At 39.5% G+C, this 72,089-nt stretch overlaps 1 protein-coding gene and 2 pseudogenes across 1 annotated transcript; 2 read left to right on the top strand and 1 right to left on the bottom strand.

Annotated features, from left to right (window-relative positions):
- Positions 30,863-31,830, top strand: Olfr863-ps1 (olfactory receptor 863, pseudogene 1; annotated as a pseudogene).
- Gm7808 (predicted pseudogene 7808) lies at positions 44,978-45,486 on the top strand (annotated as a pseudogene).
- Positions 50,791-56,072, bottom strand: Olfr77 (olfactory receptor 77). Its single transcript, NM_146339.3, has 3 exons — positions 55,866-56,072; positions 54,477-54,624; positions 50,791-53,106 (listed from the first exon to the last, which is right to left on the bottom strand). Exon 3 carries the CDS (start codon positions 53,088-53,090, stop codon positions 52,152-52,154), a length of 939 nt encoding a protein of 312 aa, NP_666451.1. The 5' UTR covers positions 53,091-53,106; positions 54,477-54,624; positions 55,866-56,072; the 3' UTR covers positions 50,791-52,151.
- Between the last annotated feature and the right edge of the window lie 16,017 nt (positions 56,073-72,089).

Here is a 72,089-nt window from a genome sequence, read left to right as displayed (position 1 = left end):
ACAGGCAACTTCCCAGGCTAAAGTTGAGCAGTCATTTTTAAGACCATGACTGTTGGTAGGTTCTCTTATGTCCTTGAGGATGAGTTCAAGTTCATGTTCACATGGATACAATAGTTGGACAGAGAAAGGTAAAGGAAAAACTACTTTTAAAAATTATAAAGAAGCATATAAAAGGTATGTGAGATGGGGTATCCTGAGAGGATTGGAAGAGGGTATGAAGAATAGATATGATCAAGATAAAGTGTATGCATGTGTTAATAATCTCAAATATTAAGAAAAATTAAAAATTTAAAGCCTTCAGTATTTTCACATATAATCAGATTGAATTCCAGTGACTATTCAACAGCACATATGATGTTTGCTTTATAGTAATGATAAAGAAAATTTATTGATCCTTATTAGAACTTCCAATCATTGGTAACTATAAGATAGCCATGAATTGAGGAAGACTGCTATAATCGCTATAATGCCAGCACTGGTGGGGCTGAAGGAAGGATATGGGATCTTATGCCTGTACTAAGCTCTCTATACACATGCCCTTTGACATATAATAAGTATCTATATGGTAAACTCATTATATTATGAAAATATTATACATAATAATTCCTTCAATATACTTCCCTTATGGAACATTCTGACTTTGCAACATAGTTCATCATAGAGTAATAATTGTTCACTCTGTAGTTGTATGTCTGAAAGGTAGTGCCTACTCATGGCTATTATATATAATTTCAAAATTTTTGGAAACATACTTTTTAATATGAAATAATTAATATTACCCCAACTGTTAGAGTGTTTCCTTAGTGTACATGAAGCTCTGTATGAAATCTGTAACAGTGAAAGCAATAGTACAAGTCTAATTCTGTGATTTTTAAAGTATGAAAAAAGACCAGAAATTCAACATCACCTTTGGATACATAAGTGGTTAGACATACATTAGACTCTATCAAAATCTAAGTTTAAATTTTTATTGAACACATTTGACTTTGTTCCATTTTCCCTTTGCTTATCCATTTTGGAGTCTTAGTCTCCTTTATAAATAAACTTAAAAACATATGCAGAAGGAAACTCACTATTTAGAGTTTGAGAGAACACCAACAGGGAATCTGAACTGGAGATCTTGACCAAAACTAGGATGAAGGATATATATATATATATATATATATATAGAGAGAGAGAGAGAGAGAGAAGCGAGAAATCCATGACTTTGCAATTGAGGTAGACAAGCACAATATGGTAGAAACAGGTGGAAGGCTTGAGAGAGTGAGTGTCAAAGTTCACGATGTCCAGGAAATTGTACGTTGTCTATTGACGTGTATCTGAAAAAATTTTTTTTCTATCTGACTGATGCTTTGTCAACTAGAAATGTAGAAAAAGACTTCTTTTCAGTATAAGTATATTTTCACAATAAAGAACAAATTAGTCCTCCCCTGTACTTAGCATGCATTCAGAAAAACCCATTTTGGGGGGCCTTGGGTGATTATGAATTTTGTGTAAATTATTGGACAGGGGTACTTGAATTAACTCTTAGAAACTCTTATGGTTTGGGTAGTTTAGATTATCAGGGCCTGAAAGAAGGCAAGAACAATAGACTGCCCTTAATGTGCCTCAGCACAGCCCAGATTCATATTGTAATTTAAATACTAAAGAGGCATATGTCTTTCTCATGTTATCAGAAAAATAGGAAGTAAGAGTTCATAATCATGATGTAACGATTCAGCCACCATTGTCTTCTAAGGCTATTAATATGTATCTTCCTGTCTACTCCATTATTGAGAAAAATATAATTTGTGACATTTAATGCCAAGAATCATGGCTGACATTGATAGAGTCTCTTGGTTATGAAACAGGATACCTGTGATATTAAATTTGACTGTCCAACCTCATCAGTCAGTCCCAAACCAGAAAGGAATGTTTGCAGAGACAATCTGTCTCCTATAATTTGGCTTTCCTGGAACAAATAATTCCAGGAAAGAGAGATCATATATCCTCACATAGCCTCCACAACTGTCTCAAACTCCTGTTTCCCAAGCTCCTTTTCTATGCCTATAGATTGTCTAAACCAATGCTTTCCCCTGGGAGTGGTACATAATTTTGATTTGAGAGAGCCTGCATCTCATTGCATGTGCTAATAAAGACTGTCATCTGCTAATGTTAGACTGCAGTTTTTTTCTTCTTTTTGTCTCTTCATGATGCCTTAGGAAATTAAACAGGTAACATAGATTATTAGGTAAATATAGCACTACTGAAACTTAAGACTTAAATTCAATCCTTGGGACACAATGGTGAAAGGAGAGAATATACTCTGGCAAGGTGTTTTCTGATATGAACATGTTTGGATGTCATTTAATCAAAAAAGCAAGCAAACAAACAAACAAATGAACAAGAAGACAAATGAATCCACCAATAAAGTAAATAAATAAACAAATAAAGAGGCAAACAAATAAACAAGACACATGAATCCATGAATATAGTAAATAAATAAACAGGCAAACAAACAAACAAACAAACAAACAAATAAATAAATAAATAAATAAATGATCAGGGACCATTTTTATTCTCAAGACTTAATATACTAAAGGCAGAACTTTGATACATCTTTGCTCACTGTAATGCTGATCACTTCAGAGTAAGACACCCAAAAACCAATGGACTAGTTTTACTCAGTAATTGTTGCTCCACCCAGCAGTTCTTACCATGGCAACCAACCTTAAATGCTTCCAACACAGTGACTGGGTTTTGCTTCCCTTTCCCTAGCTTGTCATTCCTATAGAAACTTGTGATTGTACTCTGTTACCTCTTGGCTTGTTCTTGGTGTCTTTTCTCAGCTCTCTCTTCATTCCCTCTCTATGTCTCCCTTTCTGTTGCTTCCTAAATCATTCTCCTGACACTTTATCTCCCTCTTTTCTCATGACCGGGTTCAGTCTGACCTGTAGTGGCTATTCCTGGTTGTAACTTGACTATATCTGGAATGGTACCAGAAGTGGGGTGATTGTAGAGGAGCAGAAGTATAAGGATGAATCTTTTAAAATACTGGAATTGGCTTGTTGATCCACCATTAACTTCAACTATTGAAACCTCTTCAGATTCTCTCCTTCCTGGGAGCTCAGAGAATTTTGAAGACCCATGGTTAAAACTATATTTCAACGTTAAAGAAGCTAATGCCTTTGATTTTTTTGATGAATTATGTGATTATGTGTACAAAGCTTTCTACAAAATGGGGAAAAATCAGAAAATGATTTTACTGGCTGGTTGCTCTTAGCATCTCGGGACAGTCAGCTATTAGATGGATCACAGGGCCCCCAATGGAGGAGCTAGAGAAAGTATCCAAGGAGCTAAAGAGATCTGCAACCCTGTATGTGCAACAACATTATGAACTAACCAGTACTCCGGAGCTCTTGACTCTAGCTGCATATGTATCAAAAGATGGCCAAGTAGGCCATCACTGGAAAGAGAAGTCCATTGGACACGCAAACTTTATATGCCCCAGTACAGGGGAACGCCAGGGCCAAGAAGTGGGAATGGGTGGGTAGGGGAGTGAGGGGGAGGGTATGGGGGACTTTTGGGATAGCATTGGAAATGTAATTGAGGAAAATACGTAATAAAAAAATCATATGCCCCAGTACAGGGGAATGCCAGGGCCAGGAAATAGGAGTGGGTAGGTTGGGGAGCAGGGGGGTGGGGAGGGTATAGGGGACTTTTGGGATAGCATTTGAAATGTAAATGAAGAAAATATCTAATAAAAAATGAAAAAACAAAAAAAAAAAGAAAAGGAGTGGTGTGGTAAAATTAAAAGGCTTCAGACACAAGTAAATGATCTAAAAGTTAATAAGTGTGTTCTTGAAGAGAATCTTCTCTCCAGCAGCCATAGAGCTCAAGTTGCAGAAAATCAAACTGAAACCTTCATTGTAAGGTTGGCTGAAGTACATCAAAAATTAAAGTCTCAGCCTCAGAGAGTGTCGACAGTTAAAATAAGGGCACTAATTGGCAAAGAATGGGATCCTATAACTTGGGATGGGGATGTGTGGGAAGACCCTGTTGAAGCTGAGAATTTTGAATCTTCAGATTCTCTAGGGTTTGCTCCACCTGAGAAAGTAGTACCGTCAGCCCCACCCCTTGAAATAATGCCTTCCCCACATGAAGAAATTAATTCTGCAAAGTCTGATAAACAAGCAGTGACTTTCACTGAAGAAAATGCCAGACAAGACAATACTGTCTCTCAAGTTCCACCGATAGTTTCTTCTAGACCTATAACCAGACTCAAGGCAAAGTAGGCCCCTAGAGGGGAGTTAGAAATGTAGTCCATGAGGAAAATCGCTGCACTATTAAGGAGCTTAATGAGTTTGCTAATTCATTTAAGCAGAAACCTGGTGAATATGTGTGGGAATGGATTTTAAGGGTGTGGAATAATGGTGGAAGGAACATAACTAGAGCAGGATGAGTTTTTTGACATGGAGCCTCTGAGTCGAGATTCTAGGTTTAATATGGAAGCTCGCACATTTAAAAAAAGGTTTCAAAAGTTTGAATGGTTGGCTGAAGTGTTTATCAAAAGATGGCCTACTGGAAAGGAATTGGAGATGCCTGATATTCCCTGGATTAGTGTTGACGATGGGATTTTAAAGCTGAGGGAAATTGCAATGCTAGAGTGGATATATTGTGTAAAACCTAATCTTCCATAATGGAAAGGTCCAGAAGATATGCCCTTTACCAGCCCTATAAGATGCAAACTAGTGAAAGGGACACCAGCATATTTGAAGTATTTTGTTCTTGCCCTTTTCCTTGTGACAGACCTTAGGGTTGGAGATGCTGCTGCTCAATTAGATGAATTAAATTCAATGGGTTTAATTGGGACCCAAGGTAACAAGGGCCAGGTGGCAGCATTGAATTGCCAGAGATAAGGTGATCCTAGTTATTATAATGGGCAGTGTAGACAAAACAATGTTTATAGTAACATACTCCGTAATTGTCAGCACAGGAGAGGTGAAATTTATAATGGCATGAATCGATTGGACCTTTGATACTGGCTAATCAATCATGGTGTTTCCAGGCACGAAATAGATAGGAAGCCTACTGCATATCTGTTTGATCTGTATAAGTAGAAAAATTCTCAAACAAATGAAAGAAAGACTACATTAGATCATGGTAAAAGGCAATCTTGGCCAGTGAATCAATTTCCAGATTTGAGCCAGTTTGCAGACCCAGAACCCCTTGAATTAAGGGGTGGCCAGGTTCCCCTGAGGAAGGATATTAATAAGACACCTGAAAGTTTTGCTGTTACCCTTTCTCCAGTTCCTCGCCAGAGGAACCTATGGCCTTTTACAAGACTTTCCAGGGTCTATTGGATACTGGTTCTGTGTTGACACTGATCCCAGGAGATCCCAAGAAACATTGTGGCCTTCCAGTTTGTGGGGAGCCGCACTCACATTTGCCATTACAAGATGGCGCTGACAGCTGTGTTCTAAATAGTAAATAATCTGCACATGTGCAGGGGCAGTTTTCCCGCCATGTGCTCTGCCTTTCTCATGATGACAACTGGGCCGATGGGCTGCAGCCAATCAGGAAGTGACACATCCTAGGCGGAGGATAACTCTCCTTAAAAGGGACGGGGTTCTGGCACTCCCTCTCTTTGCCTCTTCGTCTCTTTCTCTTCGTCTTTTCCTCTGCTCTCTTCCTCTGCTCTCTTCCTCTCTGCCTCTCTCTGCCGCGCTCTTCCTCTCTTGCTCCTGAGTAAGCAATAAAGCTTTGCCACAGAAGATTTTGGCTTGTTGCGTCTTTCCTGGCTGGTTGCGAACGCGCGTAAGAGTTGGTGCTGAAACCCGGGAGTTACCATCACCAGCGCAAGGAAGATCCCTCATTCCGGAACCAGAACTGCGGGTCACGGTCACGTTACAGCTTTACAAGGTAGGTCTGGTCTTGAACTTTCTAAAGAAATTCAAGACAGTCTATCAGAAGTAAAGTGGGAAATAGCTTTACAAGGTAGGTCTGGTCTTGAACTTTCTAAAGAAATTCAAGACAGTCTATCAGAAGTAAAGTGGGAAATAGCTTTAGAAGGTAGGTCTGGTCTTGAACTTTCTAACGAAATTCAAGACAGTCTATCAGAAATAAAGTGGGAAATAGCTTTACAAGGTAGGTCTGGACTTGAACTTTTTAACGAAATTCAAGACAGTCTATCAGAAGTAAAGTGGGGAATAGCTTTACAAGGTATGTTTGGCCTTGAACTTTCTCCAGTGTTAGGAGCCTTTTTGTTCCTTTTCACATGTTATTAAGCGGTTAAGGCAGGGCTGAAAATTCTGGATGAAATTCAGGGCAATCTATCAGAAGTAAAGCGGGGAGAGAGAGTAGGAGCAAAGAGGAAATATGGTGCACAAAATAAGTATACAGGCCTTTCCAAGGGTCTTGAACCCGAGGAAAAGTTTGGGTCAGGGAAAAATACCTGGGGAGAGATTGGAAGGAAGGAGAAGGAAAAAGAAAAGAAAAAAGATCAATCAGCGGAGGTCTCTAGGAGAAGGAGCCTATACTCATCACTAGATGAGCTCAAGGAGCCAGTTCTTAGTAGTTCTGAATCAGATGAAAAATTTAGCTCCTCTGAGGAAACAGACTTGGAGGAGGAAGCAGCTCATTATGAGAGAAAAGGGTACCAGCCAGATAAAATGCTAGCTAATTGGTCAAGGAAAAAGCCAAAAGCGGTTGGTGAAGGCCAGCGTGCTGCTCGGCCTCCGGGCAGTCGGCTTCAAGGTCATAGTGCACTTCTGCCCTATGCGGAGCCCCCACCCTGCGTAATGCGTCAGCTCTGCACAGAGAGGCAATGGACAGAGAGGCAATGCGCAGACTCGTTCATTCCTAGAGAGGAACAAAGGAAAATGCAACTGGCATTTCCGGTCTTTGAAGGAGCCGAGGGTGGGCATATCCACGCTCCAGTAGAGTATACACAGATTAAAGAGCTTGCCGAGTCGGTCCGTAAATATGGAACCAATGCTAACTTTACCTTGATGCAGTTAAACAGGCTTGCTGGCATGGCACTAACTCCTGCCGACTGGCAAATGATTGCAAAAGCGGCTCTCCCCAGTATGGGTAAATATATGGAATGGAGAGCTCTATGGCAAGAGGCTGCACAAGTGCAGGCCCGAGCAAACGCTGCTGCTTTGACTCTAGAGCAGAGAGAATGGACTTTTGACCTGTTAACGAGTCAGGGAGCTTATACCGCTGATCAAACAAACTATCACTGGGGAGCTTATGCCCAAATTTCCTCCACGGCTATTAGAGCCTGGAAGGCGCTCTCCCGAGCAGGTGAAGCCACTGGACAACTAACAAAGATCGTCCAGAAACCCCAGGAGTCCTTCTCAGATTTTGTGGCCAGAATGACAGAGGCAGCAGAGCATATTTTTGCAGATTCGGAGCAAGCCGCACCTCTGGTAGAACAACTCATTTATGAGTAAGCCACGCAGAAATGCTGAGCGGCCATAGCCCCAAGAAAGAACAAAGGTTTACAAGACTGGCTCAGGGTTTGTCGGGAGCTTGGGGGACCTCTCACCAATGCAGGCTTAGCGGCCACCATCCTCCAATCCCAAAAATGCTCCATGGGCAGAAATGAATCAACGCATAGATCTTGTCCAGGAACAACTAGATGTACTATGGCAAATAGCTCAGCTGGGATGTGAACAAAAGTTTCCGGGATTGTGCGTTACTTCCATTTGAAAGACCCCCGAAGGGAGACCCTCACTCAAGCCTCGGGACAGCCGCGGACCCAAGAAGACACTGAGACCAAACTCAAAATGTTGAAGGCAAGATTTAATAAAGCAGCAGCATGAAAGCACATAGACCAGAGCTCTGGGGTCGAAACTCATACACCTAGTGGTGTAGAGGAGAATCGACGATCAGCCAAATTTTTCACAAGCTTATATAGGAAAACTCAAGGGGGGAGAGCGGGGTAAGGAAAGTACAAGTTTACATAACTAAGGGGTTCTGCCAAGGGACAAGGGGTTCTGCCAAGGGATTCTACGTAACTAAGGGGTCATGTCCTATTATTTGGCAATGTACCCGGTTCATTCTGAGGTTATTCCAGGAGGCCCTTATCTCAAAAATGTTCTTGGAACAGTCTTTAGTTGGGAGGGTTCGAACTCTAGGGTGAGGAGTTCAGGAATGCATTCTGGGGTGAAGAGTTCAGGAGTGTTCTGGGAACACTCTCTAGATGGGAGGGGTCGGGCTCTGGGGTGAGGAAGAGTTCAGTAATTTTTTATTCTTCATTCCCCACTCCTTTTAGAAAATAGCTCTAATCTTAGAGCGAGTTTTCAACCTCCTGAAGGACCCGATATTGTTGCCTTAGTACCATAACCTGTACTGCATTTATCCTTTCTCTAATAAAAGCTACTAACTTATTAAGGATGCAGGGGCCAAAAGTAAGCAAAAGCATAAGAGTAATCAAAGGTCCTGCTATGGTGGAGAGAAGAGTGGTGAGCCAAGGGGACTTATTAAACCAGCTTTCGAACCATCCTTGTTGGCTTTCTCTTTCTCTTTTACGTATATCTAGGCGTTCTCTAAGTTTGGCCATAGAATCTTTGATTACTCCTGAATGGTCAACATAAAAACAACATTCTTCTTTTAGGGCAGCACAGAGTCCTCCTTCTTTAAGGAATAATAAGTCTAATCCCCTTCTATTCTGTAGCACCACTTCGGGCAGGGAAGTTAAAGATTCTTCTAATTTGGTTATAGACTGTTCTATAGTTCTAAGATCAACATCCATAGCTGCACGTAGTTCTTCATAGTATTGGGGGGGGTCTTATTTAAGGCAGCGGTTCCTGTACCTACTCCAGCCGCTACTCCTAATCCTAATAGAACTGCCAAAGTTAAGGTAACGGGCTCTCTTCTCCAGCGGACCCGATGCTCAAATTTGTCTAAAAAGGAGCTATCATCATGATACAGGAGTCTAGGAATAAGCTGAACCAAAATGCAGAAATCTTTGGAACTATTAAAAACAGACATAGACACACAAGGAGTGAGACCGGTATTGCAAGCCCATACTGTGTCTAAGGGGGGCACTAGATACTGACCACTTTTGCTAGACTGGATGTTCTGGGTCTGATTACAGAGGTGCCCTTTATCCTGAGGTACCTGGCCCAAACAAAGCCCTCTTCCTGAAACTGCTGCTAGAGTCAACTTTCTGTTTTCTCCCCAAAGACATTGAGAATGATCTGAAGTAATATTATAAGTCCTGATCTGAGCTATTCCTTCATAATAAGGGGGGCTAGAGGTATAGCATAACCAGCATGATTGAGTCATATTAGGGTTAGTTCTATTTAAAGCTAAAAAAGCTCCCTGGACTAGACTGACCAGACCGTTCTCTGTACCTAGGGGCGGTGGGGAAGCCAAGGTAGGCTTTATGAGGGGAATATTAGTCCCTAGGGAGGGTACCACTGTGTTGGGCTGTGGAGTTGGTGGAGCTGGTACGGCTGGGACCTTTGGGGGAGCCGGTATGACTGGGGGGCCCTGTTCTATAAGGACCTTGTTGGGCCCAACGAGTGTCACCGCCGGGTCTCTCACTGTCAGCCTGATCGTGAAAATGAACCCACGATCTCTTAGTGGAATGTATACTCGCCAACCCCACCTATTTCCTTTAAGCCAACTTAGACGGTGTTGTTTCCCTTTCTCGGTGAACTTTATAAGTAGGGGGTTGCAGTATTTACCTTTGCATGGTCCTGGGGGGCTGTTTTTAAAAGCGCACCCACTCTCTGGATATTTATAGGGGTTTCTTTCTCCTTGGTTTGACTTATCATAGCCACTTCCTCATTTTACCGTGATTAGGTCCCAGTCAGAGGAGGGCTTCCAGTAAGCTTCCCCTGTCGTTTCACATGACCATTTACCACAAAAGTAATCTGATGCCCCTCCACATTCTCGTTGAAGCCTTTTGCTCTGACCCTGACCAGGGCAAACATAAAATTGTGCAGCTCTAAGATTAGCTCGGTAAAACTGCCCCGAACACCCATATGTGCTCCCTATCCCGTTTGGGACACACCGCTCTTCAGGGGGTGGGTTACTAAGATCGGTATGATCGGGGAGGTCCCAATTGGGGGATCCTGCCGCTATCTTACAGATGTCAGGTGTGAGATCAGGCCACCAAGTCCAGAGGGGATGGACTGCAGTGGTTGCCCACACAATGTTTCCCTCCTCATTAAGCACTTCCCAAGACTGTTGAATTGGAGCATGAGGGTTATGGTTCCCTAGGCTCAGGGTGGCGCCTGCGGCGCAAACGAAGCTTAAGAGGATTGTCAGTGGCTGCCACTGTCCAATTGTCTTCGTGGTTTTCTTCATCTTGACTGGCGGCCCTCTTGACGTGGGAGGCGTGGATCCAGGAGGCAATCCTGTCAACTTTTACCAGAGTAGGGGTTGTCAGTAACACCAAATAGGGTCCCTTCCACCGTGGTTCGAGGCTGCCGGTTCGATGCCGTCTGATCAAGACTTTGTCTCCAACTCGGAACCCGTGGGGTACTGTGGTGGTCCCTGGGGTATAGGCTGCCTTCAGTTGGTCCCAAATTTGGGTCCTAATCACTTCTAGGGCCTTTAAATGAATAAGCAAAGAGGAGGGTAAGACAGGGTCAGAGTCGGAAACCAATGTTCCACCAGCTTCCATTAAAGGGGGAGGTCCTCCATACAGAACTTCAAAAGGAGTGAGCCCGAAACGTCCAGGGGTGTTTCGGGCTCGGAAGAGCGCAAGAGGAAGGAGAGCCACCCAGTCTTTCCCGCCGGTCTCAATGGCTAATTTAGTCAAGGTCTCTTTTAAGGTCCTATTCATCCTCTCTACCTGTCCTGAGCTTTGAGGGCGGTAAGCACAGTGTAATTTCCAATCGATGCCCAACTGAGTGGCCAAGCCCTGACTTACCTGGGCAACAAAGGCTGGTCCATTGTCGGACCCGATTACCTTAGGGATTCCAAATCTTGGCAGGATTTCTTCAAGGATCTTCTTGGCCACAATCTGGGCAGTCTCAGTTTTAGTGGGAAACGCTTCAACCCATCCTGAAAAAGTGTCTACAAATACTAACAGATACTTGTTACCATACATTCCAGGTTTAACTTCAGTAAAATCTACCTCCCAATACACTCCAGGACGGTCTCCCCGTTGTCTCTTTCCAGGTTCTTTGTAGGCTCTAGTCGCATTAGTGAATGCACATAGTTTGCAGGAGTCTATAATCTTTTGAGCCACTGACTTCAGGTTGGGGACTTGGTATCGGGAATTTTTAATTAGTCTCATCATTTTTTCAACTCCCAGGTGGGTGAATTGGTGTAGTCCTTTCACAAATTTTATTCCTTCTTCGGGAGTCAATTCTATTTTCCCTTCAAAAAAGTATGGGAGGGGATCACTGGTCCACAATATCTCTTTTATGTTGTACCTCTCATCCTCAGGGCTTTTGGGCGGATCACCTTTTTCAGTTAAGATCATGGCCCCTTGAGCAACTTGTTTTGCCACTGAGTCTGCCATTCAGTTGCCCTTGGCCACCAAGTCTTCTCCTCTTTGGTGGCCGGGGCAGTGGATGATGGCTACCTTCTTAGGTGCATGTATGGCTTCCAACAGGGCCAGAATTTCTTCTTTGTTTTTAATGTCTTTACCAGCTGAAGTCAATAGCCCTCGCTGCCTGTAGATGGCCCCATGGATGTGTGCGGTAGCAAAAGCATAGCGGCTGTCAGTGTAGATGTTAACGATCTTACCTTTAGCCTCTCGGAGGGCTTGTATAAGCGCTATAAGTTCAGCCTTTTGTGCCTACGTTCCTTCAGGCAAAGCGCTTGCCCAAATTACCTTTTTCCCGTCCACCACCGCAGCTCCAGCCTTTCGCTTCCCCTCTATCAGGAAACTGCTGCCGTCCGTATACCAACTGGGAGCTCCAGGCCAGGGTTGGTCAGTCAGGTCTCTTCTGGTCCCAGTTTCTTCAGCGAGGATGTCTGTACATTGATGTACTGGGACGGAATCACTTGTTAGAGGGAGAAGGGTAGCTGGGTTGAGGATGGCAGGGGGCGCAAAGGTTACATGCTCATTTAGCAGCAAGCTCTGATAGTGTGTCATTCGGGCATTTGTCATCCATCTGTCAGGTGGCTGCCGCACGATACTTTCCAAGGCATGAGGGGCTACAACAGTCACCTGTTGTCCCATTGTCAATTTGTCAGCATCTTTGATCAGCAGGGCCACTGCCGCAATAGCTTTCAGACATGTGGGCCATCCACTAGCAACGGGATCTAATTTCTTTGACAAATAGGCTACAGGTCTCTTCCAGGGTCCCAGTGCTTGTGTCAACACTCCCCTGGCTACGCCCGCTCTCTCGTCCACATATAGGACGAAAGGCTTAGTCAAGTCTGGTAATGCTAGCGCGGGGGCAGTCATTAGAGACGACTTGATAGCCTCAAAAGCTCTTTGGTGCTCTTCTTTCCACTCAAAAGGAACCCCTTCCTTAGTCAAAGGATATAGAGGTGCCGCTAGGGTTGCAAAGCCTGGAATCCAGAGTCTACAAAAGCCAGCAGTCCCCAGAAACTCACGTACCTGCCATGGGGTGGCTGGCGAGGGGATCATCATAACAGTCTTCTTCCGGGCTTCTGTGAGCCATCTTTTACCCCCTCGGAGGGTATACCCCAGGTAGGTTACCTCAGTTTGATAAATTTGTGCCTTTTTAGCCGAAACTCGATACCCCAAGTCACTCAGTTCTGTGAGGAGCCTCTCAGTTCCCTGGTGACACAGCTCCTTCGAGGCCGCCGCGACCAAGAGATCATCCACATACTGTAGTAGGGTAAGCTGAGGGTTTCGAGCGCGAAAAGGCGCGAGATCCCGATGGAGGGCCTCGTCAAACAGGGTGGGGGAATTTTTGAACCCCTGTGGTAGCCTAGTCCAGGTTAGTTGACCAGTCTGTCCGCCCTCTGGGTCCCTCCATTCAAAGGCAAACAGGAGCTGACTCTTAGGGTGCAAGCGCAGGCAAAAGAAGGCATCTTTTAAGTCTAGGACTGTATACCATGTTCTCTCAGGTGGGAGAGAGCTTAATAAATTGTACGGGTTCGGGACTGTGGGGTGAATGTCCAGGACCCTTTTGTTAACTTCCCGGAGGTCTTGCACCGGGCGATAGTCATTAGTCCCTGGTTTTCGAACCGGCAGAAGTGGTGTATTCCAGGGGGACTGACAGGCCACTAAAACTCCTTGGTCTAGCAACCTCTGGATATGAGGCCGGATGCCCTCCCTAGCTTCCTTGCTCATGGGGTATTGTCTTACCGAGATGGGGGTGGCATCAGCTTTAAGTTCTACCACAACCGGAGGCACTTGTTTAGCCAACCCCATTCCTGCTTGTTCTGCCCAGACATTGGGGAACGCAGTTAGCCAGCCTGAAGAGACTGCATTTTTGGGTTGCTCTTCATGCAACCGATACTCTTCCTCTGTGTTGAGGACAAGGCAGGCAACGGGGGCTTTTCCCCAGCTTACTTGTGGGCCTTCTGAAGTAAATTGGACTTGAGCCTTTAGTTTGGTTAGCAGATCGCACCCCAAGAGGGGAGCAGGACACTCAGGTATCACCAGGAAGGAATGGGTCACTATGTTCTTGTTTATCTGTAGGGCTCGTTCGGTCGTCCAGGGGTAAAATTTACTACCGGTGGCTCCAATCACCATGGTCTTTTTAGAGCCTAGCTTGCCTAGGGGGCTAGTGAGTACTGAATGCTCTGCTCCGGTGTCTATCAGGAAGTTGACGGGAGTCCCCTCCACGGACAAAGTTACCCTAGGCTCAGGGAGGGGGTCTGAGCCCCGACTTCCCTAATCATCTTCTAGGGTCAGGACCTTGGATCGCTCCTGTTTTTTAGGGCAATCTCTAGCCCAGTGTCCTTTCTCTTTGCAATAGGCGCATTGGTCTTTTTCCAGTGGTATCTTTCTGCCACCTGGCGGTTTCACTGCCCTGTTGCCCAGGAGCCCTATTTTACCTTTTCCTGACTGTCTATCATTTACAACTGCGGCCAAAATTTTACTCAAATTTCTCTCCTGACGGCGATCCCGTCTATTTTCCCTCTCCTCCATTTCTTTCTTCTCTCTCTCCTGCCTCTCTTCTTCTGTTTCCCTCTTATGATAGACTTTCTCTGCTTCTCTTACTAAATCTTGGAGCGTATGATCTTGGAGCCCCTCCAGCCTTTGCAGCTTTTTCTTAATGTCGGGAGCAGACTGACCAATGAAGGCCATGGCTACAGCGGCTCTCTGCCCCTCTGACAAGGGGTCAAAAGGGGTGTACCTCCTATATGCCTCCATTAGACGCTCAAGGAAGACTGAGGGTGGTTCAGTCTGCCCCTGCAAGACCTCTCTTACCTTAGCCAAATTGGTGGGTCGTCTAGCGGCTCCTCTGAGACCTGCCACTAGAGTCCGGCGATAGACAAGGAGGCATCCCCTACCTTCCGCGGTGTTGTAGTCCCAGTTGGGGCGGTTCAAGGGGAAAGCCTCGTCCATGAGGTTAGGGAGGGCAGTGGGTGTGCCGTACTCTCCCAGAACATTTTTTCTCGCCTCCATCAGGATTCTTTCTCTTTCTTCTGTGGTAAAAAGAACCTGCAAAAGCTGCTGACAATCATCCCAAGTGGGTTGATGGGAGAACATAAGTGACTCAAGGAGCCCAGTAAGCCCAGAGGGGTTCTCTGAGAAGGGAGGGTGGTTAGTTTTCCAATTATATAAATCAGAAGAGGAAAAAGGCCAGTACTGTAAAGGAATGAGATCATTAGGTCCTGGCGCTGGCCCTCCCACATGTGCTCTAAGTGGCAAGGCAACTGTTGAATCCGGCCCCCCTTCCTCCCCGGGGCTTCGGCCTCGGCAGCTCCGAGTCCCCCCCGCCGGTCCCTGAGCCCCTCTCGCTATTGGTCCCTGTGGTGGGGCGGCTGCAGGTGGCTGCTGGGGCAGGGGGTAAGGGGGAGGTTGGGAGTCCATCCAGAGGAGGTCGTCAATCTCTGGATAAATCTTGGGGGGTGCTGACGGGCCGGACTTTCCGGCTGCATCAGACTGGGCAACCGCGACCGTCAGTTTCGAAGAATTTGGGGTCCAAGGCTTGACCCACGGAGGTGGGAATTGGACGAGATTCTGCCAGGTCACAATGTAGGGGATCTGGTTAGGGTGACCCCCTTCCTCCTGAAAAACAATTCGCCTGACGGCGGCGATTAGTGACAAGTCAAAAGCACCTTCTGGTGGCCAGCCCACTCCAAACGTCGGCCACTCGGAGGCGCAAAAGGTCTGCCACGGACCCTTTCTGACCTCCACCGACTGGTTGTGGGCTCTGACCTGCACCTCCTTCCAATGCTCCAGAGTTAGAGAAAGGGGAGTGGACACAGATTGTCCCGTTTCTAGAATAATAGTAGACACAACAAGAGCGAACACGAGACTAAGACAAAAAAGAGACCAAAAGCGGCGGCGACTTCGCATCGACCACAAGCAACTCAGAGAATCAGATGGCCTTTCTAAGGCCGGCCGATTGAGACCCTCTGCACGAGGTGGGACTCGAACCCACGATCTCGCAACAAGGCACGAGGTGGGACTCGAACCCACGATCTCGCAACCCCAGATGGTCTCTTGGCCTCCAAAGAGGTCCACCAGGCGTCCCTGGTCCTCCCCTGTTCCTCCTGGGACGTCTCCCAGGGCGAACGGACGGTGGACACCTGGACACGTCTATCCTTATCCACCCCGCGTTCCCTCTCGGAGCGCGGTCTCACTGAGCGTCTGCAAAACCGAAACTGCGATCGCACCAAACTTAGAAACAGATCACAGACACCAGACCAAGACAGAACAAAGAATCTTACCTTAAAGTGGGTCTAGGGTCTCTGGGTGGTCGCGCAAATCCCGGACGAGCCCCCAAATGAAAGACCCCCGAAGGGAGACCCTCACTCAAGCCTCGGGACAGCCGCGGACCCAAGAAGACACTGAGACCGAACTCAAAATGTTGAAGGCAAGATTTAATAAAGCAGTATCATGAAAGCACATAGACCAGAGCTCTGGGGTCGAAACTCATATACCTAGTGGTGTAGAGGAGAATCGACGACCAGCCAAATTTTTCACAAGCTTATATAGGAAAACTCAAGGGGGGAGAGCGGGGTAAGGAAAGTACAAGTTTACATAACTAAGGGGTTCTGCCAAGGGACAAGGGGTTCTGCCAAGGGATTCTACGTAACTAAGGGGTCATGTCCTATTATTTGGCAATGTACCCGGTTCATTCTGAGGTTATTCCAGGAGGCCCTTATCTCAAAAATGTTCCTTGAACAGTCTTTAGTTGGGAGGGTTCGAACTCTAGGGTGAGGAGTTCAGGAATGCATTCTGGGGTGAAGAGTTCAGGAGTGTTCTGGGAACACTCTCTAGATGGGAGGGGTCGGGCTCTGGGGTGAGGAAGAGTTCAGTAATTTTTTATTCTTCACATTCAGTATGAGAAATTTACTAGGGCAGCTAAGTTGTTAAAAAGTCTTTCTCAGTATATGTTACAGAATTGGATGGCTGAATTTGAACAGACCCTTCGGGAGTTGCCATCATTCAGGTTAACTCCATGCGCTTGGACCTGTCCCTGACCAAAGGATTACCCAATTGGATCTCCTCAGCATTTTCCTTCTTTAACGCTGACACCATTGCATACCCTAGCAAGATTTTATTGAAAGGACCCAGATGTAGCTATCTCTTCTGAGACTATGCTGGGGCCTAGCAAACACAGAAGTGGATGCTCACAGTCAGCTAATGGATGGATCACAGGGCTCCCAATGGAGGAGCTAGAGAAAGAACCCAAGGAGATAAAGGGATCTGCAACCCTATAGGTGGAACAACATTATAAACTAACCAGTACCCCGGAGCTCTTGACTCTAGCTGCATATGTAACAAAAGATGGCCTAAACGGCCATCACTGGAAAGAGAGGCCCATTGGACACGTAAACTTTGTATGCCCCAGTACAGGGGAACGCCAGGGCCAAAAAGGGGGAGTGGGTGTGTAGGTGAGTGGTGGTGGGTGGGTATGGGGGACTTTTGGTATAGCATTGGAAATGTAAATGAGCTAAATACCTAATAAAAAATGGGAAAAAAAAGAATGAGTGGGAGTGGGATTATTTGGAGATCTACTTTGCTGTGGATTATTGTTGCTTCTTTGGTTGTTCTGTAAGCTTAAGGCCCAAACTAGGAGAGACAAGGTGGTTATTGCCCAGGCACTTGCAGCTCTAGAACATGGTGCTTCCCCTGATATATCTATGCTTAAGCAATAGGTCGCTGGCCACTCAGCTCTTGCACCCCACGAGGCTAGTCTCATTGCACGGGATAGAGTGAGTGTGCTTCAGCAGCCGGAGAGAGTTGCACGGCTAAGCACTGCAGTAGAAGGGCTCTGCGGCATATATGAGCCTATTCTAGGGAGACATGTCATCTTTCAAGAAGGTTGAGTGTCCAAGTGTCCTTCTCCACAGGAAAAACGACACGGGACCAGACCAGGACCCCTCTGGGTGATGAGCCTGGAAGGAGGTTATGTGTACGGCTCCTTTACCTGCACACTGGGGATTTGACCTCCATCTCCACTCTCTTTAATATGGGTGGCCTATTGCTCTTATTAAAAGGAAAGGGGGAGATGTGGGGAGCCGCACTCACATTTGCCATTACAAGATGGCGCTGACAGCTGTGTTCTAAGTAGTAAATAATCTGCACATGTGCAGGGGCAGTTTTCCCGCCATGTGCTCTGCCTTTCTCGTGATGACAACTGGGCCGATGGGCTGCAGCCAATCAGGGCGTCCTAGGCAGAGGATAATTCTCCTTAAAAGGGACGGGGTTCTGGCACTCCCTCTCTTCACCTCTTCGTCTCTTTCTCTTCGTCTTTTCCTCTGCTCTCTTCCTCTGCTCTCTTCCTCTCTGCCTCTCTCTTCCGCGCTCTTCCTCTCTTGCTCCTGAGTAAGCAATAAAGCTTTGCTGCAGAAGATTCTGGCTTGTTGCGTCTTTCCTGGCCGGTCGCGAACGCGTGTAAGACCAGTTAAAGTAGGGGCTTATGGAGGACAGGTGATTAATGGAGTTTTGACTGATGTCTTACTCACAGTAGGTCCAGTAGGTCCCCCAACACATTCTGTGGGCAGTTCCAGAATGTATAATTGGGATAGATATACTCAGAAATTGGCAGAATTCTCGTATTCGTTCCATGAACTGTGGAGTGAGGGCTATTATGGTTGGAAAGGCTAAATGGAAGCCTTTAGAGTTGTCCTTGCCAAAGAAAATAGTGAAACAAAACAGTATCATATTCCTGGAGGAATTGCAGAAATTACTGCCACTACCAAGGACTTGAAAGATGCAGGGGTCATGGTTCCCACCACATCTACCTTTAACTCTCCTATCTGGCCAGTGCAGAAGACAGATGGATCATGGAAAATTACAGTAGACTATTGAAAACTAAATCAGGTAGTAACTGTAATTTCAGCTGCTGAACCAGATGTAGTTTCATAACTTGAACAAATTAACACATCTCCTAGCACCTGGAATGTAGCTATTGATCTGGCAAATGCCTTCTTCTCCGTACCTGTCCATAAGGACCACAAGAAGCAATTTGCTCTCAGTTGGCAAGGCCAACAGTATACCTTCACAGTTCTGCCTCAAGGATATATTAACTCTCCTGCCCTGTGTCATAACTTAGTTAGAAGGGATCTTGATTGTTTGGCTCTTCCACAGAATATCACATTGGTACACTATATTGATGACATTATGCTGATTGGACCAAGTCAGTAGAAAGTAGCAACCACTTTGGACTCATTGGTAACACATATGCATATCTGAGGATGGAAAATAAATACAATAAAAATTCAAGGACCATCTATCTCAGTGAAATTCTTAGGAGTCCAGGGTGTGGAGCATGCAGAGATATTCCTTCTAAGGTGAAAGATAAGTTATTGCACCTGGCCCCTTCTATAACCAAGAAAGAAGCACAATGTTTAGTGGGTTTATTTGGATTCTGGAGACAGCACATTCCTCACTTGGGTGTGTTACTTAGGCCTATTTACCAAGTGACTCAGAAAGCTGCTAGCTTTGTTTGGGGCTTGGAAGAGGAGAAGGCCTTTCAACATGTCCAGGCTGATGTGCAGGCTGCTCTACCATATGATCCAGCAGACCCAATGGTACTTGAGGTGTCTGTGGCTGATAGAGATGTTGTTTGGAGCCTCTGGCAGCCCCTGTAGGTGAATCACAGAAGAGACCTTTGGGATTTTGGAGAAAAGCTCTACCATCATCTGCATACCACTATTCTCCCTTTGAAAAACAGATCTTGGGCTGCTATTGGGCCTTAGTGGAAACTGAAAGTTTGACAATAAGACATCAAGTTTCTACACAACCTGAAGTACCCATCATGAGCTGGGTACTATCAGACCCTGCAAGTCATAAAGTAGGACATACACAGCAGCAGACTATTATCAAATGGAAGTGGTATATACATGATCAGGCTGGAGCAGGTCCTGAAGGCACAAGCAAGTTACATAAAGAAGTTGCTCAAATGCCTATGGTTTATACTCCTGTTACAATGCCATCTGCTGCCAAGCATGTGCCTATAGTCTCATGGGGTATTTTCTATGATCAGCTGACTGAGGAGGAGAAGACTGGGACCTGGTTTACTGATGCCTCTGCATGTTATGTAGGCACCACCCAGAAGTGGACAGCTGCAGCATTACAACCCCTTTCTGCGACAACCCTGAAAGACACAGGTGAAGGGAAATCTTCATAGTGGGCAGAACTTCGGGCAGTACACATGGTATTACAGTTTGTTTGTAAGAAGAAATGGCCAGATGTATGATTATTCACTGACTCATGGGCTGTAGCCAATGGCTGGATGGTCAGGGACTTGGAAAGATCACAATTGGAAAATTGGTGAGAAAGACATCTTGGGAAGAAGTATGTGGATAGATCTCTCCAAATGGGCAAAGGATGTGAAGATATTTGTGTCTCATGTAGATGCTCATCAAAAGGTGACTTCAGCTGAGGAGGAGTTCAATGATCAAGTGGGTATGATGGCCCATTCTGTGGACAGTCAGCCTCTCTCCCCAGCCATCCCTGTCATTGCTCAATGGGCACATGAACAAAGTTGCCATGGTGGTCGAGATGGTAGTTATGCTTGGGCTCAGCAACACAGACTTCCACTCACCAAGGATGACTTGGCTACAGCTGCTACTGAATGCCAGATCTGCCAACAGCACAAACCAATACTGAACCCCAGATATGGCACCATTGCTTGAGGTGACCAGCCAGCAACCTGGTGGCAGGTTGACTACACTGGACCACTTTCTCTGTGGAAAGGACAGCATTTTGTTCTTACTGGAATAGATACTTATTCTGGTTATGGATTTGCCTTTCCTGCCTGAAATGCTTCTGCCAACACCACCATCCATTGACTCACAGAATGCCTTATCTATTGTCATGGTATTCCACACAGTATTGCTTTTGACCAAGGAACTCATTTCACAGGAAGAGAAGTTTGACAGTGGGCCCACTATCATGGAATTCACTGTTCTTACCATGTTCCCCATCATGAAGCAGCTGGTCTGATAGAAAGGTGGAATGGCTTTTTGAAGGCACAGCTACAGTACCAATTAGGTGGCAACAGTATGGAGGGCTGGGGTAAGAAAAAGTTCTTCAGAAGGCAGTATATGCTTTGAATCAGCATTTGATATATGGTACAGTTTCCCCATAGACAGGATCCATGGATCCATGAATTAAGGGGTGTAAAAGGGAATAGTTCCACTCACTATCACTCCTATTACCCTCTAGGAAAACTTTGCTTCCTGTCCCCATAACTCTAGGTTCTGTTGGCCAAAAGTTTTGGTTCCAGAGCGGGGAGTGCTCCTACCAGGAGCCATAACAAACATTCCATTGAACTGGAAGCTCAGACTTCCCCCTGGTCATTTTGGGCTTCTCATCCCCTTAAACCAACAGACTAAGGAATAACAGTGTTAGGAAGGGTGATAGATCCAGATTACCATGGGGAAATTGGATTACCTATCCACAATTGAGGTAAACAAGATTATGTCTGGAATGCAGGAGATCCCTTCGGGCATCTCTTAGTACTACCATGTCCTGTGATTAAAGTCAATGGGAAACTACACCAGCCTAATCCAAGCAGGATGACAAAGGACACAGACCCATCAGGAATGAAGGTGTGGGTCAATCCTCCAGGAAAAGAGCCAAGATCTGCTGAGGTGCTTGCCAAGGATGAAGGAAATACAGAATGGGTAGTAGAGGAAGGTAGTTATAAATACCAACTAAGGCCACATAACCAGTTGCAGAAACAAGGATTATAAAGTAATATGAATGCTTCTGTCTTATTTTGCTAACGAATACATTCATCTTTCTTCCAATTTCTTTAACATCAATTTGTATTTGAGACACTAAAAGGATGTTCCCAAGGAACAATGCCCCATTGTAAATTTACAAATGTGTTTGCAATTGTACGAGGAATAGTTATATCATGATAGGCATATTCATGACCTTGTTATTGTTTCATGTGAACATGAGATATTATTTGTGTCAAGTTGACAAGGGGTGGATTGTAGTGGCTATTCTTGGTTGTCAACTTGACTGTATCTGGAATGAACTACAGTCCATAATTGGAAGGCTCACCAGCGACCATAATCTGGAGGCTGGAAGATAAAAGTTTCTGACCTGGATCTTGGTATGGAGATCTTGAGGCATAGTGGCTATGGATTCCAGAAGATTAAGACAGGGAGATCTCTGAATTCAAGGTCATCTGGGATTAAAAGTGTGGTGGCACACACCTTTAATCTGAACTACACCTTCTGCTGGAGACCTTATAAGGACATTGGAAAAAGGAAAGCTCTCTCTGTCTCTTTCTCTTTCTCTTTCTCTGTCTCTGTCTCTGTCTCTGTCTCTCTGTCTCTCTCTCTCTCTCTCCCTCCCTCCCTCCCTCCTTTGCCTGCTTGCCTTGTGGGACTGAGCAACTGCTAGATCCTTGGACTTCCATTCACAGCTGCTACTGACCATTGTTGGGAGTTGGACTGCAGACTGTAAGTCATCAATAAATTCCTTTACTATATATAGACTACCCATAAGTTTTGTGACTCTAGATGACTCTGACTAATACAAAACCCTTCTAGAAATCTGTGGCTGAAATCTCCCTTATATCCCTTCCAAGGTATTCATCCTTGGTGGTAGTTAACCCCTAAACTATATTGAAGTCAGAAATGGAAGGACTGTGAAAATAGGTCCCTCACTCATGAAATTAATAAGCCCCAGCTCAGACTTTCATACTTGGGAGGATCTGAGACATTAGATATCCTACGTTATGTTTTCAAGTTTAAATTACTGTGCTTAGATGGTCTACTTTAAGATTATGAATTCTTCAATTTTAAAATTCCTTTCAGGTCTCAGATCCAGGTTACACTTGGGACCATTGAAACAGATAGGAGGCTGAAAATCTGTTGATTAAGTCATTGGAGAGTACACAGAAAATATATTACATATTTCTAGGATCCTTTTAATTAACTAGTGTTGTTAATTTCTGAATAGTTATTGCCTAAGGTCATTATGCCCACCTTGCAGAATTATGCTTTAAGAAAAAACCTATATATCAGGCTTTATGGAAGGCCAAGTTTCAATGATAGTGGTCACCCTGTGTTTCCCACTTAAGTTGTTCTTTAGAGTAACATTCTCTGATTAAGAAATTTCCCTATCGCTACCTGTATCTCAAAGCTATCTCCATTTGTCAGGGCCTAAAGCTGGGTTTGTTATGGGAATGGAGTCTAATATCTGGTCAATACTGGCGAATAAACATCTACATCTTGGCATTTTTATCTACACATAGGCCATTTGTATCATACCTCCAGCTCTAGTTTGCCCTTCTCAGATATCAGATAGTGTAGAATGTATCTGCCTAAGATATATTGTTAGATGAAGTGTGGGAACCCCAAAATGATAGTGTTGTACTTAACAGAAGCACTTGGAGAAGGTAACTAGAAGGCTTGTTGTTGGACAAAATGAACTAAATTCAGCATGTCTCCAAAATCTCATGAGGCCAGTTTTTATTTACCAGAAGAAAAATAAAAACCCAATAGATATCAGAAGGTGGGTTTCTTTTTACAACTGAAGAGCTTGCATTATCTTAGACTCCCATCATATTGTCTGTCAAATAATGTTCATTTGTTTGTTGGTCATTTTGCTTCTCTCATTCCCATTAGAAATATCCATGGCAGTTCAATTCTCAATAATTCTTTCTTTCTACCCATGGATGGGTCCAAATCAGTGCTTTTATGTTACTTTGCTTACAAAAGTAAATTAGAAATATCTGGTATTTGTAGCATTAGCAGGGGCTCAAACTAAACAGCTTTTCCTTATTGCTTGAGAGCATGGAATCATTTCTCACAAGAAAACTGCAAATTTTTAGAAGAGAACCAATTTACTTCCCAATGTGTGTTTCAGATACTCTTGAGAAAAAATGTAAACATTATTTTTCCTGTCAAAATGCATCTTCAGTAGTATGGATGCATGTCCCCTTAACAGTATCTTAAAAGTTAAAGATCACCATAATTAAAAAAATGGGTGTATTTATTATTTTAAAAAGCAAAAGAACAAAAAGGTAGGATGAAATGTGAAAACTGTGCAAGCCAGACACTTAACAAAGGACACAAAAGAAACTGCTAAACTTTGTTTCCTAGAGGGTAATACAGACTATGGTATTGTATGTTTGTCAATACAATAATATAAGGACGTGTTAAAAACACAGAACAAGTCACTGACTTCCCAACCTTTTTCCCTCTTACGTTTTAGATTCCTGACTAGATTTGGTAGTCATATAGTGTTTGATACTAGTTCTCAAAACAAATGACTGTGTTTAATTATCACATGTTCCTACTGCCAAAAAAACATTCAAAAATGTTTCAATTTTAACCTATGTTTTCATAAATATATGTATGTATACATGATTAGAGAATGTCACATTTATCGACATTAATTAAGAAAATACATTTGTGGAAGAGAAGTTACAATGCAGCGTGATAGAATCTGAGAAGATTCAAAGCCTAGTTAATGATTAAATGTTCCTATTCTTCTCCAAGTAATTTAGTTATGAATATGATGGTAAGTGTGATTAGAGAAAGACTTAAGACACAAATAGATAACTCTGAAAAAGTAAGCTCTAGTCAGTGTTCCTACTTTATACCTGAATTATTATTAAGGGTGTTGTTAACATAAAACATGTTCCAGTGATTCATGTCTACTTTTTTTCATAAACTGGTACATTCCAATCTCAGTGAGTTTATCCTAATGGATTACTTTCAGTAATAATTAGAATGACTTTTCCAGCAATGATGGAATTAAATACTAACAATTCTCTTTACCAAACAACTACTGGTCATTAGACAAGACTGGGTCAATGGAATCAGTTGACACACTCTCAGCTGCTTAAAGAAAACTCTTTGTCTCAAGAAACCTGGAGAACTGTTTGACCCTTAGAAAATGAACCTTTTTAATACCATGCAAATTAGTTTGAAATGATTTTAGGCAATGATTGTAATCGTTACAGTCATCTCCATTTTTGAATTCTGACATCTTCAACACTTCATGAAATATTTATATAGGATATCAGGCCTCCATGAATAGGTCATGCATATAACAAATGAATTTCTGCATGTAACAAATGAATTTGTGATAGAGCAAAGGTGGGTATAAGGAAGGGGTTGGGAAGAACAAAGAGAAGTTAGCAATGATGTAATTATATTATAATCACAAAAATATAAGAAAAATAACTCACTGAACACAAAATGGACATATAAAAATTGAAATAAAATGTAGGACATGGAATGACATGCAAAATAATAAAAAAATACATCTTCAGAACATAAAATTTAAAACTCTAACATGACTATTAGGTGTATCAAACTTAACTTCTTATAGAGTTATCAACTGAAGAAATAGAAATTGTATCAGATACTTTATGTGGAAAACAATTCTCTACAAGTTATATCAATAGTTTAATAATATTGCACATATCAAATCTCACATTGGTTCATTTAATTGAAAGAATGTGTTTTAGTTTTATAATATCTCTACAACTTAAATGTCAGTAAGGTACAAATAAGTTTCCTCCTGAGATAGGAAGTGTTACACATTTTCAGTGTATTCAATATTGTCCTTTATCTTATACATTACTACTAATAAATCCTTAGAGATTTGAATAGATTGAAGAATAATTATTGGCTCTCTGGATTGAACCTCAAAAATCTCATAAATATCTACAGCATATTCCTGTTCAAAAGTTTAACAGTTTAACTCAGAATAACATTATATGTATGTTTATAAATATGTCATGATTCAATGTCTTTCACCCAGTCCTGAACACAGTAAGTACTTGGGCCATCATCACATACCTAGCAAGAGTACAGCAGTGTGTATGTTACCTCTGTTCATTCTTGCATGGGGATAATATACAGATTAGTAAGTGGTACGCTACATCTGATAGAACACAGTCAGCAGTATTTTCATTGTTATTAATAGGAAGATAAAGATATGTGCTGTGGAGTGATCATAGTAGGAAATGTATCAATGTGCAAAGTTTCATCTCAAAGTGTTATGAAGTTTATTTCATTAGTTAAGCTCATTAAGTTTGTGTACTAGTTAATATGAGAATTTCCATATATTTTTCGCTGTTTCCCTGTGTATACTCTAAGTTCTGTAAGAATATTTTCAAACAGAATATGAAATTTATGTCTCTCTAAAGTGTCTGCTGTTGAGTAAATATAATGTGAACCTGTTGATAAAATTCAATATAATAGTAATAATAATAATAATAATAATAAAGATTAAATATCAAGAACCAGTGAATGAAATATTATATAACATATGACAGTATAGCATTTAGCAAGCTGAAACAGGTAGATTTTGAGTTTTATGGCAGTCTAATTTCCTGGAATTTGAAGGCAACTTGGACTACATAGCCAGCAGTTATAAAAACTAAAAGACAAAAAAATGAATAAACAGAGAAACTTTTACCCAGGGCTTCCAAAAATCAAACTGAATTTTATTTGAGCTTGTACACACACACACACACACACACACACACACACACACACACACACACACACACACTTCATTCCTTAAAGAGTATATGCTTTATCATCATGTTTGACATTAGAAGCATATTTTAAGTACCTTTTTGTTTAAATTTTGATATTTTAATATAATTAAAACATTTTCCCTTGCTGTTTTTCCCGCTAAACACTCACATAAAGACTTCCTTATGTTTCCTGGAGTTAAAGGCATCTTTAATTCATTAGTTGTTATTGCATGCATATATGTCTACCTCATATCTATTTGTTTCCAAATATTACCTGTTCAGTGTGTCTAATATCACTTGTATGTATGGTTTTAGAGTTGAGTATTTTTATAATTTTTACCATTTGTTGTTGTAGAAAAGGGTGACAGTAGGTTGAATAAAGATAGTCAGTCTCCATGCCCTATATATCTAAGAGTGGGCTGTTCTAGAAATTCAACCACAAATTTCTCTTCTCTGTATTTCCAGGCAATATTTCTAGGTATTATGCTCTTTCTGTTATGTCACTGATTTAAAACACAGTAGCAGTGTAGGTGCCATTGTTCTATCAGCTACAAAAAGAATGGCCATAACATGAGGTTGAGGGGTAACCAGAGAGTTAAAACAGAATAACTCATACCAAATTTGTAAATTGTCCACATTTCCTTATTTTACCTACACTGTTTATTGTATCATTTATTCCTGACACCCCCTCCCCACACACATACTGAAAAACTGAGGGAACATAAAATCACAGTTTTGGGTTCCATACTGTGGAAGTAGAAAACTGTTAGAAGGATCTGAACAGAAGACTCAGTAAGTGAGATGTTTGCTATACACACTGAGAACCCGAGTTAGCATTCATACCAAATATATGGGTATGGTGGAGTGTGTCTGTAACCTTAGAACTAGGTAAATAGACATAGGCAGATCTTGTGGTTTGACTAGCCAGCCAGTTTTACCCAAATGAGATCCAGAATAAGTGAAAGATTGTCTTAAAATATAAAATGAAGAGTAAGCAAGTTGATTCCTTACTAAAACACTGTTTTTACACATACACTAACATCACCAATCTAAGAAAGTTTGAATATACTTGGAACTTTCTAACTATATTTCAAAAGTTTAGCTTAAAATATATAAATTCAAGGAACCTGTGTAACTTCCTTGTATAGACATTATATTTTAATTAATTTTTAAAACTTTTTTAATCCAAAATTTAATTTTTTATTAGTTAACAGTTTTCTTGTAGTCAAATTGATTGAATAAAATGTAATTTTAAATTTCATGTATGTTGCCAGTGTGGCATTAGGCAAATCATTATTGTCACTACAATTCAGTTTTGCCATCTAATTTGACTCCAGATATTATAACTGTGAGTAGATTTGAAAATCATGGCTTTTCATTTGTGACTTGAACAAATAACTAATGAAATTAAGTATAATCAGATATCAAGAATGGAAAATATCATTTCATTCAGCAAAATATTGTTATTTGAAGCTTTAATTGACTCTCCATTTTCCTTAGTTTGCTCAGTTTGCTGCTGACAAACATTTTCATTTTATTGTTATTTGCATGGATTCTAAACAAGCCTTCAGTGGTTGAATTGTACCACAAGCAAAGGCTACTTTATTTCTGTCCTTACATGAGTATATTTTTCTTCTATGTTTTCCTTTGCTTTTGTTGCTTGAGAAAAGATCTCACTATATCACTGAGGCTGGCCTTGAAGTCATGATTATCTTACATCAGTTTCTATGTGGTAGAATCACATTCCTTTATAATAACAATCAGTCAGATACATTAATATTAATAGTAGTTATAATAATAACTAAACAAAGCAGTATTTAAACCAGCTTAACACCAAAGAAGACTGAAAAGTGTTTAAAGGAATCTAGACTGGAATTTTGCAAATATTTAAGATTCTGGGAGTTACCAACTGAGGGAAAGCAAACAGGAAAAAGAATTCCACTAGAGGTGGGGTTCATGTTTGTGGTGTTACTTTCAGTAAAATCTTATCAATGAGGAATATTTGGAGTTATCTTCATCAGTAGAGTCTTCTATAAACTCTGGGTCAGAATGCAAGATGACAACATAAACACTTCTATAAACACATAAAGAACATATCACTTCTTTCATATAAATTTCATTTCAGTAATGTATTCTTTACTTCAAACTATCTTTATCTCAAATTAATTGAATGCCTTTCTGAGTGTCATGCTCTGTTTTTGTTCAGTTGATTTAATCAGTATACCTATTGTATAAACAATTAAATTACTCATGTGTGACATTTTCTGTCATTCTCACTTAAATTTTTATCAAAATTAAGTATTTTGTAGGTTTACAATATTTATTTTACATTGATTGTAATTATTATTGTGTTTCACTGTGACATTAAATCATGTCTTACAATTTTAGAAGAAATGAACTCTTGACCTTTTAAACTTAACATAACTGATTTTAATGGAAATACTATTGTCCTTTGAGAAATGACTGAATTGAAAAGATCATAAGATGTCACAAGAAGTCTGAACTAAAATTCAAGATAAAGCTTTGGCTCCAATGTTGTCACATGGTCTTAAATTACACATGAGTGTGTTTCATTTAATGAAAAAACGAAAAGAATAAAAGAAAACAAACTTATCATCAAAGCTTTGTTTAGACGTACTGTCTAAGTTTTTTTTTTTTTTTTACCAGATTACAACACATATCAACAAAAGAACAAAATGTGAACTCAGCACTAGCTCTTCCCTTGGGATGATGTAACATTTCAAGATTATGATTTAGCAAGGCAGGTCTTTGTTATAGCTACATAACTAATATAAGAGTCTATCATGTGCAAGGTTTTGAGATCAGAATTTACTTATACCAAAAATAAGAAAGAAAGGAAAAAGCAGAGGTAGAAATAAGCAACATATAGAGTAATAATTTGAAAATAATATTGGGAAAAAAGGAAAAGGAACAAAATGTTGTAGCTGAGCATGGTACCACATACCTTTCTCTATTAGAAGAATTTGGTTTACTGAGGAAGGGTTGTAAGTGGGATGGCAATATGAAATAATAAAAATAAAATGCTAAGTTTTTTCCTCTTTTCAACTCTAGACTTGAATGGAGAAAACCAAGGATTATAGACAAGGGTACCAACAGAATCTGTGAGGAGGAAGGACTAGGGAAGGTAGTTGAGACTGTTTATGTGCAAAGTATAGTATTCCATATTTTGCAATGATGCATAGTAAAATCTGTTATATTATCAGTAATAAAGAGAAAGAAAAATATTACTTAACAATTTTTACTTTATTGATTTTTAGCACCTCTAGAATAAAATATAGCATACCTTTTGCAGTCAATAAAAATAACAAATTTTTACCAAAGTTTGAAGATAGTGCTAAATGTTTATATATTTATGTACCTTTAAAAATATTATTACATGATAATTTTCATATGTGTACAGGGCTTAAATCTCGACATGAATTACAAAATTTGAAACTGTAAAAATGAAGGAGCTATATGAAACATGTAGAATGTAAATTTCTGTTCCATCAACAACAGTTGACAGAACTATAATCAAGGTCTTATGTTTAATTTTGAAATATTTTGAGAATATTTTTTACTTTTGCATACAAGCCAATTGTTTTTAAGCACCTAAGAAGGACAGAATATAGTATAGGACCCTCCAGTATTTAGGCTATGAACCACATGATGTGGGTGGTGGAAACAAAACTTGGGGTGCCTGAAAGACAAGGACATGCTTTTATCTGCTGAGAAATCTCTCCACACACATTATTAGTATATACACTCAAAATATAAATCCGAGGAAAAGAACTTGGTATAAATTTTGAAGATAAAATTTACATGTTACTCATAGTGTTCTTATTTATTGGTTGGGAGATTTTTATTGTGTTCATAAAGTAACCATTTGAAAATACTTTTCCTCTCCATTATATTTTTTGCCTAGAGTTTATGACTATGATATATATAGAAACAAGTTATTGCCACAGTGGCCATTGAAATACAGGTTGTAAGAGTTAGCACAATTAAGAAATATAACTAAAGTTACATTGTCCGTGAGATAGACTGTTTTGACTTATATTCAAAATACCCAAGATAGGCATGCTTTGGAACTTATGTAGGTCACAATTTTGTAGTCCATAATTTCAAATAATGCAGTACTGGCTTTGATGGTAGTCTCTTAGTAAATGGCAGAAACTGAAGAGAAAGTCATAATATAATCAGTCCAGAGAGTCTAGATTCTCTTATCTTTACCAAGAACCTATCTTTATTTACTAAAGATTGCTTTTCCTTTTTTCTTCTCCCCTCCCCTCCCCTCCCCTCCCCTCCCCTCCCCTCCCCTCCCCTCCCCTCCCCTCCCCTCCCCTCCCCTCCCCTCCCCTCCCCTCCCCTCCTCTCCTCTCCTCTCCTCTCCTCTCCTCTCCTCTCCTCTCCTCTCCTCTCCTCTCCTCTCCTCTCCCGTTTCCTACAATTCTACTTCATTCCTTTCTTCCTATATTCCTTCCTTCTTTTCTCCTTTCCTTCCTTTCCTCTTTACTTCCTTTTCTACTATTCTCCATTGTCTGTTCAGATTGAGTGTAGATGTTTACATTTACTAGACAAAGGCTGTACCACTGACCAACATTCAGATCATGAATTCACCATCTTCAGTGCAGCAAGTAACTACCAAATAGAAGCAAAGACCCTAGACTATGAACTGTTTTCTAAATAAATAATTTAAGTAAAAAACTTAACACTTCTCATATATGAATGATTTCTTAAGAATTGCTAGATCACAGAAATACAGGCATGTAGTCAGTTGCCTATAGAGTGCTTAATTCACTCCAAACTTTTCTTTTTTCAAAAGATTTCCAAGCTGTATGGAGTCATATAATTTAACAAGAACTTTGGAATTCCTTCTCCTTGGACTCTCAGAAGACCCTGAACTACAACCTGTCTTATTTGTACTATTCCTGCTCATATACCTGCTCACTGTGCTTGGAAATGTGCTCATCATCTTGGCCATCAGCTCTGATTCCCGCCTCCACAGCCCTATGTACTTTTTCCTCTTCAACCTTTCATTGTCTGACATGGGCTTCAGCAGCACCACCATGCCCAAAATGCTGGTAAACATGCAGACTCATAAGAAATCCATAACTCATTCTGAATGCCTAACTCAGGTGTCTTTCTTCTTTCTTTTTGGCGATATGGGCGGCCTATTACTGACTGTGATGGCCTATGACCGATGGGTGGCCATTTGTCACCCTCTGCACTACCAAGTCATTCTGAACCCTTGTCTGTGTAGATGTTTGGTCATAGCTTCATTTTTCATTAGTCTTGTGAGTTCACAAATACACTGCTTGATGGTGTCACAACTAACATTTTGCACTAATATGGAAATCCCTCATTTCTTCTGGATGTTACAGAGCTTCTAAAACTTGCCTGTTCTGACACCTCTATCAACAATATAGTTAGGTTTCTTTTAAGCATCATTCTTGGTTTCCTCCCTGTCTCAGGAATATTTTATTCCTACTATAAAATAACTTCCTCCATTTTTAAAGTTCCATCACTGTTAGGAAAATATAAAGCCTTCTCTACCTGTGGCTCTCACCTCTCAGTTGTTTGCTTATTTTATGGAACAGGTATAGGTGTGTACCTTAGTTCAACAGTTTCTAGTTCTTCCAGGAAAAGTGTGGTGGCCTCAGTAATGTATACAATGGTGGTTCCCATGATGAACCCCTTTATCTACAGCCTGAGGAACAGGGACATCAAGAAAGCCCTTCACAAAATTGTCAAACAAATAATGTAGTATAACTACCTGAATGATCCCTTAATATATAGTTTTTAAAACTGTGCGTCTCATCACTAATTGTGGTGGCATGAAAAATATAGCAAATGTAAAAATTTCTGATCATAAAATGACCAACAATTAACCTTGTAGTAAATCAAGGTGTAAACTATAGTTTTTTCTAAGTTACATGTTGTAGTTTCACTATGGCCTGGCTATTGAATATGCAAAATTTTAAATTAGTAGTGCACATGCTTAAATATGATGAAACATCAAAGAATATATCCAGAATCACTATAGATTTAATTTTTGAAATTACAATGTTTTTACCATAGGTACAAAGGAAAACATAATGATTTAATTATAGAAATAATGATTTTCAAAATATTCTTTTTTAAATTTATTTTTAATAGATATTTTCTTTATTTTCATTTCAAATGCTATCCCAAAAGTCCCCTATACCCTCCCCCTGCCCTGCTTCCCTACCCACTCACTCCCACTTCTTGGCCCTGGCTTTTCCCTATACTGGGGCATATAATGTTTGCTAGACCAAGGGGCATCTCTTCCCAATGATGGCCAACTAGGCCATCTTCTGCTACATATGCAGCTAGAGACACGAGTTCTGGCGTATTGGTAGTTCATATTGTTGTTCCTCCTATAGGGTTGCAGATCCCTTTAGCTCCTTGGGTAATTTCTCTAGCTCCTACATTGGGGTCCCTGTGTTCCATCCTATAGCTGACTGTGAGCATCCACTTCTGTATTTGCTAGGCACTGGCAAAGCCTCACAGGAGACAGCTATATCAGGGTCCTTTCAGCAAAATCTCAGCATATAAGTATGAATTTAATATATGCTGGATATTTTGGGAAGAATGTATAATTTTAAAATTTGATATTTATATTGCTTACTTCACTTTTATAGAGCAGCTCTTTGTAGCTAAACCTTGGGAAGAAAGTCTCATTGCATTTTAATTATGGGGCCACTGATAGCATTTCCCAATTCTAGGGTTTGCTCCAAACTCAAGTACATATGGCGACAGTAAATGGACTCAATGGGCTCTTGTAATGAAAGATTTACTGAGAATGGTGAGGGTAAATTGGTAATGAGTGATATATACTTATACATATACATGTATGAACTTGTCAAATTTAAGGAAAGATTTAAACCACAGAATTTTAGTTTGATAATGAGTAAGAATTTGTACCAATTTCTGAAATTGTCTTTAATAAACTCCTGCCACATTCTACTATGTATTTATTATAACTCATCCTGCTCTGCAGTGGTGTGTATTACTTCAAAATATTACACAAGCCTAAAAAATGACAAATTTACAAATTTTGATATATATTTTTCAGTCATGTTTTTATTTTTATGAAAATAGAAACCTCTTTTTGCATGGCCTAAGATGAGTGAGATCTTAGAAAAAAGGTCCCAAGAGATTTCACATCAGGATTGCTTATTGCAGATGATATACTTTTTTTTATCACTATTATGTAATTTAATGATATGTAGACATCAGCCAGTCGTTTTTTTTTTTTTACAATTAAGTGAAAGTGTTTATTCTTTTTTTTCCCATTTTTTATTAGGTATTTAGCACATTTACATTTCCAATGCTATACCAAAAGTCCCCCATACCCACCCACCACCACTCACCTACCCACCCACTCCCCCTTTTTGGCCCTGGCGTTCCCCTGTACTGGGGCATATAAAGTTTGCATGTCCAATGGGCCTCTCTTTCCAGTGATGGCCGACTAGGCCATCTTTTGATACATATGCAGTTAGAGTCAAGAGCTCTGGGGTACTGGTTAGTTCATAATGTTGTTCCACCTATAAGGTTGCAGATCCCTTTAGCTCCTTGGGTACTTTCTCTAGCTCCTCCATTGGGAGCCCTGTGATCCATCCATTAGCTGACTGTGAGCATCCACTTCTGTGTTTGCTAGGCCCCGGCAAGTCTCACAAGAGACAGCTACATCTGGGTCCTTTCGATAAAATCTTGCTAGTGTATGCAATGGTGTCAGCGTTTGGATGCTGATTATGGGGTGGATCCCTGGATATGGCAGTCTCTACATGGTCCATCCTTTCATCTCAGCTCCAAACTTTGTCTCTGTAACTCCTTCCATGGGTATTTTGTTCCCACTTCTAAGGAGGGGCATAGTGTCCACACTTCAGTCTTCATTTTTCTTGAGTTTCATGTGTTTAGGAAATTGTATCTTATATCTTGGGTATCCTAGGTTTTGGGCTAATATCCACTTATCAGTGAGTATATATTGTGTGAGTTCCTTTGTAAATGTGTTACCTCACTCAGGATGATGCCCTCCAGGTCCATCCATTTGGCTAGGAATTTCATAAATTCATTCTTTTTAATAGCTGAGTAGTACTCCATTGTGTAGATATACCACATTTTCTGTATCCATTCCTCTGTTGAGGGACATCTGGGTTCTTTCCAGCTTCTGGCTATTATAAATAAGGCTGCTATGAACATAGTGGAGCATGTGTCCTTCTTACCAGTTGGGGCATCTTCTGGATATATGCCCAGGAGAGGTATTGCTGGATCCTCCGGTATTACTATGTCCAATTTTCTGAGGAACCGCCAGACTGATTTCCAGAGTGGTTGTACAAGCCTGCAATCCCACCAACAATGGAGGAGTGTTCCTCTTTCTCCATATCCACACCAGCATCTGCTGTCACCTGAATTTTTGATCTTAGCCATTCTGACTGGTGTGAGGTGGAATCTCAGGTTCGTTTTGATTTGCATTTCCCTGATGATGAAGGATGTTGAACATTTTTTCAGGTGCTTCTCTGCCATTCGGTATTCCTCAGGTGAGAATTCTTTGTTCAGTTCTGAGTTCCACTTTTTAATGGGGTTATTTGATTTTCTGAAGTCCACCTTCTTGAGTTCTTTATATATGTTGGATATTAGTCCCCTATCTGATTTTGGATAGGTAAAGATCCTTTCCCAATCTGTTGGTGGTCTTTTTGTCTTATTGACGGTGTCTTTTGCCTTGCAGAAACTTTGGAGTTTCATGCTTACTCCTGTTATCTGTTTTCATCAAATACTTGGCCAGTCATGTTAGAGTCACTTTATGAATATAGCTTGTGATATTACCAGGAGATATACCACAATCTCACAGTATCTGATACTTTTCCTCTCATAATCAATCTTTCCTTCTCTTTTTCCACAATGTTTTCAGAACCTTAGGGTTAGGAATGTTTTGCAAACCTATTCCCTGTGCTTGGGCTCCAAAACTGATATTTGGTTAACTGAGATTTTCTATAATGGTCTCTGTTGGTTGCAAAGAGGCATTTCCTTGATGAGGAGTGAAGACTACACTTATCTGTAGGTAGAAGGACAAATTATTTATATATTGTTACTATGCTGGTTTGGTAAACTAGTTGTTATTGATCTTCTTTCAATATCATAGTACCTAAAATTATTATGCAAACTTTCAATAGATATAAGAGAGCAACAATTCTTTCCAGCTATGAATCCTATAAGAATCATCAACCACAATGATGACCAGAATGCTGTGATAACCTTAAGCGTATAATAGTGGGTAGGTGGGAGGGGGAACACCCTCATAGAAGCAGGGGGAGGAGGGACGGGATAGGGGGTTTCCAGAGGGGAACCTGGAAAAGGGGATAACATTTGAAATGTAAATAAATAAAATATCCAATTAAAAATGTACAATAGTGGCACATATACTTTTGTGATAATCATAGCTCACTCTTAACTGATAAACAAAAGAAACCATACCTGGTACTGAAACCTGGCTAAACATACATTGCTAGTGTAGTCATAGTTTCTTAGTCTTATCTCAGGGGAGGTTCTGAGATTGTGGTATAATCTACTTTAAGCCTTATACTTATTCTTATATTTACTGTGCTCCTTTCTTCAATGACTGACATTTGAATAGGAAATTTCCATGTACTTGTTTTGTAAGTAGTTTTATTATTACATTTTTTAAAAAAATTGTACAGTTTATTCATATGCTTCTTAGAAATTTGCACCTTCATAGAAGGTTATGTCACTTCAGAATCTCATCTTTTAGCTGTTATCATATCCCGATCTCACTTTTTGCAAGCAGTTTTATCAGTTATACAAATTGTAATTTTCCTTGCCATCCATTATATAATCTTCATATTTGATGTTTATCAAATATGCCTTTACAAGTGTTTTTAATACTGTGAAAGTTTTCTGTTTTGAAAGGGATTTTGTATTGCTAAATACACATGCCCAATAGAAAAGTTATCCTGAACTCATTGTTTAACTGAAATCCATTCTTTTTTATTAACACCTACTTCACCACCTTCCCTTACACTCTGATGGTCACTTTACTCTGTATAAGGTTTACTTCCTAAGATCCACATATAAGAAAATGCATGCTATGTTTATATTTTTAGCTGTTTGCCATTTCACATGATCTAATGACAAACTGATTTATTCATGCTACAGCAAACATATTATTTTATTCAAATGCTTATATCTTTTTTGCCTTATATATGTCAGCATTATCTATATATCTTACAATAAATATTTTCATAAGTCTGCACACAAAAATAATTCTGTAAAAATAATGACAATATACAAAATCTTGATGCACTCATTTAATATCCATTAGATAGACATGTATGAATGAGAGTAATATATCTAATTCTTTTGTTGCCAACAACGTGCAATGAATTGCTATATTTCATAAACATTTGTTGTTTACTACATTTTTGATAAGTTTATGAGGCATACACCAATGTTCTATTACATTTTAAAATTTGTATTACTTTATGATTACTGAATTAGTAATATTTTCCTTCTTCATCTGTGGCCTTTCCCAGCCTTGAGTAGACTGAACAGACCTTGAGTTATTGCCATTATGGACCTTTTCAGCCTGGATAGAGTTATCTGCTTTGGCTGTAAATACTGGTTCCCATGGGAACTTGGAAGATTGCACTGCCGTGCTGACCTTGCTTTGCAACAAACTCTGGATGAAACAAAGGATGGATTCTGTGGGCTTTCCCTTTATAAATGAAGTGCTGAATGTTAAACTTTGAACCTTGGTCAGAACCTTGTCTTGGCTTCATTCTTTTCTTTCCCCTATTGTGCTTTTCATTTTCAGCCCCCCACCCCCCCTTTCAGGTAAACCCAGTTCTTCTGTGGCTGCTGGATGGATACAGGTGGCACCCAACATGGAGCCTGAAAATGGGGGCAAAACTGAGAATTGCTGTCTTGGGTGGAGCTCCACAGAAAACAGAAGAAAAGTGAAAGTATTGATGAAGCATGCTAAGCAACATACTGCATTCATGCTAGTGCTAGCTATAAATTTTATTGTTTGGAGGCTGTTGTTGCAGGAGGTGCATTTGAGGGAATACTAGCTAGGCTGAAGGGGTGTTGGCCCCACACTGACTTCACCCAGGGGTGACGATTCAGTGGAGCAGGGGCATTCCAAACAGGCCTTCATCCACAGCCTAAAAGAGCTGCTTCAGGTGAGAGGAGCAGGGTTTTCAAAACAGATGTTAGAAATTTTTTTTAGCTCAAATAGATTCATGCCGTCTATGATTTTCAGAAGACAAAACTTTAAATAAGGAAACCTTGGAAAGGGTTGCAGAAGTTCTAGGAGTCACCCAGCCAGATCCTGTCACCTTCTGCCCCTGAGCACTTATAAATGATGCGATTGATAATAAAGATAAAGAGACCTCACAAGCATTAGTTATTTCTCAGGAACAGCTTAAGGAACTCCAGGAAGAATGCCTGTCAGAGAGGGCTTCCACAGAAAGAGGCACTCTCAACTCTAAATCACAGAAATACAGGCCTAGCATGCCTTATAGAGCTAGGGAAACAGAATTTGGAGACATTGATAATGAATTAGAACCAGAGAAGGGAGCTGATTTGAAAGAAGAGGCTGACAAATATGAGGATTGGCCTCCTTGGGCACCTTCTATTCTGCCTGTGGCCTTTACTGCAGGAGATGCTACCCAGATGGAAATTCAAGTCTGTAAATTAGAGATCGAAGTTAAGCTGCAAAAATTGACTAATGAGCTACAAGAATTAAAGAGTGCATCAAGTACAGGAAAGAGCAATAATTCTAAGATATACCAGTAGCCATTAGAAAGAACTGTGAATCAGGCTCGCAGGAAGGGGCAGAATACAACTTAAGTGTTAGCTTTCCCTGTGAATGAGACAATTGACCAGCAGGGCAATAATAATCAGACAATATCAAATGTTTGAGTTCAAAGTGATAAAAGAATTAAAAACAGTTGTTGCATAGTAAAGGTCTACAGCTCCCTATATACAAGCCCCGTTGGATACTGTGGTGGAAGCAAATTTAACCCCTCAAGATTGGAAAACTATATGTAAAAATAAATTGTCAGGAGATTACTTACTTTGGATTTCTGAATAGCATGAAACAAGTAAAAAAGCTGCTATGATGGATGTTCAGGCAGGTAATTCTCAATAGGATATTAACATGGAAGGTAATGATATGATTATCAGGCTATCTGCAGGTTGCAATGGCTGCTCATCTTGCTTGGAATCATTTCCCAACTAAAGGGGATCTCAGTGTGAATTCATCTGGCATTAAATAAGGTTCTGACAGAACCATTTCAGGAATTTGTGGACAGATTGCTAAAAGTGGCTGGTAGAATTTTTGGCGATCCTTAATCAGATGTCCACAGCAAGCAGCTTATGGGGCCATGAAGCTGTTGCCAAGCCAGGGAAATCCATTTCTGAACTTATCAGAGCAACTCCAGGATGTGCAGGATTGGACCTTAGTTCCACACAGTACTGACCCCAGAAATGGGAGTTCAGATGCTGCCTACAGGAGTTTTTGGGCCCTTGCCTCCAGGGACCTGGGGGTTACTTCTGGGCCAAAGCAACATTATTATAAAAGGACTACAGATTTATCCAGGACTTAAAGATAATCATTATTCAGGAGAAATTAAAACTATGGATGCTTCCCCCCCCCATGGCATTATAACTGTACCTGCTAATAAAAGAATTGCTCAACTTTTTTAGTTCCCTTGTATCTGCTACCTTCCAAATTTGTTAAAAGTAAAAGAGGACAAGATATGCTTTGGTTCCTCAGATGTGTACCAGGTCCAATCTATTACTAGCAGGAAACCTACCTTTAAGTTACTAGTTGAAGGAAAAAGTTTTGAAGGATTAATAGATACTGGGTCTGAAGTAACAATTACTAGAGGACAAGATTTGCTATCAACTTGGCATTTATCTGATACTCTTACTCACCTTCAAGTGACTTCTTATGCCAATATCACAAAGCAAAGTTCCAAAGTTCTAGCCTGTAAAGATGAGGAAGTCAGTTCAGGACAAATTCAACCCTATATCATTCCACATTTGCCTGTTACCCTCTGGGGAAGAGATCTCTATTCACAAATGGGTCTTATGATGTACTGTCCTAATTAAGTATTTTTACCTGGTCAAGGTCTAGGAAAGGCAAGGCAAGGCATTAAAACATTTTCAAGGCCTAAGCCTTACTCTAACACTAGAGGCTTTAGATGTTTTCAGTAATGGCCACTGTCTTGCCTGCATGCCATACTGATAAAATTCAATGCCTTAATAATGTTCCAGTGTGGGTTGATCAGTGGTCTTTATCTAAAGAAAAAATAGAAGATGTCTCTTCACTTGTACAGAAGCAGTTAGAGGCAGGGTATATAATAGAATCCCAGTCACCTTGAAATACTCTAATATTTGTTATCAAGGAAAAAATCTGGTTAATAGAGATTGCTACAAGATCTAGGAAAGGTTAATGAAACCATGGTACCTATGGGAGCTTTACAACCTGGGCTTCCATCTCTTGTAGCCATTCCTAAAGGATATTGTGAAACAGTAGTATATTTGAAAGATTGTTTCTTTACTCTTCCTTTGCATCCCCAGGATTGTAAAAGATGTACTTTTAGTATTCCTTCTATCAATTTGAAATAGACTACAAAAAGGTATCAATGGATAATTCTTCCTCAGAGGATGGCCAATAGTCCTACATTATGTCAAAAAATTGTGGCACAAGCCATTTAGCCTATAAGATAGCAAGGACCAATACTATACACCATATATTACATGGATGGTATCCTATTATCAGGAAAAGACTCTCAAAAGAACTTGCTTTTATGTTATAGAGATTTACAACAGTCATGAGTAAATAAAGGATTACAAATAGCTCCAGAAAAGGTACAAACTCGAGATCATTATAATTATCTGTGCTTTAGACTTACAGATCAAGCCATTTACTCCCAGAAGATGATTATCTTTAGGGGCAGTTTAAAGTCTTTAAATGATTTTCAAAAGCTGTTAGGTGATATCAATTGGCTTCATCTTTACTTAAAGCTTACTTCAGGAGAATTGAAACCCTTATTTGATATTCTTAAAGGGAATGCTGATCCTGCCTCCCCTCGAGCTTTAACCTCAGAAGGTTTCTTAGCCTTACAACAAGTAGAGAGAACTATTGAAAAACAATTTGTTACTTATATAGATTATTCTTTGCCCCTACATTTGCTGATTGTTAATACAACTCATAAACCTACAGGATTATTGTGACAAAAAGTTCCTATTATGTAGATACATTCAAGGATATCTCCTAAAAGTAATACCTTGCTGTATTATGAGGCAGGAGTTCATATGATTTTACTTGGATGACTTATTTTTGCAAAGAAACAGACATCGTTATTCAGCCTTTTTGTGTGGACCAAAATAATTGGCTAAAGCAGAATAGTATGGCTTGGTTGCTTGCTCAAATAAGATTTAATGGCATTATAGACAATCATTATCCTCAAGAAAGGCTGATCAAATTTTTAAATGTACATAAGGTTATATTTCCTAATATGGCATTTTTACAGCCTCTACATAATGCTCTTTTAATATTTACTTATGGCTCCTCTAAAGGACGTGCAGGATATCTTGTAAATAATCAACAGTAGACATAGAGACTTCTGGGCTCTCTGCTCAGCTAGCAGAATTAACAGAAATATTAAATGTTTTCCAGTCTATAAATGATACTTTTAATCTTTTGTGTATGTGTAGCTCAGTCAGTTCTTTTATTGAAAACTTGTGCTACATTTCATTTCAATACACCTGCTGGATCTCAGTTTTCACAACTACACAACATCATTGTTATCCCCCTAAAATCCCTTTTATATTGGTCATATATGAGCTCTTTCAGATCTTCCTGGACCTTAGCTGCAGGCAATGATCACACTGACAGAGATTTAATAGGAGAAGACTTAGTTTCAGATCCTGTTGCATTGGCTAGACATGATCATAATAAATTTCATCTCTCTAGTCATACCTTAAGGATCTGACATAAAATCACTAAGAAGCAGGCTAGAATGATTATAAAACAATGCCCTAACTGTCTTACATTATCTCCAGTTCCTTATTTAGGGATTAATCCACAAGACCTTATGCCCAATCATATTTGGAAAATGAAGGTAACTCATTATTAAGAATTTAGAAAATTTAAATACATACATGTCTGTATTGATTTGTTCAGGATTCATTTTTGCTTCTCTACATATGGGAGAAATATCTAGAAATGTAATTGATCATTACTTACAGGCCTTTAACACTATGGGACTATCTAAAGTCATCAAGACAGATAATGGGCCTGCTTATACTAGAAACAACTTTACATCATTTTGTAAGGAATTTAGTATTGAACCTAAAACTGGAATTCCTTGTAACTCAATGGGACAAGGAATTGTTGAACATGTGCATCACACTCTGAAAAATTGGCTTTTAAAAACAAGAAAGGGGGAGTTATATCCCTCAAATTCACCAAAATCACACCTTGTTTTGGCTTGTTTTATCTATCTATCTATCTATCTATCTATCTATCTATCTATCTATCTATCTATCTATCTATCTATCTATCTGAAACTAATTCTAAAGGTAGGTCTGTAGTGAATTGACACTGACATCCAGTCTTTTCCAGCTCATATGCCATGGTTAAATGGCAAGACCTTCTAACTAATATATGGAGTGGTCCTGACCCTGGTATAATATAGGGATGAGGTTCTTTAAGTACTTTTTCACAGGAAGAAAATGGAGCTCGATGGCTGCCTGAAATACTGGTTCATCAAGAGTATGTGGATTCTGAGCCTTCTAATGATGATGATACCAATGATGAAGATGATTCAAAATCCCTATCAGCCAGCTAAGTTAATCTGGAGTCTAGTTGCCACCCTTACTGGTGAGCAAGTGCTTTCTATCAATTCTCAAAGCCACCCACCATATATCTGGTGGCCAGACCTTGTGCTTGATCTTTGCCAATTAGCAACTGGATTAGATACCTGCGACATTCCTGCAGCCTCTGGTGCCTCACCTCAGTCACTCCCTAAAAATGAGTGGAATTTCAGGACAAGATATGTAGATATGGGATGTGGGCAACCCTATACTCACTTCTGTCTTTTAAATACTGCTTTTAAATATATGCCCTAAGGAATAAATTAATAGAGAAAAGCAATATCAATGTGGAGAAGTTCAGCATTTTTTCTGCTACAACTGGAGTTGTATTACCACAAGTGAAGCTAGGTGAAATCCTTCCTCAATTTGAGATCTTATTTCTGTTAAAATAAATAGTTCTAATAATGATGAGTGCTTAAGAAGCACAAACAAATTGCTTACTTCTACCTGCAGATATTCAGGAGGTTGCAATCCTTTACGGGTAAGTTTTACTAATCCAGGAAGACATGTAAAGGAAGATTGGCTAAAAAGGAAAAACTTGAGGACTTTGACTTTATATGGAAGGTTATGATGATGGGTTACCCTTTACCATCAAGTTTAAAATTGAGCCTATCCCTTTTTCAGTAGGACCTAATAAGGTCATAACTAAGCCCCCAAAGAGGAATAAGAAAGTTAAAAGTTAAAAGAAAGAATAGTGCTAAAAAAGAGTAGAAAGAATAGTGCTAAAAAGAGCAGAAATACCACCGTTTACCTATTTTTCTTCTACCGTGTCTGATATCCCTCACAGTCCTACCATTGCCACCCTTACCTTTCCTACGTTTGCTATTCCCCTTACAGAATTGATGGTGGGCATGTTTCATGTACTTAAAGAGAATTCTAAGTACTTGCTTTTGTTGGCTTTGCTATGATATTGCACCTCCTTACTTCAAAGGTATCCTTTTGTTATGTAGAAATTTTTCTTATTCTAGTAGCTCTTCTGATTAGCAATGGAATCAGAAAACTGGTATAGGCCTTTCCTAAACATGAAGTTTCTGTATTGGGTACCCGCATAGGGAAATTTTATAAAGGTAAAAGACAGAGCTTATGCAACCAATCGGTTACTGTTTCCACCTCTTTTTCTAATCTTATTCCTCCTAAAGAGGGATGGTGGGTTTGTACCATAGTTCTTACCCCCTGCATTCATACACAAGTATTGGATAGCTCCAAAGATTTTTGAGTGTTGGTTCAACTTATTGCTAGACTCATTTATCATTCTTACGATGACCTCTTGGATCTTTGGGATGGAGGCTTCTCTTGCCTAAGAGAGAACTTGCTACAACTTTTAACTATTTCAGTACTGAAGGGCCTCTGTGTGGGAGGAGCAGCTACTGGCATTTCTGCCCTGGTTTTTCAAGGAAAAAAATATGAGCTCCTTAGAAAGTCAATAGATACAGATGTTGAAAGAATAGAAACTTTTGTTTCCCATTTGCAAGAGTCTCTTACCTTGTCTGAGTTAGTCCTTCAAAATAGGAGAGGACTTGATCTTTTATTCCTTCAACAGGGAGGAATATGTGCAGACCTCCAAAAAGAATGCTGCTTTTGCATCTATCATTCAGGAGTAGTAAAGGATTCTATGGCTAAAGTTCAAGAAGGACTGGTCAAAAGGAAAAGAGAAAAAGAACAGAAACAGATGGTTTGAATCCTGGTTCTCCACTTACCCATGGCTTACAACTTTAATTTTTACATTGCTTGTACCACTAATTATAATCTTGCTGCTTTTAATTTTTGGATCTAATATTTTAAACAGATTGATTGCCTTCATACAGGATCACTTTCAGGAAGCTCAGCTATTCACCATGGCAGTTATACATCTGTATGGAGAGATGCATTAAGTGCATATTCATATGTCCTTTCTGGCTTTGGTGTGAATGGGAAAGAGTGTGCTATAGAAGACCAGTTAGTCAGAGAAGGGTAAGAGTATTCTTGAGGTCCTATCAACCTAAGACAGAGACATACATCAATACTACTTTCATCTCCATGATGGGTAAGAAGCAGCAATATAGACAGTGACTGAAGACAGACATGGTCTCCTGGCCACTCTATGCAAGATGGGATTATGGAAAACAAGTAAATCTTGTGCCCCCATACAGCAACTGGTACTGCTCATCTTTTTTGTATTTTTATTAGATATTTTCTTTATTTACATTTCAAATGCTATCCCCAAAGTCTCCTATACCCCCCATCCCGCTCCCCAACCTACCCACTCCTGCTTCCTGGCCTGGCATTCCCCTGTACTGGGGCATATAATCTTCACAAGACCAAGGGCCTCTCCTCACATTGATGGCCAACTAGGCCATCCTCTCCTACATATGCAACTAGAGACACAAGCTCTGGGGGTGGGGGTGGGGTACTGGGTAGTTCATATTGTTGTTTCTCCTATAGGGTTGCAGACCCCTTTAGTTCCTTGGGTACTTTCTCTACCTCCTTCATTGGGGGCCCTGGGTTCCATCCAATAGATGACTGTGAGCATCCACTTTTGTATTTGCCAGGCACTGGCATAGCCTCACAAGAGTTAGCTATATCAGGGTCCTGTCAGCAAAATCTTGCTGGCATATGCAATAGTGTCTGCTCATCTTTAAAAAATATATAAGGGGGCATTATGGCCATTCCCAGTCTTGAGAAGGCTGAACAGACCTTGAGTCCTTGCCACCATGGGCCTTATCAGCCTGGATAGAGTCATCTGCCCTGGCTGTACATACTGCTCCCATGGAAACTTGTAAGATTGGGCTTCTGTGCTAACCTTGCTTTGCAATGTACTCTGGCTAAAACAAAGGATGGGTTCTGTGGGCTTTCCCTCTATAAATGAAGTGCTGAATATTAAACTTTGAGCCTTGATCAGAACCTCGTCTTGGCTTCATTCTTCTCTCTCCCCTATTTGTCCTTTTCATTCCCAGCTCCCCTTTCAGGTAAACCCAGTTTATTTGTGGCCACTGGATTACTGTACTCATCACGCTTAATAACTTTTGGTTGAAAGTCTACTTTATCTCTTTCTCTTCAACGAGGCGGCCGAGCGGCAGACACCAACATGCAGATCTTCGTGAAGACCCTGACGGGCAAGACCATCACTCTTGAGGTCGAGCCCAGTGACACCATCGAGAATGTCAAGGCCAAGATCCAAGACAAGGAAGGCATCCCACCTGACCAGCAGAGGCTGATATTCGCGGGCAAACAGCTGGAGGATGGCCTCACCCTGTCCGACTACAACATCCAGAAAGAGTCCACCTTGCACCTGGTGCTGCGTCTGCATGGTGGCATCATTGAGCCATCCCTTCGTCAGCTTGCCCAGAAGTACAATTGTGACAAGATGATCTGCCGCAAGTGCTACGCACGCCTGCACCCTCGTGCAGTCAACTGCCGCAAGAAGAAGTGCGGCCATACCAACAACCTGCGCCCCAAGAAGAAGGTCAAATAAAGCTGGGGTCATACCTGGCATGTGACCCCGGGACCAAATAAAGTCCCCTTCCATCCACTGGAGCAGTAAAAAAAAAAAAAAGAAAATCTACTTTATTTGATATTAGGATGGCATTGCTTGGAAGACCTTTTTCCATCATTTTATTCTTCTGAGATAGTGTCCATCTTTGTTATTGAGGTGTGTTTTTTTGTATTCAGCAAAATGCTGGCTCTTCTTTGCATATCCAGTCTGTTAGCTTATGTCTTTTTATAGGTAGGTTCAGAGATATTTAATATTGAAAGATATTAAAGACATGACTGTTGGTTCCTGTTATGCTTGTTTTGGTAGGTTGCTTTATGTGCTGTGATTCTCTCGTATTGGCGTTGTTGTGAGATGCTTGATATCTTGCCTTTTCTTTGGTTATAGGTACCTTTCTAGTGTTGGAGTTTTTTTTTTCCTAGGATCCTCTGTAGGGCTGGATTGGTAGATAAACATTGTTGAAGTTTTGATCATGCTGATTGAGAGTTTTGTTGGACATAGTAGCCTGGGCTGGCATTTGTGTTCTTAGAGTCTGAATGACCTCTGACATGGATCCTCTGGCTTTTATGTCTCTGTTGAGAAATCTGGTATAATTCTGATAGCTCTACCTTTGTTACTTGACTCCTTTTCCTTACAGTTTTTAATATTCTTTCTTTGTTCTGTGCATTTAGTGTTTTAATTATTATGTGATAAGAAGATTTTCTTTTCTGGTCTCTTTATTTGGTGTTCTACAGGCTTCCTGTCCATTTATGACCATCTCTTTCTTTGGGTTATGAATTTTTTTCTATGATTTTGTTGAACACATTTTCAAGTCCTTTGAGCTTGGAATCTTTGTTCTTCTCTATTCCAATTATTCTCGGATTTGGTCTTTTCATTGTGTCCTGCATTTCCTGGATGTTTTGGGTTAGGAGCTTTTTATGTTTTGAATTTTCTGTAACTACTGACTTCTTTCCTAGGTTTTCCATTACCAGGTTTTCCTCCATCTGTATTTTCTTTATTGTTATTACCTCCACTTTAAGATCCTGGGGCCACTTTATTTAGTTCCATTTCCTATTTGATTGTGTTTTCCTGTATTTCTTTAAGAGGTTTATTTGTTTCCTCTTTAAGGGCTTCTACATTTTTTATCTGTCTTCCTGTATTTCTTTCAGTGAGTTATTTATATCCTCCTTAAAGGACTCTATTATCTTCATGAGATAGGGTTTTAGGGCAGCTTCCTGATTTTCAGGTGTTTTAGTGTATTCAGGGCTTGCTGTGATGAGAGAACTGCATTCTGATGATGCCCAAATATATTGGCTTCTGTTGCTTATGGCCTTGCACTTGCCTCTTACCATATGTTTATCTCTGATGTTTGCTGGTCTGGGTGACTCTATCTGGAGTCTGCCTCTTTTGACCCTGCTTTGCTTCAGGTCTCCTGATAGGCCTGAGGCCCTGGCTGTAGCAAACCTCTCATGGTGCCTTCCAACGAAGGGATCTTCAGAGCGGTGGAGAAGCTGCTGATCTGTTGCTCTGGCTACAGTAGATCTCCTAGGAGGCCTTTAGACTGTTGTGTTTTCAGAGGAGCAGTCAAGCTGTTATCCTGTGTGAAGCTAAGATGCCTAAGGATTGTGGTTTCTATTTCCCTGTGTGCAGCAGAACTTCAGGGCGACTTTCAGTCTGTTGTGTCAGTTGCCCTGCTTGCTGCATTGCCCCAGGGCTGTCTTTGGACTGTTGCATTGGTTGCTCAGTTGCCCTGTGTACAGTAGATCTCCTGTGATGCCTTCAGGCTGTGGTGTCAGTTGCACTGTTTGCAGTGGATCTCTTGGGATGTCTCAGAGTGTGGTGTCAGATGCCCTGAGTACAGCAGATCTCCTGGGATGCCTCAGGGTGGTGTCTTCAGGGGAATATACTATCTAGAAGTCTGTTTGGTAGAAAGGACCAGCCATAAGGGGGTGGCATTCAGTGAGTGGTGATTTTGGGGTGTGGTGGGTCCTGAGTCCACTAGGCTCCCAGAAGTAGCTGTGGGACTTCAGGAGGGTTCTTACCAAAATCTGCTATTTGTTCTATTTTCTTCCTTTGTGATGGTCAATTAGCAACATAAGGACCTAGTTTGTGGCAGAGAACGTTTCTTATCAACTATGCCCAACCTACAAGATGACCTGAGATAGAACACATAACACTCTCAGGAGTGTTTTACTGTTTAATTTTGTCTACACTCTTTTTTTCCCCTTTTATTTGATATTTTCTTTATTTACATTTTAAATGTTGTCTCCTTTCCAGGTCTCCCCTCTGGAAACTGCCCTAGCACATCCTCCCTCACCTGCCTCTATGAAGGTGCTCCCACACCCATCTATCTACTCCTGCCTTCCAGCCTTGACATTCCCCTACACTGCAGCATTGAACCCCCTCAGGCCCAAGGGTCACTCCTCCCAATGTTGTCCAACAAGGCCATCCTCTGCCACATATTTAGCCAAATACATGGGTCCCTCCATGTGTATTATTTTGTTGGTGGTCCAGTCCCCAGTTATTCCAGAGGTTTGGCCAGTTGACACTGTTGCTCCTCACATGGGACTGCAAACACCCACACCTCCTTCAGCCCCTTCTCTAATTCCTCCATCAGGGTCCCTGTGCTCAGTCCATTGGTTGGCTGAGAGTATCCATCTCTGTCTTTGTCAGGCTATGGCAAAGGCTTTCATGACACAACCATACCAGGCACGTCATCAAGCACTTCCTGGCATCTGAAATAATGGCTGGGTTTGGTGATTGTATCTCTAGGTGGGGCACTCTCTGGATGGCCTTTCCTCAATCTCTGCTCTACACTTTGTCTGTGTATTTCCTCTTGTGAGTATTTTGTTCTCCCTTCTAAGAAGCACTGAATCATCTACACTTTGGTCTTCCTTCTTCTTGAGCTTCATATAATCTGTACATTTTACCTTGGGTTTTCTGAACTTTTGGGCTAATACTCACTTACAAGTCAATGAATATCCTGTGTGCTATTTTGTGACTGGGTTACCTCACTCAGCATGATATTGTCTACACTTTTATGTCTGTTCTGACTCTGGTTCCTCTGGTACAGATATATATCTTTTGTGCCTTCTGAAATATTTGTTTCAACCATCTCATCAATGTCATATATATCACTTCTCCCACTATTCTCATTCGCTAATACTTACCTGCCACAATGAATTGCATACAACCACCCATTCTGTTCCCTGCTCACAGAACTCCTAAAACTAATTCCTGAAGTCGATGGTTCTCAAAGACAAGCGACTTTGGTCACTTTTTGTATTTTATACTATCACCTCATTGAAAAGAGTTTTCAATAATTTTGACTTAAAGCACCAAAGTTCATATACATACTGTGAGTTAACACAAAGAATAAATATAAGTGTAGTTATTTCACAAAGCTGCAATCTCAAATTTACTGGACTTTCTTAAGATTCTTCACCAGCATTACACTTTGATAATATGCTGCAGAGTAGAGAAGAATTCTCTAGTGCCAGAATGATATTCAGCTCTACAGGTCATTTCCTTAAGCTGTGTTTCTTAGTTGGATGAAATTTGGACCATTTCTTTCTTTTAACTCTAACTTACTTCCTCCTATGCTCCTACAACATAATGAATTCACTGGCAGAGTATTGTTTCTTATGGAATTAAGACCACAAATTAGTGATCAGAAAACAAAGCAGGTTTACATTAGTACATTTTCACAAATATATTTCAGGAATCCAAACATCCCAGCATTAGAATCTTGTTACCAGACAACATATATCTGTAAACCAATACCTGGTGACAAAAATCATTGACAATTTCTGAACTTTCTTCAACAAAGAATATCTTCATTTTCATGACTGTGGCTTAAATGACTAACACTTACTTGACAGAAGCTTGAAACCTCAAAACTGCATTCAGAACAGGTCATGCTTATCTCCCAGAACTGTAAACTTGCCAGTCTCCTCTCCTTTCCATGGTGGTGTTACATGCCAGAACACAGTACAGAAGAAACTTATCCTACTCATAAAAGAGAGAGTCACATAGGCCATTTCTGTATGCTCCCAGAAAAGATGAGAGTTGCTCAGCCCCCTCTTCTACCTTACCATGTAGTCAATAATCAATGTTTTTGTAATAGTCTACATTGTGAATTCTCTTTAGTATCATTCTAACTATAGAAGTAACTGATTTTCAATCCACCATGTTATTCACTTCCACTTTGATTGATCTTTGAATTTCTGGGGTTTTTGTTTAATCACTGTCTTTTTGGATATTCAAAGACAGGGCTTCTTTTGATATCATAACTGAGACTTTAAGTAGGAGAGAGAAAGAGAGAGCTTCAATGTCTTTCCAAACTACCTCACAGGACAGTTTCTCTCTGATTGTTTTTATTATTGTTCCAAGAAACTTAGAAATTGCTAAATGCTTCCAAGAACTAAAAACCTAAAACCTCTAATACTGTTATACTTTCAGTAATTTTGAAAATATCAAGTCTAATAAGAAATTGAGAGATATGAGCCTCTACATTCCATGATGTGCCAGTGACCTAGGATAGGGGAGGCTCACAGGAGTCAATACTGGTTACTTTAGCTGAGATGCATAGCAGTGGGGATATGGAACCTGAAAAGGTCACTTCCTTTAACCAGACACCAACCATTCCACAATGTTTTTTGACCAAAAATTGTTCTATCTACAACAAAGGCAGGGATACAGATGGAGCAGAGACTAAGGGAATGGCCAACCAATAACCCATTCAACTTGAGACTTATTCCAGGGGAAGCACAAATCCCTGGCATTATAAATGATGCTCTATTGCAGACAGGAGCCTAGCATACCTGTCCTCTGAGAGGCTCCACACAGCAGTTAACTGAAACATATGCAAAGACCCACAGCCAAATATTGGACAGAGCTTGTGGACTCTTATGGGGAATTTGGGAAATTATTGACACCCAAAAGGAGGAGCTAACGCCACAGAAAGATGGACATAGTCATCTAACCTGGACCCTATGGGGCAATCAGACACAGACCCACCAATGAAAGGGACTTGACCAAGGCCCCTGGCACATATGTAGAAGATGTACAGCTCAGTCTTCTCATGTGTTCCCAAGAGTTGTAACAGGGCCTGTCTGTGGAATCCATTCCCCTAACTGGGCTGTCTTGTCTGGCCTTACTGGGAGAGGATTTGCCTAGCCTTGTGGAGACTTAACATACCACGGTATGGGAAACTACATCCCTCAGATGAGAAAAGGAGGGGACTGGGTGGAGGAGGGCCTCTGTAAGTGGTGGACTTGAAGGAAGATCAGCAATTGGGATGTAAAATTAGTAAACAAATAAATTAATTTAGGAAACCAAGAAAGTAAAACGTGACAGGTAAATAAAAAGTAGTAATTATTCAAATGGTTATATATATGAGCCAACTCTCTTATTCTTATACATTTTTCCAAATAATTGATCACAATCAAGGTGTGATAAGGACAGTTGTTTGTCACATGCATTACAAGAAAATTTTTATAATTATATAAACAAACAGAGCAGAGTATGCTACATACATAAACACAGATATCACTTCTAGTAGACAATATATATTCTGATACACCTTCATGTAATTATTCTGTTCATAGTTAGCATAGTTACTATTGAAACAAATCTATTTAAATATTATAAATAAAAAGTCATAGAAATTAGTGACATGCCCATCAGTGTGTAAAATTGATATATTAACTAATATACTCATTCATAGACATAATGATTAGTTAATGAAAACCAATGAAACAACAAGAGGAAAGAAGATAATAAGGATAAAGGAAATGAGGGCAAAAACATAAAATAGAAAATGAGATAAGATAAAAAGAAAAAGATCAAAGGTTTTAAAAGAATGAAGCAATGTTTCAGAATAACTCTAGCTACTAAGTAATTAAAAGTAAGGTGGGTAAAATTCTTTCAAATTTCTATCTTTATATTCAAAATTCAATTGTTATTACAAAAATTGGGATAGTGAATATATGCCTTATGAACATGTAGTCATTGCCAAGTTCCAGCTGTCCATTTCAAGTTAGTACTTTCTTTTCAAATATTACATAAAAGAGAGAAAAATTCTTAAAGAAATGTTGCCATATGAGTAGATTTAAATGTTTAAAGAAGAAAGAAGAAAATTACTGTATCCTGATACAGTGATAGCTATATTGCTGCAGTGATTTCCCTTACATTGTTTCATAAGAAGATACAAATGTACCTAAACTATGATGAAAATAGTAATATTCAAACAATTTATTTTAAATTATAAAAATAATTTTTATTGTATGTGTACATATGTGTGAACCTGTGCATGCCATAAGGTGCTGGTGAAGGTCAGAGGACAAATTTGTGAAGTTGATTCTCTGATTCCACTTTTACACAAATATCAGTTATTGAGTTTATATTAAAAGAGCTGCAAGCTCTTTACACACATGTTGAACCATCTCACCTTTCCTTAAGCAATATACTTTGAGGAAAACCAGATTAGTTCCTACATAGATTCTGTAGATAAACTTCAAAACATCAGAAAAGTCCATAAAATTTATGTCAAACTTTTATATTTCTTCATAAACTTTATGGAAAAAAATGTTAAAAGATGATAATTGATTGGTATTTAGGGAGAAATCAATTAATATATTCACAAAACCAAAACAATGAGAATAGTAGAAACTTCAAAGATCCAGGGATGAAAAGACTTTGAATATTGGTACTCACAATAATTATCTTTCTTTGGTATCAGTAATGCATCAAGGACAAAATTTAACTCTTCTAAGGAGTCTTACTAAGGCCCCCTTTACATCCTTGTTTCGCAAGCTATAGATGAAGGGGTTCAACATAGGGGTGACAACAGTGTACATTATTGAAGTGATTGTGTTTCTCTTGGATGAATGGGCTACAGCAGAACTGAGATGAACTACAAATCCTGTCCCATAGAACATGGATACCACACAGAGGTGAGACCCACAGGTGGAAAAGGCTTTATACTTATTCTTAATGGAGGACATTTTCATTAAAGCAGAGACAATGTGAAAATAAGAGAAAGCTATCCCAATGACAGGAAACATACCTAGCACTGCAGTAACCAAATACAGAAAAATGTTATTTATGTGGGTATCAGAGCGGGCCACCCTGAGAAGCTCAGTGAGTTCACAAAAGAAATGTGGGATTTCAGTGCTAGTAGAGAAGTTCAGTTGTTTCATCAACAGCATATGAATCAAGGAAACCCAGAACATAATGATCCAAGATAAAAGAACCAGAAGGCCACAGATTCGAGGGTTCATGATGACTGTGTAGTTAAGTGGATGACAGATGGCCACAAAACGATCATAGGCCATAATGGTCAGTAGAAAATTATCCATTCCAAGAAAATTATTAAAAAAATATACTTGAGTAAGGCACTCTGTGTAGGATATCTTCATGGTGTGCATGTAAATGTTCACCAACATTTTGGGGATAGTAGTGGAGGTTAAACAAATGTCAACAAATGACAGGTTGCAGAGGAAAAAGTACATGGGGGTGTGAAGGTGGGAGTCACAGCTGGTGACTAAGACAATGAGAAAGTTTCCAAGCATGGTAATCAGGAACATAGATAGGAATAGTCCAAAAAGAACAGATTGAATTTTAGGATCTTCTGAAAGACCAATAAGGAGGAAATGTACTATGGCTGTATGGTTCTCTGCTTCCATGCAGGTTTTTTGTTTTCTGAAAAGAGGAGGAAATAAAAGGATGCTCGCTATATGATCAGGTATCAGTTCTATCAGCATTGTCACTGGTATAGAAACATTATTCTCTACGTGGACATATACAGAGTAATATGACCTTCATAGGCAAGGATCAATCAGTTCTCTTGCAATACTTAATTATTCAGTCACTTATTAAATAAATAGAAATGTTCCTTTTATTATCAACTCAATAATCTTAATTCACACACACACACACACACACACATACACACACATATATATATATACACACACACAGGATATTTGTGTTTATTTCTTTGTTTGCTTTTATATGGCTCATCCAAAGTAATGGATGCTGAACATATATTTTCATTTATGTTCTCTATACCTTTTTATTTTATATAGACATCATAGGACTGTATAGTTTTTAAATTGAAATATGGGTTCTGTTACCTGAAACATTATCATTATATAGTAGTTATCTCTCTTAGCCTTTACTTTTTTCCCCCTTTTACACATGTGGTAAATTTTTCTTTCATATACAGAATTAGCATATTTTAGCGAGTTGTAACATGAAAGTAAAATGGGGAAGAGTAAAAGGAATGGGAGGAAAACCAAAGAGAATATTTGATATCAACAAGATGAAAGTATATGGTACACATAAATGTCACAGTGAAATCATATCTTTCAATTATATGCACAAATAAAATTAGCATGCAGATCCATTGATAACATTTTATCAATAGCTAAATATTACTAGGCAAATGAGGTTTATCAGTAAAGAATGATATCATAATTTTGTGAATATTGACTAGAAATTTCTTGTTTAATATCTATTTTCCTGTGTACAGCACAGAGCTTACACAGAATTTAATACTGGGAATCTTGAATATTATTTTCTGTGACTTGACATATGAAAACACCAGCATAACAGTTTTGTGACCTTGAAATTATTTTTATATTCTGTATTATAATTATTTATATTGGAAAGCAGGAACATTAAATATGCATACATCCTAAGATTTAAGAGCAAAATGAAAGGATATGAAATAATTTTCTACTATGCTTCCTGAAACTAAATGCCTACTCTGGAAGATTATTATTGAAGAATATTGCCCTAGAATTGAGGTGGCAATTGTGAATATAGTTATGATGATTATAATTTCAAACTTCAGTTACCATTTTGATTAAAATACAGCATTTCCAGTTAAGGAGTTTTCCTAAAATATACCCTTTTACTTACAGAACAAATTATGGAGGAATGCTTCCAAGAAGATAAAAATATGTGGAGTAAATAAATGTGATAAATAAATGCTCACCATTAAACATAAAACTAAATGTGTATTTATTATTGTGTAATGTTTATATTTTTGATTGAGAGTAAGTTACCTGAAAGTTAAAAAAAAAGGAGTGTCTGAATAAGTTCTTGAAATTAAAAGACAAAGATCTGTATGATCTGAAGAGAATCCAGAAAGTTCTCCATTAAACTAAACATCGTTATGCTTACTGGGTTGCCCCAATCCAAAACGAAGAAAATCTATAGAGAGAACATATGTACATAGGTAAGAGGTCACTCTAAAATAGAAATATTTTATTTGTGAGAAAAATGTGTCACGGTTTATCATTAAGAAAGAATAAATACTTTGGCAGAAAAATACAATATATAATATCCCAATATGACAGCTGTTTTGTTTAGTAGGAGATCTGAGAATCTAGTGTGATATAAAACAAAGAAAGAAGGGCAAATATCTGTAAATGAGGAGAGTTTGCTGAAAGCTTTGTTTTATGTCTCTCTTACACTAGTAAATCCAAATTTATTTTGATGGTAGAATAGATGAAGTAACTTCTCAAACATGTTTATACAGCATCTATAGCAGAAATATCATGACAAAATGTATCAATTTTGTCTTATAATTTGTGATTTCTTGGAATTTAAATGGTTACAGTTATGTGTGCTGAACATAGAACACACATTTGAAATATAAAACACATCAGTCTCAAACTGTCCACACAGACAATATAAGTTCCAGACCATCATCCTGAATATATATAAGACAAATAAACACTCATTGCAAGTATAATAAATGTTATTCTCAAACTTGAGACACAAAGGATGTGATCTAGATTACCACCCTGAATACAAATATGAATACAAAAATACAGAAATAAGTAGTCAAATATGAATAAAAACTACAGAAATAAGTAGTCTAGTAACTTAAGTTAAATATATGAAGCCAAGATTTGAAGAACAGCAACTGATAGGAAATCTGGGGATATAAGCTCTTTTTAAGATAAATATGTTAGCTCTCATAATTACTGAGAAATAACCATAATTCATATCCCAGTATGCAAAGTTAACTAAATAAATTAAATAAGGAAATGACCATTTTTCATCCTAGTAGAACATGGCTAATTTCTAATCATATAGGGGCTATTGCATGAAATCTCTGAAGTATTTCTGTTGTTTATAAATGTGTCAGAGACACTTCCCCAACCTTAATCAATATATTCCTAGACATTTAAATGGGCTTGCAATATGAGAAATGAAAGTTGCGCTGACTTTAATATTACTAAGAATGGTAGACATGTTGTAGATATAAAAGTGATCTCACCACTACCACTTTAATGCAGATTATATTACTCAAGTACAGTTATACCATTGTAAAACAATAGCCTCATAGTATCTGAAAAAATATATAAACTGCATAATTCATAAGAGATACTTATTGAATAGTTAACAAGTATATGAATTTATAGCATAATTCTAAAGGAGCTTACCTTGTATTAAAGGATGGAAAAAGTAGAGATTTTCCAGGGAATAATTCTTATTGGAAAATATTCTACACTTCAAAAATGGGAAAAGGAAATAGTGATAGTTGGATAGACAGGGTTTGTGGAAACTATACTTTTGTGACATAGAAAGAATGCTATGAAATTTATAGTTCTTGTATCATACAAAGACTACAACCTCATAGTGTTATAGTGCTAAGATATAAAGGATTCTGCTATGCTCAGTGTTGTAAAATTGAAGCTTAGTACCCATATCATCTCCTCCATTTACTCTGTCTGCCTTAATTAGAAGCATCAACTTTTGTACTGTTTTCACTAAAGGTTGTTTTCTTCATGATACTTGGGAAATTTAATGTACGTTTTCCACAAAAGTTGAGAAATAATTACAAGTAAAGGTGATTATCACTTTCTTAGTTTGAATTGTCAAAGCTCCTAATTAAAATAAAAGTCCTATTTTCTTTCCTTCTCTAAATATCCCCAGTACCCTAGGGTAAAAATAATGTAACGGAGTAGAACTGTTCAGTTAAATATGTTTATACTGAGGGATACAAGGGTAAGGATTTTAATTTCCTCAAAGGACAGACACTATAAATTGCTTTTTATTGTTAGAAATTATTCCCTAGAGAAAGTATAGCATGTGTCTTAAGCTGGAGCTTCTACCAAATATCTTTTCTGGTAAGTCTCCCGAGGTACTTTAAGAATCATATAAATTATTTTAGATCCAAGTTTTATAGAAAATTAAATACTTTTAGTAATTTTTGTTTTTAATTTTAAATTTTACTTGAGTGTTTAGGATATCTGAGTATATAGCACTTTTAAACTAAGGCTACAACACTTGTCTCCTTGGGGTAATTCTTATTTTTTTCAATTTTTATTAGATCTTTTCTTCATTTACATTTCAAATACTATCCAGAAAGTCCCCCTATACCCTCCCCCTTCCCTGCTCCCCTACCCACCCACTTCCACTTCTTAGACCTGGCGTTCCCCTGTACTGGGGCATATAAAGTTTTCAAGACCAAGAGGCCTCTCTTCTCAATGATGGCCGACTAGGCCATCTTCTGCTACACATGCAGCTAGAGATACGAGCTCTGGGGGTACTGGTTAGTACATATTGTTGTTCCTCCTATAGAGTTACAGACCCCTTCTGCTCCTTAGGTACTTTCTCTAGCTCCTCCATTGGGGGCCCTTGTTTCATCCAATAGATGACTGTGAGCATCCACTTCTGTATTTGCCAGGCACTGGCATAGCCTCACAGGAGACAGCTATATCAGGGTCCTTTCAGCAAAATCTTGCTGGCATAGCAATAGTGTCTGTGTTTGGTGGCTGATTATGGTATGGATCCTCGGGTGGCCTAGTCTCTGGATGGTCCATCCTTTCCTGTGCTGGGGCATATAAATTACATTATTTTTTTTTTTTAATTCAGAAAGTAGTATTTACCAATAATCTTTATTACCATATTAAAATAATTCTGTCAACATTCTAGTTCTATTTAAATGGCTTCCTGAATCTCTTACCAACATTTTTCCCAACCCAGTAGCCTCTGACAATCTAAGACCCATTGTCTATTTCCAAAGATAATGCAATATTAATTTATATACATTGTATCCAAGTAAACAGCATTGAAAAAGAAAAACAAATTTCTGTCCATATATCCAGTGTAGAACTTTAAGAAAGAATAACACCAAGAAACATAAAATATAATTCAATATTTGCCAAGGGAACAATTCAGTAACAACATATAATGATTATATATTTACACACACCAAATGCCAAAATAGGCCTATGTATAAAGGAAACATTACTATAGGTGAGTAAAAGACATTTTTCAGGTAATAATAATGAGGGACTTTCTGGAAGCAATGGACCCCTTGCTTTTAATCTGAAACATTTTAGGTCCAGGTGACTTGAATACAGTCTGCCATATTCTACTGCCCTAACATTTACATTCAATTTTAGCTAATAATAATCAGGTCCAACAATTTTGTGTTGAAATCCCTAAAACTGAATGGAAAATAATTACTACATATTCTTAAGTTGCCTCTTTAAGTATTTTGTTGCAGTTAGGTAAAGTGTGACTAACACTTCAAGAGCAATATGTTTTATGTGTAATACTGTAAACAACAAACAAAGAGAGGGGATTAGAGCTCAGTAAAAGAGTACCTGCCAAACATACACAAGATCTCTGGTTCAATCTTCAGAATTAAAAATAATAACAATCTTAAACAATCTTATACAATGTGTATATATATACACACAAGAAAAAATTAACACAGAAGAGATTGGATATTCCAAGATAAAATTCACAGATGACATGAAGCTCAAGAAGAAGGAAGACCAAAGTTTGGATACTTCAGTCCTTCTTAGAAGGGGGAACAAAGTATTCATGGGAGGAGATACAGAGAAAAAATGTGGAGCAGAGACTAAAGGAAATGCCATGCAGAGACTGCCCCACCTGGGGATCTATATCATGTACAGTTACCAAACCCAAACACTTTTGTGGATGCCAACAAGTGCTTACTGGCAGGAGCCTACTATAGCTGTCTCCTGAGAGACTCTGCCAGTGCCTGACAAATACAAGGTGAATGCTACCAGCCAGCCATTGGACTGAGCAAAGGATCCCCAATGGAGAAGCTAGAGAAAGGACCAGAGGAGCTGAAGGGGTTTGCAGCCCCATATGAGGAACAACAATATGAACCAACCAGTACCCCCAGAGCTCTCAGGGACTAAACCACTAACCAAAGAATACACATCGTAGGACCCATGGCTCCAGCCACATATGTAGCAGGGAATGGCCTTGTAGGACATTAATGGGAGGAGAGACCCTTGGGCCTATCAAGGCTTGATGCCCCAGTGTAGGGGAATGACAGGTCAGGGAAGCAGGAATGGGTGGGTTGGTGAACAGGGGGAGTGGGGATAGGATAGAGGGTTCTTGGAGGGGAAACCAGGCAAGGGGATAGCTTTTAAAATGTAAGTAAAGAAAAAATCTAATTAAAAATGAAAAATGAATATATACTGATATTTCAGAGAACCTGAGTTGAGAGTTGAGTTCCCACTATTAATGTTGGAAGATATATATACACCTATATCTATATTTGCATATCTATATCTATATCATCTATCTATCTATCTATCTATCTATCTATCTATCTATCTATCTATCTATCTATCTATCATTCTATCTATCTATCTATCTATCTATCTATCTATCTATCTATCTATCTATCTATGTAGAGAGAGAGAGAGAGTAAAATATAAATCTTAAAAATAGATGTAGATAGAACACCTACAATTATATAAATGAAGACATTATGGAAGCATCAAATTATCATGAAAATATAAAACTGAGAAGAAAGATAAACTTGAATTAAGTAAAAGTAGACAGATTCCATACTTTCTTTGTTGTGCAGATAATTTTGATTTAAAATCAGTGAAGAAACACTGAATTGAAATTATCTATTTTTCCAGTGCAACTTGTATGTTGACTATAAAAATACATTCAAGAAGAGTTATTAATAGAAAAAAAAAGATGATTTGGGTGACAGTATTAAAGCAATGTTTTCCAAAGTGAAGAAAAAAAATTCACTTGGACTTGAGAAAACAGATTCATGGCCTTTTTGCACAGTCGCACAACTAATGTAATATACCTTGTTCCTGAAATTTTTGATGATATTTTAAAGTATTCTCCCACAAATATAGTACATTATATGATATGTTTTCATTCTTATTAAATATTTCATAATAAAAATAATTATAGACATCGTATTCTACAGGAGTCAAAGACTTCTTTCATCATTCTAGTTGAATACTCAATTAAGACTCTGAAAGCAAAATGAGCCTGAAACAATGTCTCACAAATGGCTAGAGACTACAGATGTAAACCCTGAAAAGTTCTTCACTGCAATCAATAAAGATATTCTTTGATAAAACCTAGTTTACATATTGTGTGAGTTCCTTTGTGATTGTGTTACCTCACTCAGGATGATGCCCTCCAGGTCCATCCATTTGCTTAGGAATTTCATAAGTTCATTCTTTTTAATAGCTGAGTAGTACTCCATTGTGTAAATGTACCACATTTTCTGTATCTATTCCTGTGTTGAGGGGCATCTGGGTTCTTTCCAGCTTCTGGCTATTATAAATAAGGCTGCTATGAACATAGTGGAGCATGTGTCCTTCTTACCGGGTGGGACATCTTCTGGATATATGCCCAGGAGAGGTATTGCCGGATCCTCGGGTAGTACTATGTCCAATTTTCTGAGGAACCACCAGACTGATTTCCAGAGTGGTTGTACAAGCTTGCAATCCCACCAACAATGGAGGAGTGTTCCTCTTTCTCCACATCTTCTCCAGAATCTGCTGTCACCTGAATTTTTGATCTTAGTCATTCTGACTGGTGTGAGGTGGAATCTCAGGGTTGTTGTGATTTGCATTTCACTGATGATTAAGGATGTTGAACATTTTTTTCAGGTGCTTCTCTGCCATTCAGTATTCCTCAGGTGAGAATTCTTTGTTCAGCTCTGAGCCCCATTAGCCCAGAAACTTAAGATACCGAAGATATAAGATACAATTTGCTAAACGCATGAAACTCAAGAAGAATGAAGACAAAAGTGTGGACACTTTGCTCCTTCTTAGAATTGGGAACAAAACACCCATGGAAGGAGTTACCGAGACAAAGTTTGGAGCTGTGAACAAAGGATGGACCATCTAGAGACTGCCATATCCGGGGATCCATCCCATAATCAGCTTCCAATCGCTGACACCATTGCATACACTAGCAAGATTTTGCTGAAAGGACCCAGATATGGCTGTCTCTGTGAGACTATGCTGGGGCCTAGCAAACACAGAAGTGGATGCTCACAGTCAGTTATTGGATGGACCACAGGGCCCCCAATGGAGGAGCTAGAGAAAGTACCCAAGGAGCTAAAGGGATCTGCAATCCTATAGGTGGAACAACAATATGAACTAACCAGTACCCCCTGGAGCTCATGTCTCTAGCTGCATATGTATCAGACAATGGCCCAGTTAGCCATCAGTGGAAAGAGAGGCCCATTGGTTGTGCAAACTTTATATGCCTCAGTACAGTGGAATGACAGGGCCAAGAAGTGGGAGTGGGTGGGTGGGGGAGTGGGTGGGGGAGCATGTGGGCAACTTTTGGGATAGCATTGGAAATGTAAATGAAATAAATACCCAATAAAAAAGTGAAAAAAATTAGTTTACATAGTAACTACTAACTAAGAGTGCTCTACAGAATGCATGAGAGGAAAAAACTTAATTCTTAAAAGTTAATCATACCTATGAAAGCACAAGGAATAATTAATCTCTGAGAAGTTGATAAATAGTGGTGGAAAACCCATACCACATAAAAATAATTCCATTGTGATTTTATCTTACACCTGTCAGAGTGGTAAAAGTAAAAAATAAAAATAAAAACGATGGCTCATAATGACAACGTTGTTGGGAAAGGAGAACACTTATTTATCTCTGGTGGAAGGGCTAACATGAATACCAACTATGGTAATCAGAATAAGAGTTCTTCATGAGGGCATAAATGTATCTCTATTAATACATGTCTTGGGCATATACGTAAAGGGGTCTGTTTACATCTTAGTACACAGGCACTTGCATATCCATGTTCAATGTTGCACTGTTCCTAGTAGCAAGAATCTGGAAACAACCTAGAGATACATAAACTAAAGAATGAATAAAGACAATGTGGTGTGGGCTTGTGTACCAGAGGCTTTACATAGAGATCTCTGGCCCTGCCTGGTGTAAGGGTTCAGGCAAAGGGGAGATTTGCGAACAGGAAGAGAGAGTCCTCTGAGTTGCCTCTGCGGTAGACTAGCCAGTGAGGAATGAGGGGGAGCTTCAGTGGCTTCAGGGAGCAGACTCTTCCCAGGCAGCAGGGTTACAGCTCTTACAACAGAAGCCCTCAGACAACAGAGCAGTTCTCACACCTTATTCCTCCAGGACAGGATTCTTATCTACAGTGCTGGGGCGGGTCAGGGTCTGACAGCAGGTACTTCTCATTGGCTTGGTCTAAGAGCTTGGAGATACCTTATCTGCACGTGGGAGGGCTTGGTGCTGGCACAGACTTCTCTGCTGGGGGACAGTGGGAGGCTGTAACTACGTGACAGGAGCCAGGATCCCAAGGGACATGGTCAAATGCCCGCTGTCCCTTGCAGGTGACAGCCTCCTGCTGGGTTACTGGGTTACTGAGTTACTAGGTTACTGCCTAGTTACTGGGTTAGTTGTTGGGTTACTGGGTTACTGGGTTACTGAGTTACTAGGTTACTGCCTATCATACCACCCCACCCCAAAATGTGGTGGTATATTTATGCAATAGAATACATTTTGATTATTTTTTTAAAAGTACAAATTTCACAGGTAAAATAATGGATCTGGAAAAACTCATCATGATCTGGGTAAAGAAAGCCTCAAAAGACAAATTGTATATATTTCTGCACGTGTATATTAGATTTTAAGCATTTTAAAGTCGTGTTACAATCCATTTAACCAAAGAGTTTATGTATAGAGTAAGCAACTAGGCTGAGGATGACACCTCAAGAAAGTAAAATTCAATATTAAGTTATGGAGAAACAGCAAGAGATTGGAGCTGTTGAATAAAATGGGAAGAAATACAGCAGGTTGGGGTAAGAAATGGGATACACATGACACAACTAACACTAAGGGCCTTACTCTATAAGCTTGTATGTGAACAGAAACTACCTACAGCGACCAAATAATAGTGCAGACAATGCCACAACTAGACAACTTTCATCATCAAGCGAAACAACCTATGCCAGGAATGGATAGTGCTAGTTCAATCTTGGCCAATGGATCCCTATGGAAACCTACCAATACTTCAGGCTATTGCAAAAGGGAGTTTGCTCTCCAGAAATTCACAATAATATCCTATTTTGAAAGACAATACTTACATATTTCATTAAAATGAGAGTATCAAGCTGTAACCTAACTAGAGTCTTTACCCATTCTAACTATTGTTCATGGTAATAGAAGATACACAACACACTATCAGAGAGAAAGTTAGCTACCAACACAACTAAAAGCCTTACAGTTTCCAATGGTTACCCAAATGCTGGTATAGTAGTGGGGCAAAATTTTAAAAATACCTAACCACTCATTTACTGGATCTAAGGCACAATCAGTGAACTACAACCGATTCTTCACACTACTCAGAAGGCCAAAACCTGATTGACTAGGTCATGTGACTAGTGGAAGAAAAATACTATTGGTTTTTTGTTTGTTTTGTTTGTTTGTTTTTACTTTGGGGGAGAGTTCATCTCTTGAATTTTGATTGGTTGTGGTTTTCTACACTGGTCCATGTATGTACTAAATAGAAGTTTCTTTGATGAGGGCTGTGAATTAATCTTATTAGCAGTTATTAGGGTGGATGTTTAGATTTAAATTAGTATACTGGTGTAGCTGATTAGTGATGATATTTTTCCCTAAAACCCATGAGTTCTGTCTCATTGAATAGTTGGCTAGAATCTACTACCAGTCTTTGATTCCTACCGGTTGGCAAGATTTCAGTTCAAAGAGTGAACTGTATTTACCTAGAAAACATGTGTGCCACTAATGTATCCTTATGGCTATGATACCATGCTGGTCATTAATGTAATTGTAACTTCATAGGACAGGCCATCACCTTCCTCCTTTAGAAGCTTTCATGTAAGCTAATCTATTTTTGAATGCTCATTTCAGTCATTTCCTGCTTAGGGTCTCTGTGCCTTATTTCAGAAGTGCATTGTATCATCAGCAATTTTATGCTTTGTAAATCTGTTATCCATTCCTAGTTAATAACTCAGAACTTTTTCCTGCCGTATTTTGTTTTTGTTAGGAAGTTTTTAGCTCTTAGAGGAAGCACAGTCAGCCAGATGAGAAAAGTACATTATAACTATGTATATATTAATACAAGTAATTAGATATCCTATACTTTTTGTTATAGGTAAATATCACTATTATTCCTTATGACCTTTTAGATTTATTTTTTATTTTATTCTTCTCTTACATGGTTTGTATGTACCTTCTTTACATCCTTGAAGAGCCTGTCTCCCTCATTTCCCTTATAACATCTCTTGTACCCTGCTCTTCCCTTCTCTATTGCTCCCAACACCCTATCTTGTCAGTTTTTCTTTGTTTACTTTTTTTGTTTCTAAGGTTGTTATAGGCTCTATACACATATTGCGTAATACATTTTCTTTAAATATAGAGGCAATCCTGCAGTGATTCTTCATCATTCTTTGCAATTATTTTATTTTATTTTTATTATGAATAATTTTTGATATTAATATGACCTCACATCATTATTGTTTGTCAGCAATCCATTTGGAGTGTCTAAATATTTTTGTTCATATTTTTATAAATATATCTCTCTCAGATTTTCTAATTTACTAAAATACTTATGTAAAATATGATATATGATCCTAAATTATCATGTGATTTGTTAGTATCTATTCTAATCTTCCACTTTCCTTTCTCATTTAATTTATTTAAGTCTGGGTGGGAGCACACACAAACAGAAGCAAGAGGAGGGAGATGGGACAGGGTGTTTCTGGAGGTGGAATCAGGAAAGAGAATATCTTTTGAAATGTAAATAAATAAAATATCCAATAAAAACATCTTACATTTCTTTTGGTTAGTGTTCATCTTCAATTTTTTATTATTTATGCTTTTGTGTCTGTGGTGTGTGTGTGACTATATTTGTCTGTGTTGTGTGTGTGCATTTATGTGTGTGAGTGTATGTGCACATGTATGCAAGTGCCTACACAAGCTAAAAAAGAGCTTTGAATCTCCCAGAGCTGAAACTTACATGAAACTTTGAACTACATTATGAGGGTGCTGAGACTTGAAATCCAATCCTGCAGAATAGTGGGAGTTACTGTTAATCTTTGAGCAAGTTTAATTCTTTCAAGTAAAACATGTGATTTATAATTACTTTTTGCTATTCTTATTTATGAATAAAAGAAGTACATTACTAGGTTCTTTATTTTAAGTCTCTCTGTTTTTGTCTCAACGTGATCATTCATTTAAGAACCTTTTGTAAGAGGTGCCTGCACATTTCTACCAAAATTTTGGTTACTCATGCTTTCATCATTTTCTATTTCTAAAATGTTTTGGAAATCTATCCTCAAGTTCTTCAGTGGCATAGTTTACTACAAAAATTTGAATTGTTTGACCTGGATATTTTTGCATATTTTATTTGTTTTATAGATAGTGCTTTTCAATTATTATTGGGTAATATTTCAGAAATCATTTCATTTTATCAATAAATATTTATGCTATATCATGAAATTCGATATATTCTAGTGGAAGGCTCATGACCTGTTGTGAAGAATGTATATCCATATAGTTTGGATAGGTTAATTTAAATATGATTATCTAATCTCTTTGCTATATAATCCAACTTAACTCTGAAGATAAATTTCTTTTTTGACGTATGCACCATATCCATTAATCAAAGTTGGGCATTGAATTCACCTACTTGTTTTGTATATTTCCTGCTTCTTATCTGTCTGCTTATACCTCTTAGTTAATGGTTTATAAAATTGGGGAAATATTTCAAAGAATATTTATTTAAAATATTAAAGTGTATTTGATATTTGAATATTTTATTAATATGTAGTTGCTTTACCTCTTATGGCATCTTGATATAAAGATCATTTGTCAAATATATCTTGATATTTGCTTTTGTTACATTTTCTTGTAATATATATTTTTCATCTTTAGAGAAATGGTGTGAGGAAACATAGAAGCTTTGTGACTCCCAGCATACTGAGATACCCAGAAGGCATACTTTCTCAAGCAGAGAATCCCTTTGTTCTCCCAAGTAAGCTACATGTCTGAGAAAGTGGCCTTCAGGATTCTATTCTAACAAGAAAATAACTTTGTTTATAGTTTAATTAGACAATTCATCTAAGATTGGACTGCTGACAGATTTCTCAATCTGAAAGGAAGTTTGAGTCACTTTTAGCCAAGATAAGTAATTGCTATTGAAATAGCAGCCAGTGAAAACTAGAAATTGTGGAAAATCTTTATTTTTTTTCCTTTAAAAGATGTTGAATCTGCAAATAAACTGTGCATTGACTGATTTGGCTGAGTGAACCCTGTGTCACAATTAATGCAGCTCTACCCTTGGGACCCCAACACAATAGACATTGATATTCATCCATTTCCTTTAATCCTGTATATGTTTTTACCAGTGAGATTTATTTCTTTCAGGCAAGACAAAAGTAGATGTTTTATCCCATTCAGTTCATCTGGTAATTTGACTGGAGTGTTAAGAGCGTGAACTTGTACGTTTATTGTAGACATTATGTCATTTATGGACTCCATGATCCATGAATGTATGATTTTCTCTGAGAGTAAATTAGGGTTGGTATATGTACTCATAAAAGGTCTAAAAATTATAGATTATGGAGAAATCAGTTAAAAACCAAGAAACCTTTGTCCTCAGTGATTCTATATTTTCACTCTCTCAGAATTTTAAAAGCTTGGAAGTTGATTTCCTGCCGCTTAAGTCGTGTTTTCTACTATGCATATTTATTTCCATAAACTTTTAACTAAGTTATAGTCAATTATATTGACTAATCATGACTTTTATAGGTTGGAGAAGGTAGTTGCTAACACAATAAAGAGAAGTAACTGAAACTTGAGTTTATGTAAATTCAAATATTATGGCTATTACTGAAGTATTTATACAGGGTAAGATCCTCTTTAGATGTTTCTTACAGAGTATAAAACAATCTCAGCTCTGAGGCACTTGCCCCCTCTCAGACCACTTAGATTAGAAACTTAAAATTCATTTATTGCAAAGAATAAAATTGTGCACATGTATTACGTCCCACTCGACCGGCAAGAAAGACGCAACAAACCGGAATCTTCTGTGGCAAAAGCTTTATTGCTTACTTCTTCAGGAAGACCCCGAAACAGGAAAATGGCGCCACTTTTATAACCCGCAGTGTGACGTTTCACCACCTGATATGGCGTGACAGCTCCTGATTCGTTGCTCGCCCATCACCCCACTATTACACCCCGAGAATGGGAGTGACTAGGAGTGAGTTCACTCTCGCACCTGCGTACAAGGCTTGTTTACTAGTTAGGCACAGCAGAAGGCCAGCGCCATCTTATAATGGCGATTGCTCACGGCACGGCTCTCCACATCTCCCCCTTTTTATTTTATTAAAATTTGAGGCTGGTCTAGGCCTGTGTAATTATGCCCATCCGCTGTGGCTCCTGTCTTAGGTCGTTCCTCCAATGTCACAGCCTTTCCTGTCATAGGGTAACCCTATCGCCACCGGCCCCGTGTCTTAGGTTGATCTGTGCATAAGGAAAGTTGCCCGTCTCTGGATACCACAGTGATATGTGACAGTAACTACTAAATGACCTAGGGTGAATCTTACATGCGTTCTCACGCCCGGCCAGGAAAGAACACAACAAACCAGAATCTTCTGCGGCAAAACTTTATTGCTTACATCTTCAGGAGCAGGAGCGCAAAACCCCAAGCCCCAAAAACGAAAGCCCCCTTCTTACATCTTTAGGAGCCAGAGCTCCGGCGCGCCAAAGCGCAGAGCGCGCTCTATTGTTTACATCTTTAGGAGCCAGAGCGCCGGCGCGCAGAGCAAGAGAGAGAACGCAAGTAAGAGAGAATGGCGGAAACCCCGTCCCCTTTAAGGAGGAGTTATCCTTCGCTTAGGACGCATCACTCCCTGATTGGCTGCAGCCCATGGCCGAGCTGACGTTCACGGGAAAGGCAGAGTACAAGTAGTCGTAAAATACCCTTGGCACATGCGCAGATTATTTGTTTACCACTTAGAACACAGGATGTCAGCGCCATCTTGTGACGGCGAATGTGGGGGCGGCTCCCAACATCTCCCCCTTTTCTTTTAATAAGAGCAAATAGGCCACCCATATTAATGAGAGTGGAGATAGAGGTCAAATCCCCAGTGTGTAGGTAAAGGAGCCGTACACATAACCTCCTCCCAGGCTCATCACCCAGAGGGGTCCTGGTCTGGTCCCGTGTTGTTTTTCCTGGGGGAAGGACACTTGAACACTCAACCTTCTTGAAAGATGACATGTCTCCCTAGAATAGGCTCATTTTATGCCGCAGAGCCCTTCTATTGCAGTGCTTAGCCGTGCAACTCTCTCGGGCTGCTGAAGCACACTCACTCTATCCCGTGCAATGAGACTAGCCTCATGGGATATAAGAGCTGAGTGGCCAGCGACCTATTGCCTAAGCATAGATATATCAGGGGAAGCTCCATGTTCTAGTCCTGCAAGCGCCTGGGCAATAACCACCTTGTCTCTCCTAGTTTGGGCCTTAAGCTTACAGACCAATCAAAGAAGCAACACTAATCCACAGCAAAGTGTATCTCCAAATAATATCAATCCCACCCATTCTTTAAAGAAGGGAAATGCTGAGGAGATCCAATTGGGTAATCCTTTGGTTAGGGACAGGTCCAAGCGCGTGGAGTTGACCTGAAGTCTCAATTCCCGAAGGATCTGTTCAAATTCAGCCGTCCAATTCTGTAACATATACTGAAAAAGACTTTTTGACAAATTAGCTGCCCTAGTAAATTTAACATACTGAATGGAAGTAACACACAATCCCGGAAACTTTTGTTTACACCCCAGCTGAGTTATTTGTCATAATACATCTAGTTGTATCTGGACAAGATCTATGAGTTGATTAACCAGCATGAGACCTCCGTGTATCATGACATTAGCTGAGGCCTGTTTATCTATGACTGTAGTCACTGAGGCTGACAAAGTGTTAATGGTGTCAGTCGTCTGGACCTGTCCAGACAGAGCCAAGGCTGTCTGAATCAAGGCTAAACCCAGTTCCTAGTTAGTGGTAAAAAAGCAGGAGAATACTTGAGCATTATACATCACCGTCATTGGGAGTGGAAATGTCAACATTATCTCCCAACGCTGCTCTCTCTTTATTATTGACGCCCTGGACATCACCAAGACGAGGGACATCAGTATTCCCTTGGTCAGTCTGGATTTTTCGGGTGAGTCTTTCTGGTATCCAAAATGGGTTGTCTTCATTCTGTGGGAAAACACAAATTGCTCCCCTGGATCTTATCAAAATAGGATCCGGGCCATACCATTTATTATCAAGGACATTTTTCCATTTAACCATCTCATTGGGCCTATCTGGCTCTGAACAATGACGTTCAGCCGCAGTATGGCCATGAGCATCAATATTTAAAAAATTGAGTGTAAAGAGTGCCATAGACACAGACACTCTTGGTGCTCGGGGTAAAGTCTCCTCAAAAGTTCCCCTCTTCTGTTTTATAAGATAGGCTTTGAGGGTGCGATGCGCACGCTCAACAATACCCTGTCCTTGAGGGTTGTATGGAAGTCCAGTTAGGTGGGTTACGTCCATCTGACGGCAGAACTGCTGGAATTTTTGAGACGTATAAGCTGGTCCATTATCAGTCTTAAGGAGTTTGGGTTTCCCCCAAGTACTCCATGCCTCAAGACAATGTTGAATCACATGTGAGGCTTTTTCTCCGGTTAACGGAGAAGCAAACATGATGCCAGAACATGTGTCAATGGACACATGGAGATATTGAAGTTTTCCAAAGGAAGAAACATGTGTAACATCCATTTGCCAGACCTGTAGAGGTCGAATACCGCGTGGGTTAATTCCCACATGAGGAACTGGCAAGAACTCACAGCAGCTTTGACATTGAGTAACAATGTCACGGGCTTCTTTTCTTGTCAAGGAGAAACGACTGCGTAATGTTTCAGCCGTCACATGAAAATTGTTATGAAAATTTCTTGCAGCCTCTACCGGGGATGATAGGGCAGCAGCCACCACTTTAGTGGCCTTATCTGTCAAATCATTTCCCAGAGCCATGGGGCCAGGTAGGCCTGAATGGGCTCTAACATGAGTAATATAAACAGGAAATCTTTTAGATAACAAAACTAATTGTATCTGCTGAAAAATATTGGCAACTCTACTGGAAGGCTTAATCACTCCAGCCACTTCTAAAAGATTTACTGCATTAACAACATAACAGGAATCTGACACAATATTAAGGGGTTCTAAAAAGGTTTTTAAAACTTCTAAAACCACTAAACATTTTACCACTTGAGGTGAATTTTCATTATATTGTTTGGATATCACTTTACCATTAGCCACATAGGCACCTATGCCAGTTTTTGATCCATCAGTATATACCACAATCCCATTTTTAAGTGGGTTTCTTACTGTTATTTGTGGAAACACAACAGATTGATTTTGGACAAACTGTAAAATTGGATGTTTTGGATAATGGTTATCTATTTGTCCTGAAAAGGAGGTAACTAAAACTGCCCAATCATTAGATGTGGCTGCCAAGGTTTGAACCTGTGCAGCGGTATAAGGTACAATTAAAAGATATGGACTTCGCCCAAAGTGGGTGATTGCTGCTTTTAGGCCTTTAAGGGCAAGCTGTGCAATTGCATCAGGATACCAATCTATTATTTTAGCTGGGGATACGTTTGGATGGATCCACAACAATGGCCCATTCTGCCACAAAACTGCGGTTGGCAATTGTGCTGTCTTAAAGACACACAAACTGAAAGGCTGCGAATCCTCAATACGTTGTAATTGTGCATTCTGTAAGGCTTTTTTCACTTTTTGTAAGGCCTGGTTAGCAGCTAGAGTAAGGGCCCTAGGGGAGGAGATATGAGGATCTCCTTCTAAAATACCAAACAAAGGCCTTAACTCAGCGGAAGGAATCTTTAAAAAAGGTCTGAGCCAATTAATATCTCCCAACAGCTTTTGAAAATCATTTAAGGTATGGAGGTGATCTCTTCTTATCTAAACATGTAAATATTGATTTTTCTCAAAGGAGGAAATATGCGTGACATCCATTTGTCAGACCTGTAATGGCCTGACGCCACGAGAGTTTACCCCTACGTGAGTAGATAAAATTTGACAACAATCTAAAGGCATTATTAAGTAATCAGAATAATTTTTAGTAGAACCAATCCCTCTTGTAGCTCTAGGAATACCAGAGGAAGAAAAAACAGCCATGTAGGCTTGGCAAAATTATTAGTTGAGCTATTTTGTCTCTTTGTGATATAGAAAAGACAACTTGAGGACAAGAACAGAGAACCTGAAGTTCCCCTTTATAATCCTGATCTACAACTCCAGGGTGGACAATAAGACCTTGTAGGCTGCAAGAGCCTGTCTTTGTCATTATTGTCCAGTGGCTTCACCTGCTCGGGAGAGCGCCTTCCAGGCCCTAATAGCCTTTTTATCTGATTCAGAACTATTAAAAACTGGCTCCTTGAACTCATCTAGTGATGAGTAGAGGCTCCTTCTCCTAGAAGCCTCCGCTGATTGATCTTTTTTCTTTTCTTTTTCCTTCTCCTTTCTTCCAATCTCTCCCCAGGTATTCTTACCTGACCTAAACTTTTCCTCAGGTTCAAGACCCTTGGAAAGGCCTGTATACTTATTTTGTGTACCATATTTTCTCTTTGCTCCTACTCTCTCTCCCCGCTTTACTTCTGATAGATTGTCCTGAATTTCATCTAGAATCCGCCCTGCCTTAACCACTTGATAACATGTGAAAAGGAACAAAAGGGCTCCTAACACTAGAAAAAATTTAAGGCCAAACATTCCTTGTAAAGCCATTTCCCACTTTACTTCTGATAGACTGTCTTGACTTTCCTTAGAAAGTTCAAGACCAGACTTACCTTGTAAAGCTATTTTCCACTTTACTTCTGATAGACTGTCTTGACTTTCCTTAGAAAGTTCAAGGCCAGACTTACCTTGTAAAGCTATTTTCCACTTTACTTCTGATAGACTGTCTTGAATCTCGTTAGAAAGTTCAAGGCCAGACTTACCTTGTAAAGCTATACTTACGGGTTACCGCCGTTCCCCAGCTGAAAAGTTCTGAATTCACGCAGTTGAATCCTTCTCAACAGTCTGTTTTACGAGAACACTTCATTACCGTGACCCGCAGTTCTGGTTCTGGAATGAGGGATCTTCCTTGCGCCGGTGATGGTAAACTCTCGTCCCGAGTTTTTCTTCCCGGGTTTTCTCTTCCCGGAATTTTTTGTCCCGGAATTTCTCGTCCCGGGTTACAGCACCAATTCTTACACGCGTTCTCACGCCCGGCCAGGAAAGAACACAACAAACCAGAATCTTCTGCGGCAAAACTTTATTGCTTACATCTTCAGGAGCAGGAGCGCAAA

Source organism: Mus musculus, chromosome 9 (genome assembly GCF_000001635.26).
Source record: "Mus musculus strain C57BL/6J chromosome 9, GRCm38.p6 C57BL/6J".
NCBI lineage: Eukaryota > Metazoa > Chordata > Mammalia > Rodentia > Muridae > Mus > Mus musculus.
The sequence above is the reverse complement of the archived record's forward strand: the minus strand, read 5'-3'. Positions and strand labels throughout refer to the sequence as shown.

Bases quoted from the DNA above. Each gene is read 5' to 3' on its own strand.
- Olfr77 (NM_146339.3), bottom strand. From the start codon at position 53,090: ATGGAAGCAGAGAACCATACAGCCATAGTACATTTCCTCCTTATTGGT.